Raw genomic sequence first — 72,089 nt, 5'->3', positions numbered from 1 at the left:
GGTAAAATCCCTAAAAATCTGAAAACATCCCAAGAAATACATATATGCACTCAGCAGGTAACACGGAGGTGGTAATGAGATCATTCTCAAGGGAGAAGAATAAGGTGGCCAAGGATGTGTATCATCCACACAATAAAACTACAATACAGTCTAAGTTTGGAATATCCAATGTCCACAGTAAACCACTTTATGCCACAGATTATTAAAAAAAGAGAATTAAAATAGTTTTGAATTCTGAGTGAAAACTTCAATGAGCCAATGAGCAGTTTGAGTACAGAAAAAAGAGGTAATATTTATTTAAGGGATCATTTGCTAGGGATTGTTTGCAAAGTTTAATTGGCTGCCATCTTTATTTTGTATTTGACTCCAGCTCTTTCAATGGGTATTTATTTTGTTGTTCAAAGTCTGTAAAAGCAACTTAAGATGCATATAAGTTCTCAGAAATCACTTAGCTGATAAGTTACTAAAGTGATTTAGGGCTGCTTGAAGTTTTGTTCATGAAAGCCAAAGTCAAGTAGAAGCTACTTAACACAGCAGAGTTTTTATTCTGCTGTTCACTTAATTCAAACAAATGCAAAAACCTTATGCAGAGGTATGTGAGACAATGCTCCTCTTCCTACAGAAGATTTTTGTACATAAAAGTACAGATTTCTCTTATACCATTGAGACCAAGTTGGTAAGCAGCAGTAGTACTCAAAACTGTTTTCCTGTGGATTTTTGTGTTAATGTTGAGGTCATAGTAAGCATCTGTTATGACAAATGAGGTATGAAATCTCATTTTAACCTTCTCCTTAGTGAGGCTGTCTTTGAGTTTCTCAACCTTCAATTTCTTTCTGAGAATTTAATACATTTGGGATATTTTTCCATACACCAAAGTTGGTAGAAAATCAGCAGTGGATTCAGAAATTGTTAAAGGAAGTAACAGATTAGACATTAGCAGACATCAGCATTATATAATCCTTATTTATTTCAGCAACCAGACAGCAACAGAAAACAAACAAAATAAACTTTGGAATATTCTCCTCCTACAATTCTCCTTACTGTCTGCAACAAAATCATGCCCTCCAAACTTCAGAGACCACTTGTAAAAATTGACTGAGTAGTTAAGCATGCTTAGTGACGGTGTTACAGGTACTGGAATGCAAATGCTGCTTTAAACAAAGATACAAATGTGCTTGATGGTCTTTACCAGACAGAACAGAAGAAAGGCAGGCCAGCCCACCAAAGGAGACTGCTATGTCGAAGGTACTGACAGTGTGATTGTCAAACTCTACCTTGCCAGTAGTACTATAAGTAAGCATTTTATTCTTCTTTGTGATCCTGTAGTATGTCTTCAGCACATTCTCTCTACCAGAAGTAAATGGGACATATTTAACTTAGAGAGACTAAAGTTAACACTGTTTTCTTGTTACCAGACAAGGAAGAGAAGCACACACTTGTCATTATCAGTACCTTATCGTTCACCACTGGAAATGTGATGTGGCACCCACCAAGTCCTTGTGAAATGCTGTGAATATTTTGGCACCATACATATTCAGGTTCCTGCAAAGGACTTAAGAAAACAGATGGGATGGATTCCTGAAAATGTGTATATGCCATTCAGCTATTTTGCTGTAAAGAGAGCTCAGTGGCTCACGAGGGAAGATTTGCTATTTAAAGCCTTTTTTCTTCTCCCTTCTCCTATCTGTGGTGTTACACAGTAAGGCAATATGGTCCAAAGTCACAGAACAGAAGCAAAGGGACCCCATCTGCAGTAGGCAGCAAACTCTCTCTCCATGAGAAGTGAGTGTTGTAGCAGCCTAACAGGCACTCACTCAGTCATGTGTAGTTAGCTCCCTACCTGCAAATTTCTGTTTTAAAATATCCTAACTGTAGCAAGAGCAAGTCAGTTTGATTCTGCTTTCCTTGATTTCATAGGAATCTGTGGAAAGAATCTATTTAAAAAACTGTTGTCTTGAGGGCTTTTTTTTATGTGTACAAACCCCATCTGCTCAGGGATGAGTCTGTCATGTCCCCTCAACAGGATTTTATGTTTCTGCCTAGCCTGTAAGAAACTCCTCTTTGAGGATCTCAGCTGAGTCAGAGGTCCACTGAGACTTATGGCTTAGCATGGACACAGGAAAGACAGAGAAAGGGGATATTGTGTCCTGCTGTACTGCTGCTTTCAGACTAGCCAGATAATTTCTGGAAACTGGGACAAGTCAGGCCAGGCATTAATACAGCTCAGAGCTCTATCACATCCTTTGGAGCCCCTAGTTCTATCTGCTAAGCAGCTGCAAGGGGAGCCAGATCAAAGGCAATGAACATTTGTGTGCTACAAGGAGGAAGGCAAGCTGTGCTCCATTGAGACATGCTAAAGAGGATTCTAGTTTTGAGGAAGTTATTTCCTTTGAATGCTGACATTATTGTTCCAAAGGTTTAGAGGATGCCTTGGATGGTTTTAAATATGAGAGGCCAGCTCTGTTGTACTCTGAAGGAGAAGGAGGTGAAGCACACAATCCTTTTGCCTGAAAAAAATTTAAGTGCTCACTGATAATAGCAAAGGGCCATGGAAATGGCTGTTTGCTTTGGCACCAAACAGAAATGTAATTGATGTAAAGGGAACAGAGCTTTCTCCAAATTTTCTTCTTCCCTGAATGCATAAAAATTATATGGCCAACAGCTATATGCTAAAAGCACTTAATGTTTTTAAGAACACACCCAGGCCTACAGAATTTACTTACATTTGAAGCAAGATATAACTCACCATGAGTCCTATCAAAGGATGGCCAAAGCTATCACTAGGTGAATGGAGTATGTTGCTTTTGGCCAGTATATGTTTAAGTCAGCAAGTCATAGGTGTCAACCTAGTTTTCAAGATGTCCTTGGAGCGTGGTTGAGATGTACCATGTACTGTATTCTTATTGGTGGTTCAAGCTGATGTGAAAATCTGGATATTCAACTTTCAGAATAGCAGCTGTTCTCTAGCCATTGCAACTCTTACAACATGGGGCTGGGTCAGATGGCTCTCCAGATGATGTAAAGACAGCAGTTTGGGAGCAACATTGAGGATTTTATGCACAGTATTCGGGTACTTGGTGAAAATAAAATTACCCTCTTTAGTTTTATCTCATCTTCCATATTGAAGCATAAGAAATGAAAAAATAGTGCCACAAGGTCAATTTCTGATATAATTATTTAAAGAATGTGTATCTCATGAGTTGTATCCTTTCCATTGTATTAGATATTTTTTTAAGCAGTTGCACACTGAATACTCTTATGCCCGGTGAACACTTAAACCTATCTTTCTTCTGGTGAATATTCAAAGTATTAAAAAATTATCAGTGCTTCTGGTGGGCTAATGAAATTAATACTGAACCTTGACATCTTTTATGATTTTGACTTACCACTTCACAAATCATTTTACAGAAGAGTGTGAACAACAAAAAATATCTCATGCATTTGTTAAAATATCCTGCTTTATACAGTACATATGGAATGTTGCAGGAAAAAATAAGCTAAGTTGAGGTTGTAAGTCCACCTACTATTTTCAAGAAGAGTAAAACTCAAGACTAAACTGATGAGTGAAGACCTCTTCACCACATGACAAAACTGGATTGACTAGAAATAGCATTTTCTCCATTCCTGATCCATGCATTTCTCTATGTGACACTAGCAAACTCTAGCTCCTCTGTTGATGATAGTAAAATAATGCTGTAAAGGAATAAAACAAAAATAACAATAAAGTATATATCCTGGCATTAGATTTCCTTCCTGTCATTTTCCTAAATGCTTCTCCCCTCTCCTTTATAGGTACACACAATGAACCTTTAAAAATGTGGAGCTGCCTTCAAAATTGCTATCGTCATCCAGATCAATTGGGAACAAAGTCCTGTCTCCCAATCTATTCTAATTTCAATGTACACACTCTGCTGGCTGGCTGCCAGCATGGAGCTCAGGAAATGATAAATACCCACTTAGTCACAGATGCACAGATTTCCCTGGGATGGTGGGCTGGGGCTGCTTTAATATTCCCAAAGTTACTGCATGTTTACACATTGACTAACGTCACTTAGTGTGATGTTTAGAAGCTGGGTGTAGCAATGACACATGGGGGAAAGGATAGAAGTTGCACATGCTCTTTTGAAGAGCAAGGGCTGAAGCTCAGAGTTTTGTTTGCCTGCCCTGAGCTGATAGCCTTCCACCTCAAATAACTGTACATAACATGAATAGAAAATTAGCTTGGACAAATCTAATTTGAAACAAGCTGGCCACAGCCAGCCACTGTGAATCTCAAAGGTCTTATGAACTGGTTATGATAAGTATTTGACATTTCTACTGGGTACTAAATGTAGCTCTCAGTTGCTATAAAGTGCAGCACACTGTGCAAGGAAAATGGGCTGTATGCATTGATTTCTATGCTTATTGGTTTGGTGGCTTGTTGGTCTTTTTTCTTGAATTGCTACAGAGATGTGGTTTTCTTTGTGTGCCTGGGATATTTCCAGAAAAGGGATGAATTAATAGCTTTGGATGACTTTTCCATGTAATTAATTTTTATATCCTTCTCCCCAATTATTTGAGGACTGAATCTTTTGCAAAGGCTGAATCTAATGTCAGGGTAAATAGTTTCCAAAGTGCTTTGATTTTTTTTTTTTGGTGCTTCACTTGCTGGTATGTTAGGTAAACATCACTTTAACAAACCCTGAATAAAAGCTGGAAGGCTGCAATGCAGTAAGCCCTAAAAAATGGAATGAGGTTAAGAGAGAAGCTCAGATTTTTAATTTACATTAGCAAGTCATTGAAAGAGCAAAATACTTGGTTAAAGATCATTATGAATATTTAACTAGTACTGTAGGCAAAAAAAAATCTTTGGAAGAAATTCAGAGCCTTCTAATGTATCTGTTGCATAATTACAATGTTAAAAACACATTCCTGTTTTCACCAGCATTAAATACAAACATATGCTTTGACTGTATGGATGATATATGGATGACATATACCATCCATATATGGATGATATATGGACTGGATTATTTGCTGTTCTGAGTTTCTTTGTCATGAGTGGATATTACAAAGGAGCCTGTCATGACCCTTATCTCAGTTTCTGAGTGGGAGTCTAAGTGATGCAGTTCCCTCACAAGAGGGTGGAAACATGAGGAACCATTGTTCCAGAGACACAATTGAAATAAGGGACACAAGTGCACAGCTTGCTGTGTGTCAGGGCTGGATGGATGAAGGGATTTGTGTTGGGTCATTACAGTTAGAGGTCTATAATGCAATGTCTGCAGGTCAGATGGGTTGTCTTAAGATACATTTTAGACAATATGACCCGAGTGACTCCTAAAGTGTCTTTATCTCTTGAGGGGAGCCCAGGAACAGTTGTTCATACATGCACACCTACATGATAGACATGTAAAGACAATTAAATAAATCCTACATCTGTGTCCTGTTATAAAAGGCAACTACCTTAAAAATTCTTGATTTGCTACTTAAATTGTTTAACTAGATATTTTAACAAGTGGATAGAGAAGTTTTAGTCTCAAACTTTCTAACAAGATATTGCTAAAGGAAAAGTTAACATTTAATAAAATCGTGACTTTGATCATAATGTGCCAGTAGAACAGTTTGAACTCAAAACAAGTTCCTAATGTTTTAAACAATGGATATAGGCTTCATAAACATTCTGAAATTAACTGACTTGGGAATACAGAAAAAATATGTAGACAGACTAAAGCAAAGAAGAAATTCCTTTTAAGTGTCCTTTTCATGTTTTTATTGAGATAACAAGAGTTTTCAAGTATAGAATTGCTAAAGATGTGACTTTAGCACGTTAGATGTTAACAATCTTTCTTGATAATTAGTACTAGCAAGTTTTAAATTTACCTCTTCATTTGTTCTGTGCAGGCATACAATATCCTTACAGTATCTCAGAGACTAACTACAACAAACTAGTTAGAAGCATTTGTTAAGGTTCTGTATGCTTATCTCCAGCTCCATCCTTTCCCAACAATCTACCAGAGTTACTAGTTTCAATCATCAAAATTAATTTGCCACACATAAAATCTATTTTATATGCACCTTTTCACTTTAGTGTAATTCAAAGCATGTGGATGAACCTGAGCTTGAAAAGTGCTGAGTAGCAGCATGACCACAGCCATTCTGTAGCACATGGGATGGAAAGCTTGTCAAATCTGAGAGTGACACTTGGGAGCTACTGCAGCCTGGACCCTGGCCTAAACCCAGATATGCTGAGTGTAAATAATTGCTCATTAAGTTCTACTAAATATTTATTTGCAATAATAATGACAGAAGCAAATGATAATTTGCTTTGCAGAGTCTCTGTACTCCTTAATGAACTAATCTCCAGAATGTTGTTCTACACTATATTTTCTGGTTCTATAAATTTTTTTCTTCTTGTAATGAGTAATCATAAGGCCACTGAGTGTGGACAAATATTACTATTAGAGAATAGCAGAAGGAAGAGAAGTTGTTCTTATCTCAGAGAAAAGGAAATGGATTTTGGGAATGAAGTAGCTAAGATACAATGAGTTACCTTTAACCCTCACATGTATCTATGCAAGGATGTTTGTCCTTCCCAAGTATTGGTCTGTGCATGCATTGTTGCTTCCATTGTGTAGTAATATGGTTAAATTCCAAGGCTATCTTAATCTCTCTTCCTCTTCAATATCGACATGAAGATTTCCTTGAATGTTATGTTCTCCAAGGTCAGCAAAACATTGTTTTCTTTCCATGATCTTGGAAGGAAAACATTCCTGGCCCTTGAAAATATGTATTGTCTACTTAAAGGATTTGCAAAAGAAGCCTAGTGAAATCTGTGTGGACTAGAAGAGTTGTTTTGGATCAAAGCTATTTAGAACACAATCCAAGTTAATAATAATAACATTTTTTTTAGATACACAGAAGTTCATGTGAATAGAAAGAGCTATTCAATACAGGCACTTACAGGAAGATTAATTCAATTTACACATTGATCACTGGTGGAGATAACACATGTGTAGCTGTCTGAGCCTAATGTCTTTTGTGTAGGTCTACATCCTGTCATGAATTAAACCACACCATGTTTTGCTGTTCATTCTGCTGAGAGGGAGCCCAGGGAACTTCTGACTGAACTGTACAAACACATAAAACTTGGTAGTACTAATTCCAATTTACACTGGGAGTGGCAGTCTGTTTGCTCACTAAATTTCAGGATAAGTTTTCCATAGACTTTTCATTTGCTGAATGTAAATTTCAAATCTGCTTACAGGAGGGGTATTGTAATCCTGCATAGTAAATATGCTTGTAGACATTGACTTAAAAAGTTGCATGCCTCTGGTTTGGAACATGAGCAAAACCCTGTTAACTCTATGCACGAATAAGAAATAACTTTCCTGAGGTATCTGGCTGTTTCCTAGATATGCATTAAAGAAACAAAGTCTAACACTTTCCCTGAATTACTTCTGAGTTTGTAATTAAATCCATACGAGAAGAACTGCTTGGTGGATTGGGGTGAATAAAGTGCTAATAAAAACAACTCTAATTTCCGGGCCAATCTCTGTTTTCCTTCTCTTGTGCACTAGTGGCTATTCCAGGGATCATTGCCAGATCTGCAGCCATGTCCCCTAGGGCTTTGGTCTGGACACATCTTTCCAAATAAACAGGACAGAGGATGTGGACAAGCACATCAGTTACACAGAACCAAGTAAAATTTTGGAAGCACCACCACGTCCCTGTGGGCCCTGCTTCCTGGAACCTTGGTATTGCTATGTGCAGGGGAATAAGGACACAGTGAGGTAGAGCTTAATTCTCACCCTTGCTTATTTTGGAAACTCTCTGACTAAACCCCGAGCTTGATTGAAGTGCAAATTCTGCTGTATACTACTTTAAAGTTATCTTAAACATTTCCATTGCCTCAATGAAGTTGAAATCAAGCCTGTAGATTGGCATCTCAAAGGAAAATGTGGGCACTACAATAAAATGATGTGGGTGAATCAGTAGGTGTCAGATTGCTGAGTCCATAATGAATAATTATCTCAGTATAATTATTCTATGTGCTGTTTTTCAGGCAAGATGTAAAATCGAAGTCCTTTTGTTTCTTGGTAATTAAAACCACATCTCTTATGTGATTGCACCTTACAAAAAAATCTCTCTTTTGGAGAATATGGTCTGCTAATAGTACCCGAGGCAGGATAAGGAACTATTATACTGATCATTAGGACTGTCTGTCCTATATAATTTTCTCTTCCAGCATCTCTGATGCTAATTTTTGAATTTTCATTTCAATTTATGCATGTATTTTGTAGAAGAAGCCCATGTGTTGTACTTTCTTTGATACATTTTTTTAGTTTTGTGTAAATGAACAGGGTTTTGGTATTGCTCCTGGATCAATATTTGATATTTGAAATAATTTTGAGTTCAAAAATCAACTGCTGGATTTCAAAAGCAACTGGATGCATTCGTGGGATAAAAATACCTGAAAAGTGTTAAACGCAAAGACACAGCTTATCTTTCAGGAAATCCTTGAGTAGTAAACTGGTAAAAAATGAGAGAATATTCTTAAGATAAAGTCCTGAATGCTCCCACTATTCTTAAATTTTTCCCTCAGTATCTGCTCTTGACCGCTGTCAGAACAATACCTGGGGCTTACATATTTTTTTTATTTTTGTCTATCATGGTCATGCTCAGTTTTCTGTGTGATATACTGTAACTACTGAAAAGAAATTTCCCACCATTAAGATTTCTCACCAAGGCAAGGATGAAAACCTGTTTTTCAAAAAAAGTTTAAAATTTAAGTAGATTTTTTTTCTCTTGAAGCAATGTTACAAGAGATATGGTTTTTTTTAGAAATATTTCTCTTCTATTTTATTACAAAAACAGGCATCTTATCAAAATGTTTTACACTTTCTGTAGGTTATGGTGTTTTTTTGGACATTATTCCTTGGCCTGCTCTTGGAGCTATTATGGGAAATTGGATGCAGAATAATGGTTTCTCATGTTCCACCCAAGTTCTTCAGCATATCTTCTTTTGCATTTGCTAGGTGCCAATGTAATTGTTTTGAGTGGAAGAATCACAAAAATTTTAGATGAGACATAGCTAAAAAAATTTCATGCATCTATCCCAGAGATAACAGTTAAAGGATACTACTGTGAAGAGCAGTAAGTCTGTCTAATTAAAACTGGATTACTGACCAGCTGCTCAGAATCAGATTAAAGAATTACCTTAGTGCACAGTGACAAATTCAGATTTTTCCAAAATTTTTCCTGTCATTATTTAGTGATTGTAACCAGTGAGGGCTACTTTTGGCTTTAGCTTTGCCCACAGATTACAGGTGTGCTGCCTGTCAAAGTGCTACTTTAGGATGAATATTTCTTTTTCTCTGGTAAAAGTGAAGGAAAAACAGATAGAAAACATGAAGCATCTAACTCTGAAATCAGAGTGAAAACTAAGAAGCTGGAGATGAAATCTATCTAATGTCTTTCTATCTTTGTAACTTGGATGTGATAGAAGAGGAGAGGGTTCCTTTCAAATAAAAAACAGTAGGAGGAAGACAGCACTGAAGTGTGAAGAAGATGACTTGGCCATTTTAATGGCAACCAGGAGATGAGAAGAAAAACACTAATTACTCCATAACTGGTATTTGGAGAAAGAAAATCCTCATTCTTGAGCGATGCAAACATCAGAATCTCAGGTGAAAATATAGTGCTGCATTTTCTTTGTGACAGTACATGGTGAGGTGGCTTTAAACAGAACAACAGTTTTTTATCCTGGATGAAATTTGACTGTTCAGTGGTGAATACAATTTTGAGCCTATCAAGAAGTCATTGAGATCACTGCGTCTGGTTACGTTACAATTAAGAAGGAAAGCAGAGGCACTGGAACTAATGTTTCAGACTTCGTGGAAAATAACAGAGCATGTGTACCCACGTCTTGAACATGTTTAAACCATGTTTCAGGAAATGAATAATAAAAAACCAAATCTATTATATATAATAAAAACTTCAATATATTTCCATGTGTCTCCTGGGCTGGGTGTGACATTGGGGAATCAACTCTGGCAGTCAGTGGTGGTTTGCAGTCAGCTACCTGTGGGACTCAGGTGTGCCCTGTGCTGCTCAAATTGTGAAGCCTGGGCTTGCCATGAGACATTATCATAATAAAGAGATAAGTCATGTGCTTGGAGAGGTACAAAATAAGGCAGCTCTCAAGCAGGAGGCCAAGGTATTTTTCGTTCTGTATTTACCAAGTGCATTTGCACATGGAGTGCTTGGCTGCCACTTGTGCAGACTTCCTTTGGAAGCATTTTCCATCTGTCATGTACACATGCAAAAAACCCCCCTGGAGATTCCACCCCCATCACTGAAATGGAACATCTCTTTGTCTCTTACAGCTTTCAGCAAGACTTTTATTAAAGAGACAGAGAGGAGAGGAAAAAATGCAGACAAGGTTCTTTCTAGCGTTTCATATCAAGAGCTGCAGCCAACAAGATCACAAATGCCTCAGATGGCAAAGAGAAAGGGATTCAGTTTCACCTGACTCCTTATTTCCACTAACAACCTCCTCTTTATCTGCAGCACTGTAAGATCCATCAGCTGCTTCATCCAGGCCTACTAAGAATTAAGTCTCTTTATATGTGGAGAACAGTGAAATAAAGTGAAGCTAGGAATTCCTGACACTGTTTTCTGCTATACTTAGAACTGCTTGTGAAATACCAGCCACCTTCTTCACAAAAGTAGCAGAAAATGCTTTTCAGTATGGTTTGTAACAACATTCCTTCTTATAATACATCAGTCACATCAACAGCAAAATGGAAAAAAATCACTGAAAAAATATATGAGAGGATGGGCATCCTAAACCTGATCAGTGATGATGTGGGGGAGATATGTCTCTCTTATGTCTTCTTTTTTCAAAACTGTAATTATTTTGCAAATAGACTATTCTCTTGTATAATTATGATTTTCAGAAGACAATCTTTGGACAGCACTTTGTAATTTTTACATGACATATACTGAATAGATGTTAGGATAACTAGATCATTTGAACAAATAGGATCTTTCTTTAACAGAATTTCCTTTATTTAAATTTCTGCTTCACATATTATGTAAAAGGAAGCTGCATATTCAGAAAATTGAATGGCAAGGCCTGCTTAAAAGACTGGCTGTTGTGCCTATCACTGACAGTGAAAGTCTGAAATTTCTGTTGTATTTCAGTTATATTTTGGTGATAGGGACATTTAAAATTACCTTTAAATAGATTGGAAATAAGTCTAGCTCTTATTTTTCAGAAAGATTTTTTGGCTTCTCCTGCCTACTCTCCCCTCCTAGCTCTATACAAGCCATGTCTTTCAAGGCACTGGAAACAACAGATTAGCAGATTTTTCATGAAGAAGTATTGAACTTCTGCCCATTAGCTGTGTTTCTTCAGCTCTCCTGCCTGACGCCACACAGTGTGCCACGCTGTGGCTGGGCTGACAAGGCTTTGTTGTGTCTCATTCCAATAAAAAGCACAATCAGCTGGTGCAGTGAAAAAAATACAGGTTTATCAGAGATAAAGAAAACAAATTATTTACAGGGAAATGATCCATAATTGCTTGTGATTGAAGTCTTTAAGAATTGCTTGTAGGAGAAGAAAGGAATTGCATAATAAATTTAACTCCCTGGTTTGTTCTCAGAACATGAGTGAATTGGGGCAAAACTTTCCTGTGAGCCAAAACACAGAAATGAGGATCATGCTTTTCAGCAGGCCTCTTAAATATGCTTTTACTGAATTGAATGCTACCACCAATTCATTTTGTAATGGAAGAAAAAGAAGGTGGCAAGCTTGTCAAAGTATCCTGTTATCAGACAAGACAGATGACAGAAAATGAATTGGGGAAATTCTTTTGAGACCTCTCCCCTCAGCAGTCTCCAAAAAATGAATACAAATCTAGTGGTATTGTTTGAAGAATGAAAAAATACAGGCACAAGAAAGTACTCTCAGCATAGCAGAACCAGGCCTGTTGCAGAGATCATCATTGTGTCCTTCTCCAGATCCCTTTCCAATTTATTTTGGTAGTTGCTGTACTCTGGTATCCAGCATCCATGCTTCACCACAGGGGACTCCACAGTTCTGTTGTGGCTGAGGAATTCATGGGTTGCAGGGATAAGAGACAAAAGGACAGCAGAAAATGGCAAAAAGGCAAGATAAATCTTGTGGTACCTCTGATCTCCATGGTCTGCTGTCTGCCAGCAGTTACCCCACGCAGAGTGCAGATGCACACACGCGAATACACACTGTCAGTCTCCCTCTTCCCTGCAGTTGGCTTTGCCACGCCACCTGTGCTCATACCACAGGAGGATATTCCTTATTCCTAGGCTTGCTGGAAGGAGGGGAATGAGGGATGGAAAAGGAGGCTGCTGTCTGGATTCAGGGGCAGAGAAGTTCTGCCAGGCAACTTCCCCACAATGACTGCTGGTCACAGACTAATATTGGTAATTGCATGGGATATGTCACTTTGTGTGTTTGATGGACAAACTGCCATGGTAATTGCTTATCCACATAATGTGCACACAGTGACTGATAGATTTCTCATGAGCAATCAAGACTCTGGACAGAGAAGGATCAGAGACAAAAATTCATATATATTTGAACATCCAGTTGTAGATGAAAAGGCTGATGCCTAGTTGTTCTGGTTGCCAGAATAGCTTATTATGGTCACAGGGCTGAGGTTATATCATCATATCCCAGTTTGTATTCTAATATCCCAGTTTTAATGTCTAATAACAGACACTTTTCTCTGATCCAGAAAGGCCTTCTGTTCCAAACATAACTTTATTTGTAAACTTTGAAAAAGAATGGCTCTTAGGGTTTTTTTTTCCCATCTCCAAAAATTATTCAGGTCCATACTATGATCATGGGCTGCTGAAAACAGGATTTGATTCAGACTAAATCCACCTGCTTTCTGTCAGGGCATGCCCAAGGAGAGGCATCAGCAACTCTTCGGTTAAAACTGGATCCAGTCTATATATATCAGGACTTCATTTCTGTACAGTAACAGAGTGTAGGATAAAAAATGCCTCTGCCAGAGAAAGTGAAAGAAGTGAGCTCAGTGTGAGAAAAAACAAGGAATGTGGGTGAAGTATGGTGTGCTGTACCTGGGAATTCTGAGGGAGATAGTGAGGGAGGACAAAAGGGTGCTAGGCATATCTCTGATCAAAAAGGCATTACTATGTTTTAGTTGCTCCTCATTTTCTCACCATCCTTTGGCAGTTTCTCTGCCTTCTGGGAAGGCCCATGGCCGTATTTTGTTTCTGTGAATGTTTTCTGTCAGCTGATGGTGAATGTTTCTTCCAGTCATTGACTGAGCTCCTTGCAGTGTATCTCCAAGGGCTGCATAGTGTCACGTAGTCGTTTATTTTCTCTAGGCTGCCAGCATCACCCTCACTGATTCAGGGAACAGGGCTTTTGTTTAACTGTTGTCTCTCTTGCGCAGTGCTGCTTGAAACATAATTGCAAATTTGTATTTTCTCTTTTTTTTGGTTTTCCAACTGAAAAGGGGGCAGATAATGATCCATGATGCTACAAAATCTTCCGTAAGAACAGAGACATTTCAGTGCTTTTCTGCAAGTACTCCCTGTCTGCCATTTCCTGTTAGTGTCCTTGCTCTTAACCAAATGTTGCACTCCCTGTTTTGCAATGTGAATGTTTTAACTCCCACACTGCCCAGGGCATTGCTTCTGCTGCTGGCTCAACTTTGCTTATAGTTTTAATGGCTCAGATTAAATGCTTTCTGAATATTTTCACACTTGTATGAATGGGTTTTTCACTCTTTATGAGGATTGCATCATTGCTGACATGACACAATCTTTTCCTAAAATGTGTTTTTATTCCCTATCATCAGCTTGGTGAGGCCACACAAACAATGTACATTCTTATTACCTGACTAATCTCAACATCTCTATCAATTTGCTCTAGTTCAGAGATTATACAAACCCTAGAGCTGACACTTTCAGCCTCATATTTGGAATCAGGACCATGAGAACATCTTTGCTTGGGCTTCTAACCACCACCTGCAGATAACTTTTCCATTTCTCTGGCAACTTAGTTATGCATTGCAATTGATTTGGAGCCTATGAAGAAGTGACATCATTGTGAAACGTGATATTACAGATTATATACTTGTCTAATTTTAAGTCCTACATTACATTATTGTCTTTAATAAAGGAAAAAGAAAGTTCTTTTTAACTTAGGAAGTCACTCCCAAAGTCTTAATAAGTTATTTGATTTTTTTTTTTGTTAGCCATACTGTGAAATATAAGGATATGAAATTACTTCCCCCCTTCCTTCCCCCCACTCCCCTCCAAAAGAGACCAAACAGTGGAAGCTGGGACCTATGGATACTCCAAGCATTTGTAAACGAACACATGAGAAGAAAGAAGGAGCACCACCCAACAAAAGATTGCTCTTTATCAGGGTACTCCTATTAAAGGGAAGCGAAACTCTGAACCAACCTAGCCAGCGTGGGTATGTGAAAGCAGGTGCCTCTTGACCTATCTGACCTCCGTCTACCCAAGGTGACCCGTTTAGTGGATGAGGGGAAGACTGTGGATCTTGGCTACCTAGATTTTAGAAGTCTTTAACACTGTCTCCCACATAATTGTCGAGCAGAAATTAGATGCTCATGACATGGATAGGTGTGGTCTTCCCTGGGTGAAAAAGTGGCTGGGTGTATCAGCCCTGAGAGTGGTGGTAAATGGAGTTAAATACAGTTGGTGACCAGTCACTAAGGGTGTTCCCAAAGGCTCACAAAGTATTGGAGCCAGTCCTGTATGATATCATTTATTGATAATATGGATGCAGGGATCAAGGGCACGCTCAGTAAGTTTGCAGATGACACCAAGCTGGCAGGATGGAAGGACACGAAAGGCAGAATGCTCTGCAGAGGGATCTGGACAGACTGGATCAATGGCCTGAGGATGATTGTGTGAGCTTCAAGAAGGCAAAGTGCTGAGTCCTGCACTTGGGTCACAACAACCCCATGCAGCCCCATGGGCTGGGGACAGAGTGGCTGGGAAGCTGCTCAGAGGAAAAAGAAGCTGGGTGTGCTGGTGGACAGCCAGCTGAACGTGAGCTAGCAGTGTGCCCAGGTGGCCAAGAAGGCAGATGGCATCCTGGCTTGTATGAAGAATGGTGTGACCAGCAGGATTAGGGAAGGGGCTGTAACCCACCTGGCACCGGTGAGGCTGCAGCTTGAGCGCTGTGTCTGGCTCTGGGCCCCTCATTAAAGAAAAACATTGAGGTGCTGAAATGTGTCCAGAGAAGGGCAACAGAACTAGTGAAGGGACTGGAACACAAGTCTGATGTAGAGTGGCTGAGGGAGCTGAGATTTAGCTTGGGGCAAAGGAGGCTCAGGGGAGACCTTACCATTCTCTGCAATGACCTGATAGGAGGCTGGGGTTGGTCTCTTCTTCTATGTAACAAGTGACAAGATGAGAGGAAATGACTTCAAATTGTTCAGGAGAAGTTTAGATTGGGTAGTAGGGAAAATTCCTTCACCAAAAGGGTTACAAAACGCTGGAACAGGCTGTCCAGGGAAGTGGTTGAGTCACTATCCCTGGAGGCATTTGAAAGACATGTAGATCTGGTGTTATGGTTTATGGTTTAGTGATGGACTTGGCAGTGTTTGGGTAATATTTAGACTCCTTGATGATCTTGGGGGTATTTTTAAACCTAAATGATTCTATGATTGTCTGTTATTCTCTCCTGGAAATGTTAGCTCTAATAAGTAACATTTTAAATAATACCTTCTGGAGTCTGAATGCCTTTAATATTAGTAGCATAACAGACCTGTACATTTTGTTACAAAACATTAGTAAGAAGCAGAATTGCTGTGAATGGTGAATATTTTCTATGTATCGATCTCACTGTATATTCATCATTATGACATTCATTAAGACTTTATTGACAGGGCCAAAATATGGCTCAAACCCTGCTGTGCTGAATCTGGAAACAAGAAGTTTGGGAGAGTTAACTTCCTCAGGAAAACAAGAACGAATTTGTAAGTAGTTTAACGTATGAGATTCAAAACCTGCAGAAATCAGACTAGGTAAAATTCCCTTTTCTGTATATTTAAAAGGAGAAATAAATAGAAATTTGGTGTCCTTTCAAAGATATCAGGTACTATTGTACAGTACAATAGTGACATATAAGATAACAAAAAAGACTTATTAATGACTTATTAATGAAGTGACTGACAGCTTCATGCTACTATTACACAGTTCATGATCAAACACAACAAAATGGTCCTTACAAACACCATACCATTTGCAGACCCACTGGCAAGGAAATGAGAAGTTGTAGATGTGATGAAGACACCTTTCACATCAATTGAAGTGATATGAAGAGCTCCAGAGAGACCCCTCCTCAACATATGAAGACATGGAGGTCTAGAGAGTCACAACGCAGGACCTGGAACAATGCACACTTCAGGACCTGGAGCAAATTTAATGTATACCAAACAGTGCAAATATTTTGTCTCTCAATTACCTCCAATCATCATAAGTCACATGGAAAATTCAACTTACACTGAACTTTTGGTCTGTGCACACTCATTCTCTGGAGTGATTAATGGGATGAATTCATCAGTGCTCTGAAAAACCAAAGACATTGGCTGGAAAAGATCAATGTTTTTGAAGATAATTTTGGAATTTACCTTCAATGTTTTTGAAGGTAAATTTGGGTGAAAGCAAGTATGTGATAGAAGAACTGGAGACCTGACTGCAGAGCCTGTTGCCTGCACTTACATGCTATAAACAAAGGTATATGTACACAACAGTGCCCTGCTATGCCCATTAGCTTGAAGCTATTCCTGTGGAATACAGAAACGGGCTTGTTTTGCATGAAAAACAAGGTGGCTTAGAGATATAGAAAAACCAAGAAAAATCTCTATAGAGATAGAAAATCAGCTGTGGTGTGTGGCTTGTCATAGCACCAGGATCAGGCACCACTACCAGCTATGAGAGCAGCTGTGCCAGCAGATATGTGACTCACACAGTTCAGTGCAGCTCAGGAATGACTGTCAGTGACCTGAGTAACAATTGGTCTTAGGAGAGAGTCAGAATTGTTTGCCAATAAGCTCATGGGCAGCAGTAGTGGAGAATCTTTATTGTTACACCTCCTTGTGTTTCAAGAGAGACTTTCAGTTCAGTGTGGCTACACCACGGAATACCAACTTTTCCTGGTTTTACCTATGCAGAAGTTAAAATGTGACAAAGGAGAATACAACCACATAAGGGAAAATGTCTCTGCCTCAGCATTCACTGAAAATATCTTCAAAAGGCTGCTCTCAGAAACAGCAACAGGAGACCAGCTGGTGCTGACTGCATGTGACAACTTCCCCAAGTTGAGATAGAGCAGTCACACAACATAAAACTCCCTGACAGTTAATCATACATTACCTAGTTCTGGTTGGCCTTCAGCCATGCCTCTTTTTTTCTTCACTGGGTTATTTTAGGACTACAGGAACCTATGTTTCCCTCTAATCAGATCTCTGTAGCCAGGTGCTCTGGAAGTCCTTGGACATCAAAAGATGGAAGAGCGGAGGAAACACAGTTGGGGAGCCTCTGACAGACAGACTACATATTGATGCTGAAAAGACAATAATCATGTGAACATCTAGGACACAGAATAGCGGCCAGAGAATGGCAGAGGAAAAAAATCCTCTAATATTAATTTTATTCTATGTATTCTATCTAGAGTAGTTGTTACGAATCTAAAGCTTAGATTCAGAAAAACAGAGCCCACTGCACACTGGGAACCAGCATACAGATTAACTAGCAGTGAGAAACATCAGTAAAGAAAAAACAGTGTTTGGAGGGACATGAAAGAGATTTACAAATATTCAGGTAAGTTCTACATGTCTTAGTAAGTTTTGTTGCATTCCTTGCAATGGAGCAATTTGCAGCAAAGTAGGAATAACTGCTTTACCACCAGAGCCTCAGCTTAGTGCAGTGTCTGTGCCCAGTGGGTGGGTGCAGCTGTAAACAAGAGACCTGTGACCACTGATAACACAGATGTGCTTTTAGCAGTGACTTTGAGGCTGAAGTTGGGACATGAACACACACAATACTTGAGAACATCACATAAACACATGAACATGTGGATTCCTAGGGCTTAAAGGAATAATAAAGGCTTATTAAAGCTGTCTGGAGTGGTAGGAGTTGTAATGTTCAATGTAGGCAGCAGGAACAAGTACTAATATTTTAAAGTTCTGTGTGGTTTTATGTTCACTTACTGTCATCTGAGTAAAACTCTGACTGACTGTTCTGGTGCTAGTACTTGTGTTGTCACTTTAAATCAAATTCTGCCTTGAAATTCAAGACTTTATGAGTCTTAAAGTATCTTTACTGACGTTTGTCTTCCCTCTATGGTATAGTGCCATAGTTCATGTGGCTACAAGACTGGATGGAGTAACAGTGCATTTGTTATGTAATACATAACAAGTGGTTATGTATTTCTTCATGTAAACTTACTTTGGTGACTGCTTGATGCTTTTCTTGGAAAATAAAATAAATAATGCAGTGTTTTCAAATGTTGTCTCCAAGTTTTTACATGAGGATTCAGTTTTTAGAACTCCTATCAGCATGTTTGTTATTAAGATAGACTTTACATTCTTTACAAACAAGAGCTCCATTGATTCAGATTAAATAGTGGTGAGTGGTGTGTCCTGCGTATCATTGTGATCTTTGCAGAAATATGAATGAAATGGCATTTGAAAATTCTCACAGAACCACAGCCATGCGCCTTTGAATATTTCCTTAATTAATTGTAAATTAAAAATTCTATTGCTGAGTTTCTCAGAGTGGAATTGTTCCCCAAGACATCTCAGGAGGATCTTCTCTGTGTGCTGTCTAAGCTCACAGAGTAAACAGAAGTTGTTCCTGTCTCCTAGGATTGTTTCTGCCTTTTTTTTTTTTTTTTTGTCTCACCAGGACACTGTTGCTTTTTATTCCTTCTGTTGTGTCTTTCAATGATACAGACAAAGAACAATTCTTGGTAACCGGGACTCTGCAGCATCTGGCTACAGCAGAGGCTTAAAACTTGTCAGAAAATCAAAGTCCATTTTTGTGAAAGTGACATTACCTATCGGAAAAACACAAACTCTGGGGAATCAGCAGCGTTCCTGGAATTGCACAGAAACACAGAACCAGGCAAAGCTTTTCTGATGGCACCAGAGCCAGCAACAGCTTGCAGGTCTGCGGAACAAGCTCTGGAGATGGATGCCAGCAACAATTAATTGCCTTCTGGAAATAATAAGGGGCAGCAAAAGGGGAGTAGGATCCTAGAAAACCACTTCAAGTCTTAAAAATTATTTGCTTCAGTTTGAGAATCTGGCTAGTCTATTTCCTTGAATTATTTCTTCTGCTATCACTTTGAGAAATGCAAGGAGAATGACTCAATCCTCCAACATCTTACATGCGTCTTAGTCATTGTCAATCACAAAAAAGTTACAGTCTGCTCCTCATGCTGAATTGAAACACTTCCTGAGAGAATAGGCATACTTGATGCAATGCTGAGTCACTCTCAGCTGCTCACCATTATTAGGTATTCAGCACTGCTAAATTGATACAATTAATTTTCCTGAAGTCCTATAAAAGTCTCTTTATCCTCCTGACATCCCAATATTATTTCTATTCTTTTTTATTGTGGTAGTCAGTTTGCTGCTAAGACATTATTTCTTTTCTTTTTTATTATGGTAGTCAGTTTGTTGCGAAAACAAAGACAAGCCAGCTTTTGCTCTTGCTTTTGTATTTGAATCCCAAAGAGCAATGTTTTTATTCTCATTTTTTCCACTTTGTGAATCACTGCATCTTTCAGAATATGAGTCTGTAGAACATGATGCTCTTAGGTATAAAGTGAAAGGATAAAACCTCTTAGCCATCTCCTGAAAAGTCATAGAAAAAGAGACACTGGAGAGGCTGCTCTACCTACCAGATAGTGTTCTTCAAGCAAAACAAAACAGTTTGGGTATTTTCTGTGAATTATTGAGGCAGATATTACCATTGAAGATAGCACACACAAGTATAGTCCAGAATGCTTTCTATTTAACACATTATTATTTGGTTCATTTTTCCAACATGAAGTGCTCGAAGGTTATTACACTCACTCCCCTGATTTACACAAAACTAACTTTTGTTTTCTTTTTTAATGCCCGTTTCTTATTATTTTTGGGCGTGGGTGATTTAAAGCTATAAAGTAACAGTTTGAAAAAAGCCATATTTAAAAATAGTTTGTAACCTATCCCTCTGGAAAAAAGCACGGTCAGGTAGGTGTTCTCTACAGTGAGAAGAACTGGATGAGGCCTGCACCTTGGTCCTGGAGCTCAAGATACTGGAATTCTGCCAGGTAAAAGCAGAAAGCAAGTTTAAGAAAGGAATACTTGTGATGACTTGTTGGATCTGTCTTAGCTTATCTCACCTGCTGGTCTGATGGACCAGGAGAGACTGATTTCTTGAAAAGTATATACCAAAAGGCGCCTGACCTCATTTTCTAAGTCAGCAGGCAATGTGACCCATATGCACACACACTCTAGGCATTCCAGATGTTGAAGTATCCCAGAGAGGGTTTCTTGGGGGAACAGGTTTTATGTTTTTCACTCCATGAACAAACTTTCCAGACCTCTCTCCAGTATTTCAAGCTGAAGTAAACAACTCCCCTTCTTCTCCATCTGAAAAACAATTCCTTTTAAACCATGCAAAACTATTGCTAAGTCCTTAACAAGGTGGACAACTTGCACTCTCTCCTACTGCATTTCACATGAATGAAAAAAACATTCCTGCACTTTGGGAACTGCTAATGGCAAAAAGAGGCTTTCCAGAATTTAAGCTACCTAAGACACAACAGCAATAAACTTTCCAAAAAAAAAAAAAAAAGAAAGAAATATTACCTCTGCTACTGCAAAATTATCTCTTCTCCAGGAACAGCACTTTCTTCTCTGAGCCCATTCATTTTCCTCAGTATGCTTCCTTGACCTCCACTTCTGGGACTTGAACATTGCAAATTTCAAGGTCTAGGCTAAAATAAAGATGTAGCTAACAACATGACTAGTGAAATAGAGATGGAATTTTTCTTATGAACAGTGGAGAGTGTAAGAGTCTTTGTTTGTTTAGAAGCTTGACTCTATGCAGGCAGTGAGCATCAGCGATTCCAAGAAAAGGGGTGACGTGTATTGCAAAAAGGATCTCAGAAAGAATAGTGGATTTATTCCATGTAGATTGTCACGATCTGTTCAGACCAACAAAGAAATAAATGGCGTGACAGCACCAATCTTTTTGAGTAGAGCTTCTCCTTAACACCTTTTGTGGCCTGTTTGCTTTAGGCATGAGGGATTTTTACAACTGAAACCCTCTTACAGCACTACAATTTGTCTATATAAGGCAGTACATAAAAAATTATATAAGTCCTCATAAAAATTATATAAGACCCCCAAAAGTGCCATTGCGACTCCAAGTTTCATGTAAATTGTACTCTCGGTGTAAACGTGCACGCCTTCATTCTATGGGAAAAGGCCATTAATATGTGTTGAGTTTTTAAAAATTAATTAAAATAATTGAAGTTCACACTTTCTAGAGCCTCATTTTTTCTATTTTAAATAACATTTGGAAGTTCAACCATACCAGTGTTGGATCCCAGACATCACTTTTGTGTCATTGTGTAGAAGGCAAATTTCCCTGTTTCTTGGCTGGAAGTTTTGCATTTTTAGAGACATCCTGAGAAAAGCTCAATAAATTTTCCTCCTTTTGGTAGTTCTGCTTTAGGGAATGACACTGTTGGTGCTTTGCTGTCAAAACTTTGCATTAAGAAGATAAAAAAACCACAAACTTCTACAACAAATTAATGGACTGCTGAAGGTCTTTGTTCCATATTTGTGCTGACACCTTGAGGGTAACCAAAGCCATGTGCTCTAAATATATAAACCTAGAGAACTAGCATATCTTCATGGACTGCCCATTTATCAAAAGAAACAAAATCATTGTAATAAGTGGGGAAATTAGATGGAGGCTCACATTGCCTTCTGTGCCCAGGTACCGACTTTTAGCCATGCCAAGGGCAGGCTTGGAAAGCTAGCTGTGCTCTTCTAAAAACAGACAGTGGAGGGAGAAGGGCCACTGATTATATTCCTCATCTAGTGCTGACAGTCTGCATTCAGTTTCTTGCTCTGCCATGACCCCAAAAGCTTCAGTGATCCTAGAAAGATCTTTTTTCTTGAAAATTAAGAGGCATCCAAAGTATTTGCCTCTGCAACTGCAAGTACCTTCTCTTGATCTTTCCTGTTCTAACATAAATTCACTGTAAAACTGTATTCTGATATGCACTTTAGAAACTCTTTTTTTTAAAATGTAAGCACAGTAGATAGGCAAAATGAAATTGCTTTGTGGATTGAGTCTTTCTAGCACCTAGACAAGAACATAGAGTCCTGTATGCCTTTATAATTTTGTGAAGTCTGTGTGAAGAATGGGCAGAATTGCAGTCTCTCCACAATGTGGAACATGGATTGTCCTCCAGCTAATGCCTCAAAAGGGGCAGAGAAGAAATGACAGCATCAGGATGAGAGCTTGGCACCAGATTTTCTTGGCTGCCTGCAGGAATTTTATTGTGCTACAACTGTTCTATATGGGACTTGGGCTTCTCCTCTCTTAATTGGAAATTGTAGGTTCTCCTGGGTTGGTAAGGTGCCTGTTTCCTGCATTGAAGGTCCACGCAATTCAGATGCAATTTGGGCCTCCAGTTTCCATTGAAAGGGAGACTCATGTATGAATATCTAGATAGAATGAGCTTCTTTTTGCATGTATATGAATTCCACTTATATGCAATGCATATTGCGCATACATACCAATATGTATTTATACCTCTGTGGGTTGTAACTGCAGAAGATCGTGATTTTCTCTTTGCTATATCTGGACATGTTGATTTGCAATGAGCAGCTTCTGAAATCCCATTCTGATCATCATTTACTGGTATCCACTGTTTGTCTTGCTTATGAGACAAAATTTCACAGGGATTTTAGACCCTCAGGAACCTGCAGGTGCCAAAGTCTCCTATTGGCTCTGGAGAGTGCACTGCAAAACAAAGGCTAGCCAGTCCAGCTGGGGCATGCAAGGCAGTGTAGGAATTTTATTCAATGAAATTTTATTCAGTGATGATCTGTTAAATGACCATGAAGATTGTCCTCTTCTTCTCCATGGTACCACTCTGAGTGCTGTACCTTCCCAAGATAAACATTGCTGCTCTGTGTTGAGGCTGGACAAGCCTATGTTGGAGTGAACTGTTTAGAGACTGTAACAGGAGAAACAAGGTGACCGTAGTCACAAGGGTTTTCAGATGAAGAGAGAGATGAAAATGTTGACTCCATGATCAGAAGGCTTGATTTATTATTATATGATATATATATCACATTATAACTATACTAAAAAGAAATAGAAGGAAAAGTTCGCACAAGGCTAGCTCAGCTAAGAATAGCAAGAAAGAATGATAACAAAGGAGCTCTCTCCGACTCTGTCTGAGAGAGCTCAGTCCTTGATTGGTCATTAATTGTAAACATCCAAGAGGGGCCAATCACAGGTGCAACTGTTGCATTCCACAGCAGCAGATAACAATTGTTTACATTTGTTGCTGAAACTTCTCGGCTCCAGCAGGAAAAATCCTAAGAAAGGATTTTAATAAAAAGATGTCTGCGACAAAACAAGAATGGAGACCCATGCCACCATCTCCATCTGTTTGAAAGTGCACTATACTCCTGGTTTACAATGCTGTTACAGCCCTGGTCTTTCTTCAGGTCATGTATCCACCAGCCCTGGACTGCAGTGCATTTTTTTGGGTTTGTTCCTACTAAAAAGAATATAATGATCAGAATGAAGGCAGTACATCAAAACTCACTATTAAATACTGTTCTCCTTTATCACATTCTGAAATTTTAGTAAAACAAACCCTTTATGATGCTTTTGTATACTATCAGCTGGAGTCATCATGAGAACAACACATCATTATGTCATTTGCTGTTTTGTCAGACCTGCAAGCTGTTGCAGAAGTTACACTCATTTTTGGTCCTTAGGGAGCGTTAACACATCTGCATTAGGGAAGAAGACACTGTGACACAATTTCAGTTTGTTTGCCCACTGACAGGTTTTCAGGAACTAAACACAAAGTAACAAGACCATCTAGTGTTGGGGCTGTTTCTTCTGCTTAATGTGTATCACAAATATCACAGTGCCCTTGCAGACTCAATGAAACTCCATCTAGTGTGCCATTCCTCAGCAATCAACATTGATTCCTAACACATCTGCTTGGATTTGGCATTAATCGCTCTCTGCTTCATCTGTATTTATCAATGTTTCAGAAATTTGTGTCACCTAGTCTCATACTCTAGCATGTCTGCACAACTGACTTGATAATCTGTAACTTTTAGGAAAAATCAGCAATGAAATAAAATAACATAGATATATTTAGATCTGACAAATGCACTGTGACTAATTGCGCCTGTCAGCATAGTTCTGTCATTATATATCCTAGATTTCCTAGCACCCATTTAGAAGAAAACCCACATTGTATTGAAGGAAATTTCCTAAGAATAATAGTAAAAAATATTAAATTGTAGCAGCATTTAAATCTATGTTTGCAACATTGCAATAGGGATAGGTAGACTAAAGCAGAGCTAATGCAAGTCTGTGAACTTTTTTCTCTCTGGAACATGAAAATTTCCCCAACTCCTCCCCTCACTAAACACTTTTTAAATGTTCCTAAAGTGCAGCTTGTGTTTTATGCTAGGACATGGTAATCCATCCACATGCTGTGCTGGCAAAGCAAATATGCTTTTACCTGTAGAGCATATACCCGGTTATTCACTTCTTCCCTCTTCTCCTTCAAGTTCATGCAAGGAAATTTCCTGGGTAATTTAAGAGTCATCTGCTACCCCATTCACTCAAGGTAAATTGATATCTATGAATATTTCTCCAGTGAAGGTCTAAAGTCATGAACTACTGTGTTCTTTCTGCAGATGAACTTGAATGTCACGGAGAGAGCAACAAGAATTATTCCAGAATATGAACAGGATCGCTTCACCAGGTCTGTGGTTTTCCTCTCCTTTTATTTCTCATTCTCTTCCAAAGACCAGCTGAAGTTCATATGATTTCAAGATTGTTTCGGTCCCCTGCAAAACATGGAAGATGGAACATTAGGTAGTAGAGTCCTTAAAAAAGAGAAAAATATTTGTTAGATAGGCTTTTAAGGCTAAAATAAATTTTCTATATACATAGTAATGCTAAAATACCTTAATAAAATAAAGGATTTAGGGGATTTACACAAGTAAGAGATATAGTCGAGATGGACAGGCAACTTCAAGATATCTAATTTTTCCCTTATTTCCACATTTGTATTGATAGTCTGCCTGTTTGTGTTATCACAACAAACCTAACTTCTGTGCTGATTTGTGATAAAAAGGTGAGGAATAAGAATTGAAAAAAAAAAAAAAAGAAAAAACAATTAGAATTCTGAGCCTGTCTTTTTGTTATTATTAGGTTTGATTTCTTCTCTATAAAGTTTTTCTTAATGTTTTTGCTTTTATGGAAGCTTCATCCACCACAAATCTAACTTTTAAAAAGGCCTCCTTAAAAGTTTCTTAAGCTTGTCATTCACATGGAGACAACAGATTTGGAAGGGCAGATAGCGAAGCACAGACCCTCTCTCCTGATGCCCTGCCCCAGCTTGGAAAATCTGCCTCTGTGGCTGATTCCATCCTTTCCATGAATCAAACATGTAGGCATCTGAAATCATGTTGGGTCATCCCTGGAGCTGTGGGAAAAATTAATTTCCAAGTAATTTTCTCTACACCATCTACAATGAGCTGTAACATTTTACAAAAATGGGAAGTAATTAGGACTTCAAATTAATGGATTTCCTACCTCAAGTGGACTTCTGCTTCTAGCTTTTGATAGAACTGCTTTATTATCAAGCTTCTGACTGCTCAATACAGTTAGAGCCCCAGACTGGATGCTGGCACAGACCTGTGAGTTTTATTAATGATTGAATAACAAATGAGAAAATGCTGTAGAACTTGCAGATTTTTAAATAATTCACACTTACCTTAGAAGACTTCTGCCCTCTTTTTCTTATTGCAGCCAGAATACACTTCAGCTGAGACATTTTCCTACTGATTTGATTTATATACAATATTTTTTTCTGCTGCTCTGGAAATCAAATACTTGGATGACACAATAGGCCCCCTTCAAACTATGTGGAGCACAGCACAATCTGTTTCATTTCAAGTCAAGATGGTCCAACTGATGTAAATCACAGAGTCACTAAATTTATTGCTATTTATAAAATTAGTCACCTGCAGCATCATCCTGGATGAAGCCTAGTGGATGAAACAATGTTGGAACAGTGCTATGAGTGCATGAAATATAGAGAACGTGGTGTCTCCCTTAGGTGCTTGGAAGTGGGACATCTCTTACTTGAGCATGGGGAGTCCTTTTCCATTCATTATGAACCAAATATCAAAAGACAACAAAATCCTTTTTAAAAAGAAGATATTTTGTTTCCCTAACAAAATTTTATATCTTTCCATTCTTTTCAGATATTGAAAATGACAAAATTGCAGTTAGAAATTTGAAAGATTAATACCAAAACTTTTCAGACCCAAAGGACTTGACAAAAGGCAATTATATGTTTTCTTTTGTGCTCCAAAATCTGTCTAGCATAATCAGGTTATACAAATCTAGAAAAATAGATCAACAGAAAATGGTGGGATTAATCTAGTGGATGATTTCTGTTTACCCAGAGTAATCATGACTTCTATCTCTATATTGTTTTGCAAGCAAAAAAAATTATGACTTTCTCCTACCTAATTTTCTGTAGATAATATGAAAGAGAGAAAGATTTTGCGTTTTTCAATTTCCTATGATGACAATTGCATTAGCAGTTTTGTTTTTCTCCTGAGGCTACACACAGTGCTATCACGACGTGATCTCCTGCAGCATTAGTAGTAACAACTTAATGCAGAGCTCCAGTAATTCTCACTCAGTGGTGTAAAATTTACATTCACATCGGTGAAAACAGAATTTGTCCAACTGAAATTCTTTTCTCTTAGTAGCTGCTTGACCTTATAAGGCAGAAGATGCTTTGTGCCACTAACAGATGCTGTTTTACTGGATATGAATCAGTTAAGCAGTGCTGTGCTAAAGCTGTTAGCATTAAGGTCTGTCAGCTGATTTAGTTCAAAGCAATATCCACATATGTATTTACATCTGCAATTTAGAAAGAGAATTGTTTAGAAACAACTTACTGTACCTTGCACAACACAGACCTGAAAAGTGAACTGATGATGCAGATGTCACCAACACAGTCTCAATGGACTCATTTAATGCATGGATGACTCTCAGTGTCAAAATGTAAAAGTCTGGCAAAAAAAGCATTGATTTCTGGAATAAAAAAAGCTTGATTTTCATTTCACTTAGTGTTGCAATTCTGTGTGAAAAGGCAACACTGTGTGTCAAGGAAAAAGGTGGTTCTGCTGAAGAAAGTTGTTTTATCATTAATTTTGGTTGATTGACTAATCTTCTAAAAAGTCATGGAACCAATAATGGAATGAAAACAGTCAGTGAGCTCATGGAAGTCTGAAATATCATGAGGACCTGATGCCAATTTGATTGGGATCCTAATTTATACACCTCTCACTGCTGATCTAGACCAAGATCCTTTTTCTGACTGGCTCATGACAGTAGTTAGAATTGACTAATCAGTGCAGTTTTGGTTCATGCTTGAACCACAAAAGATAAAGGGATTAAAAATTCAGGCCAGAACAAGCAAATCAATATTCTTAGCAGGAAGGAAAAAAAAAAACAAACAAAGGAACAAAGCTGAAACAAATATAACTAATTTTTATTTTGCATTTGCCTGAAATATTTCAGGGAACCCCAAATTAAATTTGTGCATTGTTTTCAGCTTATTTATACCTGAAGGAAAGAAAAATCTAAAACAATTAGTTGCATTAAAATTCAGACCATTTAAGCAAAATTCTTTTTGAATAAGCATGCATCCAACTGTTTATCAAATCTGAAAATCATTCTAAAGTAATTTTTGTATTCATATATTGAAAATTACAAAATTGCAGTGGAAAATGACAAAATATATTGTGGATTTTAATTTTTTTTACCAATTTTTTTTATTATTCCTAAAATAACAGGTACAGAACTCTCTGACTAGAGAGAAAGCTTTTTTTGGCTCCCATTTTCTATATATTGACTTATCTCCAGAAATATTAAGACTTTTTCCCATTCCTTTGTTAAATCTTCAGGGTTTCAACTAATTGCAGACCCCACCTGCTCTGAGCAGGAGAATGGTCTACAAACATACTGGGATCCCTTCTGATCTGAACAAATTCTGTCTGTTTGACCAATATTGGCAAATACCTTTCTAAAGTTCTTTTTTTTTGTGGAGTACACCATCTTCTTCATTACAGAAAAAATAAGCCAAATATTTCACCCATCCCAATAAACAACCTTCATAATGCAATTTCTTTATTATATACTGAAACTAACATATAATAGAGCAACAGAAATGCACTGATTAGTGTGCCTGAACTCTGACATGTCAGGCTACCGTGAAGAGCAAGAAAACTGCTTATTTTACTGGCCTGTTTACTGAATCCTAGGCTGGTCCATCAGGGATGTCAGTGTAACTTGAAGATTCACATACTTGAGATAACAGCAGCAATTCCACTAAGAAGCCCCAGTTTTTGCTGTGGACCCATCACCTGCTTTCCTCAAGATCTCCCTAAAGCAGCTGGCAAAATCTATTTGCAATCTGCATGTTAGTGCCAATGAGAGAAAGTGGAAAAGAGATCTCATCTGCTTTGTACCACTTTTAGGAAGGAGTTGTCAGCTTGTTTCCATTGCCCAGAAGGAGAGCCTGCATAGTTACTGTAGTCCAGGCAACTAACTCTTCTATTGCCAAACTTAGACTGTGTGGATCTCATCTTCTGTTCCTATTGTACAGAGAAAACTGAAATCTTTAATTTAAAATTTTCATTGTGCATCCCCAAAATCTTGGACTCTTTACACCTGTAAAACATTTCTGTACAATATCCCTGATGAAGACATTGAGACACATTGAGACACTTACCCTAGTCAGAATCAAAATTTCTACTCTATAATGGCCATAAATGAGTGATCTCAAAAGCTTCCAAAATATCATTAAAGATTTTATTCCTATTAGCATTTTCAAGGTGTAAAGGAGATGAAATAATGATATTGTACACCCTCCTTAACCAAAGAAAATCAAATGCTTTTACATTACCACAATTTAAATTCTATTGTGATAGGTACCTAGTTTTGATGTTAAGTGCATATTTCTCTGCCTGTGAAGACATTAAAGTCCATCTATTGTGACTTTTATTATGTAGAAGAAGATTAGTGTCTATTCATCTGAAGAGTACAAATAAAAGGAAAAGATGACTGAATTAGATCAATCAGTTTAACTTCAATTCACAGAATAAGTTTGGAGCAGTTTTCAGAACCCAGAAAACAACATGGAGAGAATCAGAAGCCAACATAGATTTGCCAAGAATAAATCAGAGCAAAATAATTCACTCTTTCACTGACTGGGTTATAGGTTCTATGGACAGATGCGGAGAAGAGGAACACATGTACCTTTACTTGAGCAAAGTTTTTGACTCAGTCGCTGTCAATATTCTAATTGTCAGAAGTAATAAAAACAAAGTCTTTATTCTGTGGGCACACAACCACACCATAGAGAAATTAATAAAAATCTAATTATGCTCAGGGCTCTGTGGGGGATCTGCCTTAGATCTGCTTCTGTTCAAGGTTTTCATTAGCAAAACAGATGGTGGAATAGTCAAAATGCTCATTAGTTTTGTATCTGACACCTTGCTAGGAAGGACCCCAAATGTATTGGAGGACAGCAGTAAAAATAAAAGTCTGCAGACATGGACTGGAAACATGGTATGTAACTCAAGGTAGAACAGGAATGGGGCCAAGATTAGGAGAAAGGGCAAGGTAGTAAAGAAAACATCTGTTATACAAATTCATTATGATGGTAAATATCAGAAAGTAAGGTCTTCAAAAGATCTCAAGACTTTAGTGGATTACATATTGGGTCTGAATCAACAATGTCAGATTCTTTTGGGAAGACAAATATTCAGCTCATAGTGTAAAAAGCAGAAATATATCCCACAAGATGCATGCAAGAGCTGAAGTTGGTTTCTATCAGTAGTAGAAGCCACAAAGAAGTAAGATTGGAAGAGTGGGTAATATCAAGCCTAAGACAGCGAAGGACATTTAGGCAAGAAATTTTAACAATATTAAGCCACTCCTCTTGGTACAAAAGGAAACAATACTTTTGTCTGTATCCACAAAGAATGGGAAAAGAAGAAAGAGTTAAATTGACACACACAAGATGAAAGTTATTAGAAATGTTTTCTAATTATAAAATTAACTGAGCACGCTGGGAACACTTGCTAGATTGGGAAGACTGGATCTGCTGTCACTGGAAGTCTTTAATGAAAAGTTATAATTTTTTTCAGAAATAACATTGTTATTGTGAATCTCTACAGCATTGTGATGAATCAAATTGGTTTGTGTTTTTGGTTCTGCTGGAAGGACACAGCATAGCAGATAAAACAATGACTATTTTGTCATTTGTACATTACTGTAAATCTGAATTTTACTTATCTAATGAGTCAGTATTGGGCATTAGTGCATCACTTCAGTAAGACTGGACACTTATATGTTATTACGATTGCATTCAGAAACTCTCCTTTGGTATAAATGAGATAGACCTGGTAGCAGCCACTGCTGATCACTGCTAATTCTTGATTCTTCTAAGTGTTTTTCCATAAGCATAGCCATTAGCACTGCGTGTGAACTATTGTTTTTTACATTTATTCTAATTATTTGTGTAGTATCCAAATATGGTGGGTAAAGAACCAGAATACACTTGGAGTAAAACAGAAGTAAAAAAAAGTAGGTATGAAGATCAGTTTTTATAGCTATGTGAACTGTAAATCTGTTGGCTAAGAATTGGCAGAGGTTTTACCTCCATTAGATTGGAAAGAGCACAAGTGACTCTGATGGCTTTAGAGACATTTAGAGACGTAATAATCCCACTCTGCTCTCTGTATGCAGTGTAGCTCTCCCTAAATATCCTAGTCCTATGGGGTCAAGGACTAACAAAATCATGAGCTTCTGTCTTGTACTTGGTCATCTTTCAACCCAAATTTATACTAAGGTTGCAGTGGAACCTTTTTCCACATCTTTCACTTGGGCGAGGAGGCAGGTTCTCAAGAGCCCCACAGGGCACGCTACCTGATTGAGTCTTCTCCAAAACTGAGATGTCCAGAAAATTTTTCCTCATTTAGGTCCCATGTGTCTAACACAGGGCAAAATCATGCTGCAACATTTCCCTCAGTGGGTTCTTATCTAAACTCTTCCTCAGTCAGGCCTTTTGCATTTTTACTGTCTCAAAACTCACAGGAGAAGGTATGCAAGTCAGGTATATATCAAAATGCATTAAGGACTTCCCAGGATTATTATCAGACTGCAAACTTCCCAGCACTACAATAAACTTAATTACCCTCAAACTGTATATACCACCTTGTCAAAATACACTTAACACCTCACTTCTGTTCCCAAATGAATCCACCTCAGTTCTCACTCTTTTCCTCTATTTCACATAATAATACTCTGTTTCTTTCTGTATTTCCTGCCTGGCATTGGTTTAGCCTGGAGGGTCTCCAGGAGGTGATATCTGCTCTGGCTAGCCCAAATCCATGTGCTTGTGGAATGGTCTAGCATTCATCTAACTTCCTCTGCTTGGGTAAATACCTGGTACGTTTTTGTTGTTGCAGGCCCCCAGACGGGTAATAATTATCATTGTCTCCATGATTCCAGAAGGCTGATCCATCACTATGCTATGCTAGGCTATACATTATATGCTATGCTATGCTATGCTATGCTATGCTATGCTATGCTATGCTATACTGTGTTATTCTATTAAGAAACTCATCACCCTCACAGACAATCCAATACAGACGGATCCAGTTGGTCAATCAATCAATCAATCCAAACACCATCACAACTGTCCAATTAAGAAATCATCCCTTGGTAAACAAATTTCCATAACGCATTCCACATACGCACAACAACAGGCACAGCAAGTGGAGGAGATAAGAATTGTTTCTCATTCTGTTCTCTGATCTTCTCACAGCCTTCCCCAGGAAAATGCCTGGGAAAGTCATGTCTGCTGCTCTCTCTGGAGAGAGCTGTGGCTACACATTTTCATTTTGGATCTATGGCATGGATTTAGCCCTGAGAGCACCCACAGGAGCTGTGTGCACCGGCTGTTCAAAGTCACATTTGTGGGTATACCTTCCTTTCCCAAGTCAGAGCTTGAGAAGCTTTTGGGCGAGACTGCCAGATGAGCATCCCACTCCTTCAGATTAATTGCAAAAGAAATCTTTTGTTGGGGAAAGCAGGCCAAGTTTTTCCCCTGCCACCTCTCCACCTTCTTATATAAAACTGTTTAATCTGCTAGCTGAACCTAGATGCCACCCCTCCTATTTCCCATACATATCTGTATTTTCCATGACTGTACTGTTGTACATTGTAATAAACAGGCAGCATGTCTTCTGGGTAGGACAAAGAGAAGTCTCCTTTCACCTACCACAAGCAGTGGAAAAGGAAATACAGAAACAAAATCTATGATTAAAGGAGATGACAAAAATCACCTCCAAAATTTGATTAAATGGAAGCATCTGAAAACTCATTTGCAGTTTTACTGAATTTAAGATGGGTAGTTTTCTACCAATGAAAATAAATTGGAGACTAAATTGCTTTGGTTGAGTTTCAATTAAAAAAAAAAAGAAAATAAAAATGTTCCCTTGATGTAGGTTATTTAGTGAGTCATAAACCTTTCATTTATAAACAGAAATGTTCTTAGAATTTGAAAGGCAGAAAAATATTTTGTGTACAACTACTTTTGGATGAAAAGCCCTCTTGACTAAGAGTATATGCCGAACATTGTCAGAAAAAAATTACCTAATCCAATGTAGCATAACTTGCTTTAGCATTAGCTAGAGAACACTTTCAGTTTACCTCTTTTGGCACATATACTAGGTAGCATTGTGCTAGAGAATAGGGAAGGGGTTAGAGTGCCTCTTTTACATGCAAATTTCTTCCATTCTATTTGTGAATGTTCCCTGGTCCTTTACCCCTTCTAATTAATAGATGTTCAGGAGGTTGTGGTGCTGTGTGTGTTGTATTTGGTTCTTGCAAGGGGTCAGTCAGGAATAGGGAGCTCGCAGTCACAGTGCTCTAGCTCAGCATAAAATTTTTGATGGATTAAAGTGTAATCTGAAGTTAAAAAAATATTGTAAATCCCTTAATCCCAAAGCCACAAATTGCCTCAAAATAATACTCAGGCTTCACATAAAAAGAGGAAAGCAAATTCTCATGATGAGCCATTTTTACATACAGAAAGCAACAATCTCAGTCTCAGCTTTGAAATGAAGGGGTTCCAATGGAAGGTAGATTGAATCAATCACTTTGCAATATGCATGTTAGGTCCAAGAAAGTATCTTTGCCCAGATAATATTATTCATAAATAAAAAGCTGTCTGGTTTTAACTCTTTGTCTTCCCCCAGAAATTTATTGATGGAAAGTCTTCTAGATATCATTAACATTAATGATATATAATTAATAATTTAATACTTGGGCCTGGGATATTTGTATCTGTTGCTCCCAGGAGAAGAAGGATTTTTCTATTTCCTGCCAGGAGCTCTGCATGGGAATTAAGAATCAGCAGTTCATCTCATGACATTTCCTTATGCTCAAACAGACAAGGTGACACATAAAGCCCAGGGGCAAAGGGAAACCTGATAGCTAAATAGCTGAGCTGCAGTCGGAAGTGGTGAATTCCCTCGACCACAGGGAAAGCTTCCTGTTCTTTGTAGATGAGCCTATTATTGGAATACACTTGCCTGCAGTTAATCTTCAAAGTAATTAAATAGAAAGGAAGCAATTAAATCACTGAAAAGGAATTGCATCTGGTTCAGAGGGAAAAACCCAGGCCTAGGAAGTATTTCGGTAATAGTATGTACTCAGCATAAACAGGTATCTTCCTGTTTGCACAGACAATTAATATTTATGTGATAAGAATATCTTGTAGAAATCAAACGATGTTAAATATCAGAAGTTGTCATTACTGTGGCCTAGAAGTACCAAGGAGAGAAAGGTTGATATATGTTTTTCCTATGATGGGATAAAATTGAAACCTGGGCCCCTTACACTCATCTTGCATATTTTAGGCTGATACCTTGAAAGTTACTAAAGCAATGTACATTTACTGCTGCTGAGAATCTAACTCAGCATTTGAGTAAGCACATCCCAGAGAAGGAAGACCATAACAATGGAGAAGCATGAATCATACCAGTCTACAAAGAGAAAGACATTCAAGTTCAGAAAGAGCTTGGAATGATTCCTTAAAATCAGGTGTCGGGGCTATGTGAAACAGGACAGTACCTCTTAAAGACTGACAGAAATCTTGACCTATATTCAATTTTAAATGTGTTGAAAGAAGCACTTGTTTTATAATACACCTAAATGCTTGTACATTGAATTTATTAATTGTGGCAAGACAGCGAATGTTGTTGTATTTCTAAGGTGTGTATTTTGCTCAGACTGGAACAAGGGATCCTTTATATTGCTCTGGTCTATTATAATAGTATAATTTCTGGAAAGCCATCAAGAGAATCTTTCAGTGAAATGCTCATCAAAGCTCTTACTGACACTGGAAAGTGCAGGTAGTTTAACAGGTTGTTGGACAATTAAGAGGTAGTTAAAGAACAACTGTATTAATTAAAAATGTATAGTTGAGAACAGGGATTCTGTTGCAAGGGCATAAGGAACCAATCTTCTACTTTTCTTTGTCTTTCTTATGTCTTTTATTTTTCCTTTGGAAAAATTTTGCCCTGCAGTTATATGGGCTCTAACTAACTGCACCATTGCTGTCATTTAAGAAGCTGAAAGTTGGGCTGGCTGAAGATAAAGGCTGATGAGTGAACAGCTATAGAAAAGGTAGGATAAGCTACCTGGGACATTAGCAGTGAACACTGGTAAGTGATGGCTGCTGGGACTGAGCAAAAGGAGGTGAGGCAGAAAAGAGAGCTGACATGCTTAAAACAGTAGACTCAAACTATATTTGTGGGAAAAGGGTAGCAAGAAAGAAGTTGGTAGCAGGAACAAAGACCTGAGAGGATGAACATATGGATGGGACATGTAGGTCTTTAGTTAGTCAAAAAAGGCTATGTGTGACAGGGGATCCAGTGGCAAAGGTGCAACCTTTTTCTCAGATAAAGACAAATATTAGCAGAAAAATATGCTTGGATTGTTGACTTGAGGCACAAACATTTGTTCTGGGGCAGGGACATGGGACTGAGGGTTTGGGGAGAGAACAAAATACTGACTGTTTCCCAGCAAATGTTATATAAAACACTCTTCATTATTTAAAGCAGTTCACTACCTGGCAAGAAAAATTATTATTCATGTTACATGCAAAGGACCAAACTTTAGTTTTAAGTACACATAGATGTGCTCCTATTGCATCAGCCCAGTTCCAAACCAGGTCCTTGATGCGTATAGGTCTAGAACCTTTACTTTTATCTTGTATCAATTTTTATATTACTGTCTCTCCTTTTCTCAGAGAAATGAGTGGAAGATGTCAGTCAGCTGGACTACCATTTCCTTCATGATCAGCCCCTCTAGCTGCATATACATTGCTATAATGCAGATAATTCAGTACCTGAATGCTTAGTTCCCCAAATACTACTGTGTGCCCATTTCAGACCTTAACAAAAAGCAATTTTAATATTTGGATTGCATAATATGAAATTTATTTAAATGGGACATATTAGTATATCAGACAATGTAGTTTTGTGGCTCTCAATGTAAAATATTAACTTGCATTCTTAGAAACTTGTCTGGTAGCACAATTACAATTGAATTTTGTGCGATACTTCCAGAAAGGTCCAATTTCTGGTACTCACTTAAGAATAGAAATAGCTTGCCATATTTATGTTCAAAAGTGCCATGGGCAGTTTTATTTTTATTTCTATTCAGATGCTTCCAAAAAGGGGTATGTCTGGAGGAAGGCAGGTTCTTCAGCCCATGCTGGAAGGATTCTCAGCAGCATTAGGCTTCCTGTATGTGAGGCAAATACTAGCTAAGGGGTAGCAGGAAGCCTTTGTATCAAGAATCTACTTTCAGCTATCTTGCCAAGCTGGAAGGTTTTGGAATAAATTTTGTCTGCTCAGTAGAGACTGTGGAGACTTTAATGAACAAGCTCTTATTCCTCCCCCATGCCATCTGCAGCTACATGCTGAAAATCCACTAAACTGCCAGAAAATTATGCTCCCTGTGTAAATGCAGGTACTGCAGATGCCTACCATAGCTCAGTGAGATGCTGGGCATAAGGAAGAAGGAAGAGTGTGGGGAGAGAGGAAACAGCAGGACTCAGCAGTTAGAGATGAATTGGGAGCATGGAGAAGGAAGAGGACTAGAAAAAGTAACATAATTTAGGAGTAGATCTCCACACATGGATATACATATAAAAAAAAAAACTGAATTAAAATTGATCAGGCAGCCTTAGTCATGTAATTTCTCAATTTGGTGTCTCTGTCGAAGGGACACCCTGGTGTCCCATAGAAGCCTTATGACCTTTTAGGCTTAGTTCTGCTGCCCACTCCTCATCACTAATTATTATTTGCAATGTCCTGTGTGCAGCAGGCTGACAGACATAAACACAGGGCTGGCAGAGCTGTGCATTGCTAGAGACAGGCAGGATATCCTGATGGGTTACTCATGGTACTGCTGGAAATGATAAAACTTCAAATTTTCTTTGTAATTTTTGTCGGGGTTTTTGTTCGCCTTTGCCCAGGGGGAAAGAGAATTGAAGTTCTTCTTCCTGAGAATCTTCACTCCGCCAGGCCTGATGAGTTTAACATCTACAGAGATTGGGAGTAGCCAGGAGATACACGGGAGATAACAACCATGAACCATGAATGGGCATTATCCCTGAACACCACCCTCTGGAGTGGTTGGAGAGACCTGGTTTGGGAAAAGACTGATAAGAGAACCAAAGAATGAGGACCAAATTAGCATTGAAGGCAAAGTGTTCAATAACCAATAGGAGATCAAATACTAAAAATTCGGTAATTTAAGATCAATCAACAGGAATTTATTTGGGTTTTGTTGGTATAAACACGTGAAAAGTCTGGTAAAGAATTATGTGTGATGGAATGATTTTCACTTCACAGCCTAAGCATACATGGAGGAAATTATTTCTATTGCACATCCTGGCCAGAATAACCTCCTGGCCAAAATAAAGTAATGCCTTGATTCTCTAACACTAAAAAATTGTTAGTGTTGGAGGATTTCTGCTTTTTCCACAGTTGCAGCGACAATACTAGACACCTTTGTAAGGGTGTAAGGTGAATTGGTGTCAGTGAATTTTTTTTTGTGGAAGCACCTATTCACAGGACACTAAGTGCCACTTGGATTACTTGGAATCAACTTCATGTCTGGCTCTGCTCTTCAGCTCAGCCTTTATCAGCCCCCTGGCACGGCAGGCACCCATTATGGTTAATTCTTGCTGCTGCAGTGGATTCAAAGGAAGCGCTGTCAAGTAGACACAGATGAATGTTACCTTAAGGTTATTCGAATCCATGGTAGAATTATCGGCTTAGACTCTGGCTGCTTAAGTTTCCTATCTTGTTCACAAATAAGCCTTTGATATCCCACTGAGGAACTGAACAGAACAAAATTCTACCACAGTGTGACAGACTTGATGAATTTTTATGAAGAGCAAATTTAGTAATTAAAAATTTTTCTGTGTATATTCTTGCAGGTAGAACCCCTATAAATACCATCAATCAGCAGTTCCTAAATTGTGTCAAACTTAGATGTTGATTATATTCCAGCTGCTTATTCATGCACTATGCTTCTGCCTTTTCAGCTCTTTTGGACTCCTGCACGATCTTGAGTATGCTCACTCCTACTGCAACTCAACTGTTGCAAACAAACATCACCAAAATATTTTGAGGGAAGTATGCAGATGTTTTGCAAAGAGCATGATATACTGTCCATGGGGGAAACAACCTCAAGGTTTTATCTGGAACTCTAATGGTTTAGCTAAAACACTTCTTCTGGGAGAGAATCCAGGACTCATGGAAGATTGAGGCAAATTATTTCTCTGTTCCAGAATTGCTAGTTTTACGGCTGAAATTGCAGATAACAGCGGGTGTGTCTCAGTGCTGTTAAACTTCACTTAGTTTGGAATGCTGGCAATAAAAGGACAATTTAATTTACATTTTTGGCCTTTTCTAACTTACTATAACTGAAGAATGACTTCCCAACGGTGTGTAGAAAGCAGTTAAATCTGCAGGATGCTAGTCTGGCTACTGCGAAGAGGGAACAGGAACACATAAACAGCCAATTGATTTGCTGTGGTTTTGATAACTGCAGCATTTGTCTTACTTTGTGTCAGGAGACACAGTGGCCATCCTGCCACTGTGTTGTGTGGGGATTGGAGGACTTTGGAAATGTTAAAGTTTGATTCTTTAGTCTCTCTAAAAGCAAATAAAAAAGCCCCAAAATGTATTAAAAACTGCCTCAAAATTGCAGCAACAAATAAGTAATAGGTGAGTCAATAAATACATCAGTGACACCGTAGAATCCTCAGGTCTTGTCTGCATCATGTAATGAATGAAATCCTTGAAGCCTGAAAGGATGAACAAATCATGATGCTAATATGTTTTTTCCCCACAAATGTCATAAAACCCTTTGAATAACATGGTGCAGCTGCCAGGCAAGTAGGATAATACTACAGGACTAGTGAGTACAAGACTGAATGCATCCAGCAAGTAGAACTGGGCAAGTGTTTTATGCCCTTATAAATCAGAATGCTGGCTCAGCTCTTGCTTTGTGTTATAGGGGAGGTTAGGATGCATTGCAACAGATTACCTAATGAAGCTACAATTTTTTTTTAATTAAGGCTTTTCTCTATTTATCAATCATATTTTATCTCAATTTACAAGATTTTAAAATCAACAAAAATGAGCTCTTCAGTGATGTCATTAGTATAAAAATTCAGCAGTGCTGATGCAGCTAAATCTAGGCAAGAATAAAGAGAGTTGCTGATAGTTATATGCATGGTAACCCTACGTGGAAAGAATAGCAAGGCACAGCAGGGATACTTTCTGCTTGTTAGAGAAAAAAATCCCAGGGAAAGATATAACTGGGGAAAAAAAATCATTTATACACATTTGTGGATTGACAAGTGTGCTGACCAGATCTAGGGAGAATTCTCCTCCCTTCCCAGAGTCTCCCCTGCGGGGGTCCTTTGAGTCCAGGGCTGGTGCAGTCGCACTGCAGGCAGGCGTGCACAGCGATGACATAACCTGCCAGCTGCAGGGGACTTCCACAAAGGAGCCCATGCCACCGTTTGCTTCTCAAAACACTCCAGAGGCCTCCAAGGACTTCTGGAAACTGGATATAGCTGAGAGCAGCTGTTGTAACAGGTGTGGTGATCAGTGATCCCTCAGGGTTAGATCCCAAGGGAGTAAAAGCACCATGAACTCCAGTTTTTAGGTGCCAGCTTGTGGATCCATGATCTTCGCTTCCTTCTATTTTTCAGCTGTCACCTATCTTTGGATGTGTGTAAAGCCCATCCGAGTTATGAAGGCAGAGGAAGCTGCCAACACAAGGCCTGAACAAGGATTTCCTTCTCCCTGGTGAAGGCTGCCAGCAGCCAGGCGTGGCTCCTGCCTGTCCTTGCCCATGCAGACATTTCACCTCAATACACAGATGGAAACACCCCCAAGGTGGAGATGACCAGGGCATTTTCTCCTCTCCTGTGGCCTGGAGCAAGTTTGACAGTCTTTTTCTGCCATGTGGCAGAGCTTGGCGCTGTCAGATGAGAGGAGAGGTCAATCCCAGGGCAAGCACAGCAGTGACAATGTGACATCATAGATAATGGCCCTACAGACAGAGGCAGGCACAGACACCCCTCACATCCAGGGGACCACACAGGGGAAGTATGATGCACTAGCTGTGAAATATGTTTTTTTGGTGATTCATACTATAAATTAAAGGTTATCCTAATTCTTTTCAGTACAAAATGTACTTTAAAGAGTTATTTTCCTGGTATGAATCACCAAGCTAGTCCTCCCTCTAGGTTAGCAAACTGCAAGTGGTCAGGAAAAGGAATATAATTTAACTTCTCCACTCATTTTGATTTAGGAAATACATTCTGTTTAAGACAATATTTTCAAGGGAGCTAAGCCTCCAAAATTTGAATTCAGGCTTTCCTAAATGCAGACTTTTATCCAGCACAGACTGATCATTTATTGGGTCTGGGTGTTTCTCCAGCCTGTACTGGGGTGGGGTAGGGGCACGACTGGTTGAGAAAGGAGCAACTAGCTAGAGGAACTGTGGGCTTAGCCAACTCTCAGAGACATTTTAGAGGGGGAGTGAGGAGCAGGAAACTTTGGAAGTCTCACTCTTACAGGAAGATATCAGATGGGCAATTTGGGGAAAATATGCCAGGGCATCCATAGAAGTCTGTGGCCTACAGCTGGGGCACTTGGTGGAGCAGGCAGGGAGAAGCAGAGAGGTGTGTGAATATGTCAGATCTTCTCCTAGAATACCTTATTTTGGTCAAAACTCTGACAGAACTGCACATCCCGCAGAAAACTGAATTTGCAGCTTTTTGCAGGGGAAATATTTCTACTAGTTTTCTTTAACTGCATGATTTTTACCTCCAAGAGTCTTCGACCTTTAAATACAATGGCAGCAAGCCTTTTTTAGAGGTATCTCCAGCCCATTCAAAGCTCTCCAGCGTGCTGACTGAATGCTCAGATTAGGTTTGAGCTTTGGAGCATGGAGACAGAGCAAGACCTCTTGATTTGAATTTGAAAGCTTGAAAGATGAAAAGGATAGTGAGAGAAAGAACCATCCTCACACCAACTGGATGTGAATGGCTTGGCTCTGAACTGGAACTGGTTTTAACAACAAGGTCTTCTGAACTGTACCTAACTAGCTGCAGAGTTCAACCCCTGAAGGAGGCTCTGCCTCCCACTGCTGCACTCTGGTAAATACAGAACTATGTATTTACCAGCTATCCAAGCAGTGATGAGCCCTGGAGTCATATTCCTGGGTATAAGAAAGAGACTAGTTTACAAAGATGAGGATATCTGTAGTAGTTTAGTCACCCCATAAGATACTGTAGGCACTAGATAAGATTAGAAAGAGTTATATGTGATCTGGTGATGGTCTGCATTAATAGAGAAGCCATGGACAAGATCTTTCTAAGTTAATTTAAAAGATCTGATTTTCCCCAGCCTTTGTTAAGGTTCATGAGTTCAGTCAATGAAAAGTGAAATGAATTCTAACAGTTCTCACGAGAAAGGAGAGAAATAGGCAAAAGTTTTGGCCTGGGAAATGTTTTCTAAAAATATATACCTGTCAAAGTAACCAAATCCTACCTCTGCATGAGCACAAGAGGAGGTACAATGTGGTTTAAGAACATTAATCAGATACTTTTAGCATATAGGAAAAAAAAGGCCTCAATTTACTAAATATTTTCCAAAAGCACCAGATTTCAATTTTTTTTTCTTTCTGCAACGTCCAAAACATTTAAATTTTTGTCATACTCCCAGAATAATTTGAAAATGTTCAAGATTTATAATCTGAGTTTTAGAATTTTAAATAACAAGGTATTTGGTTGGGGAAGTTTAGAGTTGATGAAAACTAAATGACAGCCACTGAACCATAACATAATGCAAGAAGAAAGGATCTAAACTGTTAAAAATACACCAGAAAAAAATTACCAGTTTTTTCTTCAGTGACTTTATTCTTTCCTGTACTTGGGATACCACATAAAAAATATCATTATTACAAAGAGTTGCTATTTCTAACTGCCTCACTATTAGCAGGTATTGCTGTCAAAAGTCTTAATTAATTTACATTTCTATCATAATAGAGCACTGTACTTTTCTTTCCCATGTAGTCTACACTATATAAGTCTTCACAGCTTTTTAAGTTAAATAAATATGTCATTTTTATTACTCTCTACTGAACTTCTACACACAAAAGCATTCTAAAAACTTTTTCAAATTCAAAGACAGTCTTCTAGATTAGTCACTATTTTCAGGACACTGAAATCAATCAATATTTTCAGGACAAATGTATAGACTTCAGAGTACTGTGTAAAGTCAATCTCACCTCAAGATGTGAGAAGGCAAATAGCTCTTACTATAAAAATGTGTCTAGTTGTGAAAATGCTATTTTCAGTTTTATGACTTTAGATTTGAAGAGGCCTTATTACATTTCAAATTAAATGTCTTTCATTAGAGAAGGAAAAAATCTGAAATCATCCGAAAAAATGAAAAGTAGGAGTAACAAAGGAACTGTACGTGTTGAATTTTATGTGAGTAGAAAAAGATTTTCTGCATAAACAATTTTTCCTGAATTGTTTATATTTTTAAGTAATTCACAATTATTTTTATGGTGAATTTTAATGACTTATATTTGTTAGCCCATATATTTGTTAAGTAATTTTAATGACATATATTTGTTTTTGTATCTGGGCTACACAATACTTGAAATTCCAAATTTTGTTGCTCTCCAAAGCATGGTAAGCCTCTGTTGCATAGTACTGTGATTGTGAGGACATGTAGAGATGCTCATACAAACACACACCATAACACATGGCTATACTGCGTGTAGGAGAAGTCGATGAAGAGTTGATTGAGCCTCAAAGAGAAATTTATGTTTCCTGGTCTGTTTTAATGTGTGAGATTATGAGAATTTTCTCAATCTGTCCTTCCATTCTGAAACGATGTTCACGGAACTGACCAGCAGATGCTTCATTGTTGTTGAACACCTACCAGAACAGTAAGGATACCATATGGCAACTCCTCTCTGTGATTTCTTGCTTTGTTTGATTTCTTCTTCCTTCAAGTTTAAAGCTGTTTCAAGCAAAAGAAAATCACAGAAGTTGTTTAGTTCTGTACATGTAAGATATATATTCTTTTTACAATATTGTTGATTTAAGGGGATTTATTCAACATTTATAGAGTGATAAGCATTATTTTTCACTGCTGTTTCATTTTTATAGCCTGATCTGTCCTCCATGAACAGCATGAAGGAGAGCCAAGAATTTTCATACATATATTTAATGTAAAAGCATAATTTTCTTGTTCTAGGTGATCTTCAGGTCACATAGATAAATAGATATTTTGGAACAGTGAAAAGACAGAAAAAGATTATTTTCTACCTTTTTTCTTTGCCTAGCTATGGTAAGTCCAAAGGATGATCTACATCTCCTCATTTTGATGAGCATTTTAGTATTTTAATTAGTGGAATAGAACTAGATAATTATTTTAGGAAAATTTTACATGGTTAGTATTTCTCCTAGATATCTCTTGAATGTAAAAGTATGGCCTCTGCATCTTCAGTTTTGTTGTGTTATGGATTTTTACACCTGCTCCTTGTGGAACACAAGCACATTTTCATTGTTTCAGAGGACTGGAAATTATATAGAACCATCTGATAATCTAATCATTCTCTTATAAATCATCAGGTTAGGCTTTACTTTACATATTTCATTAGTATCCCTTCAAAGAGCAGGAGAGATTTCTTGGCAAGACTCTAGCAGTTTCATCATGGGAGATCTCTTAGAATTTGCTAGACAAACATCTATTTCAAGCATCATAAAACAAATTAATCTTACTTTTGGGCAGAGTGATAAATCAGATAGCCCCTAGCACCACTTTCTGTCCCATGATTAGATCATGTTTCCTGAAAAAGAGCATATAATATAATTTCTGCTTCTGAATCAGGCTGGAGATTGACCCTGTTGACCAGATGGTCACTTTTCAGCCTATTTGCAGGGTGTGTGGAAAAGGAAAAAAAAAAAAAAGCAAGGGTGGGTTTATAGGTGGCTGTTGAATAAAACTGTATGGAAAACATAATGAAGAGCAGGAGAGTGTAAGACATTCCATCATCTGAGAATCCAAGAATTAACTCTTTAGCCCAGCATGTAGCCTGAGATAGCTCACAGAGATTAAAAAATAGTAAAAGGACAAATTCTAGCTGCTGTTTTGGGGTAGAGTGAAAGAAATTTTAAGTGTGCAGAAACATAATTTTGGCCATTCTTGTCAGCAGTTGGAAGAGCAAAAAAGACGCATGGTATTTATCATAGTGATAAAGTCTTAGAAATTAAAAATAACAATTATCAGAAAATATCTGGAAAATTGATTAGAATATTTCTTTTTCACCCCTTCTCTCTCAGCCTGTGAAAGCTGAGAATTCAAACCATTTAGAAGTTCAAAATCCTTTGTATGCAGTAGAAATTACTGTCTGTGCTACAACAGCATCTGGAGGCTCTGAAAGAGTTTTGGCCTTTTGTAGGTAAATACATACCCAGTATGCACAGAAGCTATGCATTTCCCACAGAGTTCAAATCACAAAAGATAGAAATGACATTCCTAGTTTATGTGGGATATGGTTCTGGTTTTTTTGGTTGTTTTCTTTGTCTGATTTTGTTGTTTGTTTTCATTTTAAATTTGTGGAAAAAATACAGGGCAAGAATACATTGCTTGCAAATCACCCAGGAAACCTATGGTACATATAAGAACTGAGTCCATCACTGCCAAATATTCTTCTGTAAGCATATAATGATTTTAAGCAGCGTTTTAAGTTTTAAGCAGACCGTAATTTTACAATCAGACCTAAAAGCTGCAAGAGATCACTTGAAGGGATCCAATGGCTGGCCCATGACCTCTGCTGATAAACTATGTAGGAGCCCCAAGGAGAGGTTGTACATATATTTGTACATATGTTTGCTTAGCCAGTTGTGTGCATCTGAAATGGAGCTACTGCTTATGCAAGGAGTGCCTTTCAAGTACATGTGTCAGAATAGTATCAGCAATGCAGTTTGCCAGTGAGGAAAACCTGAGTAATTGAAGTAGAAGGCTACGAGAGAGAGAAAAAGCCCACTTCTCATGATGCCTTAGTAGATACAGAGGGGAGATTTCTGTATCAAATGTCTTAAGCACAATCTCTAGACACTTCAGAATATTGAAGGAACTGCATTCCCTGCTCGAGAGGCTTGTTGGATGAAAATGGAAATCTGCTACTGCATTTTAGAAGGTGATTATTGAAGTGAAAAACTTCATCAGATTATATTGTGAGCACTTGGCCACTCCACGTGAATCCATAATTTGTTGTTCTACAAGGTCACAGATCACCGTGACATCAACAGGTCCCAGAAGATTTAGCTTGGTTGACAAAACTGGGAACAATATGAAATGACCAAAATAAAAGAAACACCATGTGGAGAGCAGGGAAAAGAAACAAAACCTGAGATATTTCCTGTAGTAACACAGTGTACAACAAATACTGCATGTAGTCAAACCAAGATAGACTGTTTGGTGAAGACAGAAAGAGTCCCATATGAAGCAGCTGGAATAGGCTGAGGCTTGAGCTAAACAAATGGGTATTAAACATTTTTCACTTCCATTCAGTGTTAGAAATATCAAAACACAAAATCTACAATATATGCTAAGTTTGTGGATTAAAAAAAAAGAAAATATAAAAAAAAATTCTGTTTTTTTTCATCTGGTGGAGCTTTCAGCTATCTTGAGGGCATATCTCCCTAAATTGTAATAGAAATGTTTTACTATCCATTGTCTAACTTGTAAAATATTTTATTTGGAAATAAATGAGATAAACTTCACATAGGAAGGTTTCTTTTTAAAAAATCTGTCTGATCACTACATTTTTATTATGACACTGGTTTATTAGAAAGTGTCCTCAGTTCTTTAGCGTTATTTATCTAAGGAAATTAACATAAAGAATAGAATTTCAAAAAATCTTTACCTGAAGGAAAGAAGTTGCTAGAATTAATTAAAGTTACAGGAAAGAGATTATTTGCTAAAATACTCAGCAGTTTTTTAAACACTAATGCATTATAACATTTCCATAGACAGGTTAGATAAATCTTTGGCAAAATACATTTGAGTTTGTTCTACAGGCCCTGCTCCTGAGAGCTGCCAGGCACAGATAGCTGTGGAAACTGAAGTCATGTATTTGCTCACTGTTCAAGGATAGGATTCCTGAAGCAGATCTGACCTGGACCAAAGCACGAGTCTATTTATATCTTTATGCCTACTGGGTTCCCAGTTGAGCATTCCTGCCTTGCTGCCAATCCATGGGTTACATTTTCCAGCCAGTCCCTTCAGTGACTGAGACCTTCCCTACTGCCCTGTCAGTTATGGTGGGGATCAGATTACGCAAACATGGCAGAAAGACGGAGTGCAGCGGAGAGGAAGGTGGAAACATTGGCTGTGGAAGGGACGCCATCTGTCCAGCTGGAGGAACGCAGGTTTAGCTGGAGGAGTTCTGGCTTTTTTTTTTTTTTTTTTTTTTTTTTTTTTTTTTTTTTTTTTTTTTGTTTTGGTTTTTTTTTGGCTGATAAAAAAATGATAAAATTAGTTTTATCATTCTTCACATACCTTGTCTGTCATATGACAGACAAGGTATGTGAAGAACGATAAAACTAATTTTTATAGTTAGAGCACCGTGCCATCACTCTTCTGGCCCAGTGGAAAAACAACCCCCTTAATGAGCCTACTTGCAACTATTCACTCCACAGAGGCATCCCCATCCACTACTCCCTGCCACCAAAGGCTTCTTTTGGATAAAGTCTACACTGGTGTTTAATCAAGGTAAACAGAAAGGAGATTCAGCAGATTCAGAAGTCCCACTCATAGTTGTATCTGAGCAGAAACCCTGAACCAACAGCCAAACATATACAAGCAAAAAAAGTTATTTTATCACACATTGGAATATTTTTTAAGCTACTCTTACCTATGTTGAAGGAGAGGGAATGTGATAGAATAGAAGCAAAATCCCTTAATTTAGTGGGCATGAGAGGGCCCAGTCTGTAGGCACCTGTCTCCTGAAAGAAGATGGAAGCAGGGGATTTGGTGCCTCGCCTTCCTGTGCAGTGTGTGCTGGAGCTTGGAAGCCTTGCCATGAAAACTTTCATTGCAACTGAGGGACACCTTGGGCTATGCAGCAGAGAAGCACCAAGCTGACAAATGAACCTGAGGAGACACTGATTCCCACACAGGCAGAGAAGCAAGGAGTGTTCTGTCTCCTTGACGCCCAGGGCCTGTAGCCTTCCTTCCCTGAGACAAAGCTGAGACTTATCCTCCAGTGAAGGGAGTGCAGTCTGCTCTGAGCAGGGGAGCTGCTTTGCTGTGCAATAACTCTGTGCATTAAGTAAGAAAGGAATATCTGAGAGGAACAGAAAAATAAAAAAAATAAAAGGAAGAAGGAAAATAGAGAAGTGAATTGGCTTGGCCAGCTCACATGTCCTGGCATGGCCAGTGCTCCAGAGCAGGGAGCACTGGCCATGCCAGAACATCCTCTCAGGGCCGCTGGGATGTTTGAGGAGAAGAAAGCATTTCTCTCTCATGTTTTCATGTCCTAACTGCATTAAACAGTGGAGGGAGCATGAGACTGCACACGTGGGTTTTCTGACTCCGTCCCAAGGGGCTAAAAGTTGGGTACTCATGCACAACCAAAGCCAAGACAATTTCTCAGAATGAAATTTTCATTTAAAAGTCTGACTTTCAGGACATTCTCTGAGGAATGAGAAATTTGTATTGCATCTTCTTTGATTCAAAATCATATTTCCTCTCTCAAAGGTAAGTTTCCTGAACACTGAGGTGTGAATGGGAAGAGGCATCTTTCACATCCTTAGCTGAAACATTCAGGTGAGTGAAAATAAATAAAAGTTTACTGGGGGGAATAAAGGAATAAAGGAAACAAAGAGGTAGAGCCCAATTTGAGCACCCAGGTTCAGGGTCCTCAGGAGATGTCCTGAGCCACACTATTCTGTGTCAAAGAGCAGTTGCTGTGTTTTATACTAAAGAAAAACTGTCCCAGAAACACAGACACCAAAACGCTAAGTTTTTTCATCTTAAGCTGATATCTTAACATTGGACTAGAATATTTCTTTGTCCTATTGTCTTCTCTTCTTTTGATTCAGCAATCCCCTTTAGAGAGTGACACAGCTTGGATGGAGAGAAAGAGGAGAGAGGATGTGGCGAGAAGGGTCAGTGTCAAAGACTATAACTTGCCCTTTGCACCAGGGTGTGCTCCCATAGTTGGGACATTATTCTCAGATCCATCTTTCCTGGATCTGAAGACTGAATTGAACTACAAGCTCTTCTGCCTGTGTTCTCCTGCGTCCTGTGCAAGAAAGAGTGGTTCCTACTACTTCTTGGAAGGAATTGTTTCCTGTTTTAGAAACACTCCAGCCCAGCCTCCCAGAATAGACCTCACATTAAACAGCGAATATTAAGTAGAAGAAGAATGCTAGGTAGAGGAAGGCCCAGTTTCTGAATCTAAGCAGGGCTTAGGCATGAGTGGCAGAGACCTGGCCTAAAGTCTGGTGATGGTTTAGTCCCATACAAATTTTAATCTCTTCCCCCTTCACTTCTCAAAGTAGAATATACCCAGTAACATCTTTTAACTTCTTAAACATTTCCAAATGTTTGGATTCTTTGCTCTGTTTTCATGTTCAGATATCTTGTATTGAACTTTTGGACTCACTTCTGCCTCTAGTTTGTTCTTTTTCCCTAGCATACAGCTGAGACTCAATTTCCTGACTGCCTGCTCAGAACAAAGGTGAGTCTTGGACTTTGGCTGCCCTTAACATCACCTTGACCTGATTTTTCCCAAAAGGCCCAGGGTTAGGCCATAGGTAAGTAGGGATTGCTGGAATTGCAATTGTGGGTGCAAGTGCCTAAATCCTTCTTAAAGCCCCTACTCAGCACTGTAAGGTTGAAATCAATAAGCTAAAGCCAGGACGTTCTGAGGCAGATACGAAAAGTTTGAGGTAAGGAGTTTAAATAAGTTCCTACTGGTGGTTCCTTTTCATGGTGGGATAGTAATTCATTCATGCTGGAAGCCTTTGTACAGGGACTGTATGAAGTCTTTAATTAAAGTTGATTAAAATGGTAATTTTGAGCCTTGATAGTTTAGAATAATAATTTTTTCTCTCCTTGCTCCACATCTGAAAACCTTTAAACTACTTCAGTGAACTGCAACCTAAGTAATCCTGCTCCTATTTTTAGGGACATAAGCCCTGGCTTCAGCAGGGCCATGGCAGTTGGAATAAGAAGATTTTCCAAGTGTGGAGGATTAGCCTTTGCAGCAGTTGTATGACAAAGCAATATAGTTGCCAGTGATAACAAGGAGGAGGAAAGAATTTATCATTTATTACATATTCATATTTGCCTTTTTTAAACACAGCAATATGTGAAAATGTATCCAAAATTATTCCATGTTTTTTGTTTGTTTTGTTTCTGTTTGTGTGTTTTTTAATTACTCAGAGCTTTCAGTTCCCCAAATGTCTCACCTCACTGCAGAGCAGACTAGATGAATACTGAATGCCAGTTCTGTCCTGGAATTGAGAACACTAAGCATCACAGTTTGGGTCCTGTCTAATCCTCTGGCGTGGAGTTAACCTGCTGAGACCTAAAAGCTCCTCTCTTCCTGGTACTGATCTTTGTAATCATGAGGAAAGAAGCTAATTAAGTACACAGATGAAGGGACATTTTATTATTCAGCTTTTAGATATCTACACTAGCTTTACTCTTCCTGTAAAATCTGTGCTCCAGCTGAGCAAGTGAACTGGTGCCCTTAAATTTTATGACATCAATCCTGCACTGGTGAGCTTGCAAGATGACAAGGGAGATAAATTACTGAAACAGCAAACCAGCAGAGGATAGTGCAGAAGGCTAAGAGGTAAATTGTCATTAAAGCAAAAAACTCACAACTTTCTCCCTTACTGCACTCAAACAGAACACCCAAAACTCAAAGCTATGTTATAGTCCAGCTAGTGAAACACACAGGGTTTCAGAGCTAGAATGGATAACACCAGGTAAGAAATGTGGAGCTCTGTATTTTCACTGACTTGGGATAGATCTCAATTTTCAGTTGCAGAAATTTTCAATCTAAAAAGATGACAGATATTACATATTCTTCGTTGCCATAATTTAAATGTTCATCTGGTCGTGCATATATTGCCTTGAAGTTCACACTGTAGACTTTTCAGAGATCTCCCTTTAATGACACAAACATCCACAAACAGATCTCTTTATACTCATATATAAGTGTATACAGCTCCTAGGGAATGCATCTTTCTTTCTGCCGCCTTATGGCATGAGGAAGCTATCAGCTCCTGAGAGAATACCCCATGGTGCACATACTGCCAGCTGCTGGAATAATTTTGTGCCATTTGCCCTTCTTGTGGTGCCTTAGGTCTCACAGCAAGATGTTGAGCTCGGTGGGAAAATAGGACAGTCTTAAACCCCTGAAGGCTTCTTTAAATTATGGTAATTGCTGGTGGGCAGGTGGAACAGCCGATCAGAAACTTCTGCAAAGGAAGTCCCAGGCATCCTTGCTTTTCCACACCAGTGTTTGCTTCAGGGTGGTGTAAAAGCACAGCCAAAAGACAATGTTCCAGAAGCTGTGTTTATTTATATGGAGAGTCTCATGCATTTTTCTGGACAAAAAGACACTTTGTGTTTTCAGCCAAATAAAACCAGTTAACGTGTGTGTCTTCCTTAGTGAGTTTAACTGGGACTTACTATGAACAATTCTGATTTTTAATCTATCAAGGTCTGGACATCAGCAAAGTTTTTGTCTTCTAATGCAGACCCATGTTCAAAGTTACAATGGCATCTTTGGTGCTGATAGATGGTGGACCTAGTGGGATTTGCAAAGCACCTAAATGTTGCAGGCACCAAATTTTAATTGGTGTCTTCTGCTTGGGCAGAATCCTAAAAGAGACATATCCACTAGATGGCAAATTATCTCACAATCAATTGTGATATCTCCTAAGTTTCAGGTGTCAGACCTATCATTCCCATAAAAGAGTCCTAAATTTTAGTTGAGGAATCTGAGGTTGCTACAGACTTCATGGGAGACTCCAGCCCTTCTCTTTGCTTTGCAACACGCAACTTGTCAATACCTAGAGTTTGTCAACTCTAGTTGACTAACAAAATCATAAGACAAATATGCCTTTGAGACACTTGCTGTGATGGCCCAAAAAAACCACTTCCAGTTGTCTTATTTACCTATCTACTTACTGCTTGCTCCTAATCAAGTAAAGAGTAGGTTGCTGGCAGCCCAGGTTTATCCTATGAGAGCATAATGAGTCACAAGACTGAGTTCTGTGTGAAGGAATCATCTACATGTGTGGCTGTTCATGTTCAGAAAAAAACATTGTGCAGTACAAAACCTAAAACTAGAACTGGTAGCAGCTGATTTAATAGCTGGCTTTTCTTCACATTTCTCTAGAAATTGCTTGAGGTCTTGACAGAAATATCTGAAATACTGTTAATTCTTGTGACCTCAGATTCAGGCCTACAGGATGTTTTGATCAGTTCTCCAGCTACAGATAAGGGAAATTTTTTTTTTTCTTTTTGCTAGGGTCTTTTTGGTTTTTTCTTTTCCTCTGAGATTAGAGAAGTCTTTGGCTTTAGCTTCCTTTTCCCCAGACATTACCTTGAGCATCAGCCTGCAAGGTGGTCAGGCAAGACCAGACTTTGAGCTACAGTAAACTCAGACAGTGGGTGTGAATAAATACCAGATACCATAAACCAGAGAGGAGTGTATAAGCAAATAGTTTTGGGTGCTAAAATTAGGTGTACAACTTGAAAAGTAGATTTCTGGTCCCAGCTCTTGCTGTGAAAACTTCTTTAGAGTTTTTAACCCATTGGCTAATACGAGGGTGAGAAATTGAGGATTACTGCCTAGGATTATCAAAAACCATTACCCCTAATACTCCTTGCTGCATATTCTTTTCCCTTAATGATGCCACTCAAGTTTCTTGCAATGCGGTGCAGGAAAGGCAGCATGTTGCCCATGGCAGTTGTTCATCCTATCAGGCTCATTCATGCTATTCTCTTGGAATACGTGGGTTGGACTTCCCTCAAGTTAAGGATTCAGTAGTATTTAGTGCAATGTTTCCTACCTGTTCTGCCACAGAAAACATCTACGTCTGCTGCCTCAACTGTAAAGGAATGGTTCCCTTCCTTACTTTGCAAGCGCATTGATACCTCTGCTGGAGTGGGGTCTTCAGCAGGTGAGGAGAGTGTGCTAGGCACCAGCCTACATACAATGGGCATGTGCTGGTGACACAGGAACCTAGAAGAACTCTTAATTGGGAGGCATCTAGCAAAGTTGATATGCCTTGAAATAAAATGAGACAAGGCGATATGCCTCGAAATAAAGTGACAGAAGGACGCTGCCTTTGAATTTGATTGGAAGTTTCAGTGCCTAGAGAGGCACTTATCTGATTCTTTGAACAATTAATTACAAGTTTAACTTTGGAGTTCTTCTGCCCTCTGAACCCTAAGTAGATAAATAAAAGCTTTTTCTTTACTTCTGCCTTTACTAAGAGCACTCTGATGGTTCAGTTTGTCCTCTATGGAGCCTCAAGGCTTCACTTGTGTTGTGGCAGACTGGTTTGACATGTTTGTCAACTTAAACATCAGCATGACACTGCAGCAGAACGCTGGTGATTTAGGTGTAAAATACAATTAAGATAAAAATAGTACAGGGAAATTTCACATAATGTGAGAGACCCTATTCTGGCATAATTCCATGCCCTCCAGAATATCCTTCCATTAAACCGATTGCAAAGCTTATATGCACTAGAAATTGAAAGGCAATGTGGGTTTATCACTTAATCTTCAATATTAGTTTGTCCTCTTTTATTATTATGTGGGACACTTTAGTGGAGTCTCTTCAGAGATGATATAATTTCATTCTTGGTTTTCCATTTTAGAGTTGTCAGTGGAACAAGTATTCTTCATAGATCATTTTGACCTGAGGTCTCCTCATCAAAAATGAGGACCATACTCTGAAATATGTTCAGCTTTCTTTTGAATGTGTCATGAATTTGCTAATCTTCAGGTCACCCTCTATGCCACTCGGATGAATTATAAGCCTAGAGATCCTGCAAATGCTGAGCAGCATCTCTCTTTCTCTCTTTTTTTTAGTACTTTTTCCTTGCAGTAGAGATTTTTTTCATGCACAATCACTTTAATTTATCAGGATATGTGTTAGGCAATTTGAATAAGATCAACACTGAACTGAACTTTCACCCAGGAAACTAAATTAATCTTGATATTAGGGGAACAGTCTTTAGAAATACTAAATCTCCATTTTGCAGAAATGTAGCAATTTCACAAGAAAATGAGAGTGAGATATTTACAAAATCATTTATTGACACACTTGGGTGGTCTTTGGATTAGAATAAGCTTTTATTTTTTTCAAATTTCCTCATCACTGATTATATTGGTTCAGGCTCTTAATGTGCAGAACAACAAATTCCTGCAAATCTGGTTCATTGAGGTTTTTGCACTCTAGTTCATTATGTTTCTACCTCTTAGTTAGATCCTGTTCTGGTGAGGAAAATCTCATGGGAGCTGCACTTAGATCAAACTGTGCATACATAATATGCAGCTGACATTGTTTATGAAGTGCTAATGGAAGTGGCTGATTTTGCATCTAGTGAAGTTGGTAAATGCAGAATAAATCCTGAACTGAGTATGTATACATGAGCATTATTTGTTATGCACACGTATCTTTATGTGGCAGATATGCCAGGGACAGGTGGCACTGCTAAGAGCTGTGAATATGAAGACAGCACAAACTCAGCAAGACTAACAGTCCTTGAACTGGAGAGGTAATGGTTCCAGCTTCCCAGGTTACTTATGCTGCAACAAAACCGGAATGCTCTGGTTAACAGTATATGTGTTTGCTCCTAATGATATCTTCCTGTTGGAAAATATGATTTTAATGAGATCAAAACTGGTTACATGAATTTGCTTATTTCACTGAAGCTTCAGAAAAGCTATTTCGTAACTTAAAAATATTCTCTTTCCAGGTCTGTAATATTTTGGTTTTTTCAATTTTTAAATAGCTTTTGAATTTTAAAAATGCATAAAATCAAAGAATCACAGAAAAATTCACATTGAAAGGAATTTAATCCAGTCTCCTCCTCATAATGAGCTCAATGTTATACTCAAACCAGTTTATAGAGTATACAACTGTAGAAAAAAATCAGATGTGAGACAAAATATTGTGATTAATGATAAAGCAAAGAAAAAAGATAAATGATGCTTTCAAGAAAATTTGAAATTGTCTGCCTTTTTTCTGGTAAATTATTATCCAATATTGAAAAGATAAGTTTCCCAGGAAGCAGAAGCTCTTTTATAACTCATTTATAACTTCAGTTGACAGCATCACAATGTACTAAAGCTAACACAATAATAACCAGATTCAGCAACTGAAAACCTCAAGTGTGAAAATTAGAGCTGGTCAAATGGCTGTACTGTTGTAAATACTGTGGTTGATTTACTCAGAGTGAGTATTGACTGTTCTTGTACACAAGAATAAGCTTCTACCCTAGAAGAATAGCAATCCAACTTGCACACTGAGCTCAAGCAAAACTAATATATCCTTCCAGCAACAAATGGAAAAGTTTATTCCAAACCATGAGGCTACCTCCTCTTTGGATTACCTCTCCTCTTTGGATTCCTCTGCGACTCTACAGCAGTATCTTAAGAACCAAAATTCTGGAATCCGTGCTTCTGGTACCCCAACCATGCTAAACCCTCTTCATTCACCTGGTTCTCACAGTCATAAAAAACTCTGTGTCTCTCCTATATCAGCCTCTTGAAACAAATAAAAGCTAACCAAAGTAAAACCACTGTCCTGAAACGTATAAAATTAAATGAAGCAAGTCTGTCAACATCCCTCTTCCCCACACTGTTGATACCATAACCAGGGAAAGAACATCGGCTTTAAAAAAATCAGCCTTCTTGTATAAGAGCTGTGGAATTTAGTTAAGCACCTAATACAGCCTGGAGTGCTTACTTTTAATTTTTTGACACTTTGATCAGACAAAATGCTGTTGGCAACTTTGTACAATATTTTGATAGAAGTATGTTATGAACAAACAATTCCTATTGCAAGTATGACAAGACGAGACAGTAAAGGCGAGAAAGCAGAAAACAAACACATACATAAGGACTCACAATAAAGAGGAATAAAAATTTTAAAAGTAACAACAATGAAGACAAATAATAAAACCAAAAACAAATGGTAGTGGAAAGAATCTAGAAGACTGAAAGATGAAAAGTGCAGTGAAGCAGCAAAATGAAGAATACAAAAAATAGAAGAGAAAAAGAAGAAAATAAAAATGAATTATATAAATCTATGTACAATCACATTGCAGAGAAATAAGGGAAGCAAAACAACTAGGGAGATAAGGAAATAACCCAAAAATAAAAATATGGATGTTAATTGAAATGTTTGGTTTTGGAAGCTGGGAACAACAAACAAATTCTGTAATGTAAAATAATAATGAAAAGCAAGGGGCAGGCCAAGAATTTTGAAAGAAATTTCTTGTTCACATGCTTAAAAAAGTTTCAGGCTCACTGATTTTAGGATTTTTTTTTTAGTCTTCTGATTATTCTTTAAAGGTTTGAGTTAGTACATCCACCAAAAGCTTTGTGGAGGAGCCAATGCTAAGAAGATGCTGTTTGGTGGATAACAGTGAAGAGGGTGTTTTGAACTGTACAAGCAGATGCAGGACAGAGGAAAGGGAATCATACCTGGGGGTGTTTCTGTTAGATCATCATTCTTCTTAAATACCCACAGTAATCTCCTAGTTGAGTTCTACCACTGTACTACTTATTTAAACATCTGGAAACTCTTGTAACGTAGTGAATGATTATGATGCCTGGAGAGGATCAGAAATTTTGATATGACTCCGAAACTGTAGCTGAACAAGAAGATAACACAGACATGTCCTAATCCTGTATCACACAACGTTATTTTTCTCTTGTGATTCCCTATCCTTGCTCCTCTAAATTCTTTCACTGTCAATAAAGATTTCCACTTACCTATTTTAATTGCAGTTTTGGCCTTCTTTCCTCTCCCCCTCCTTTTTCTGTTGTAAAGTGCCACACTGGTGATACCTGTTCATTAGCAAAGGGGACAGCTAGGGAAAGGAGCTTAGGAAAAGCAACTGGGAGCTGCACATAGGTGGTCAGTGAGGAAAAGTGGGCTAATTCAGAGAATTGAATGGCTGGCAGACACAAGTAGGCAACAAAAAGGAGTCAATGTAGATAACAGGTGTGGTTCAAAAATGCTGTGTTGGTAAATAAGAGGAAACTAGGTGCCCCAAAGCTGAATCAGCACTGACTTGCTGTTCCAGAGGCGTTTTAAATATTCATCCAGAAAGTACACATTGAAGCCTTGACGTGTTTGAGAATGCCTTGTCCCTGCACTGGGATCGCTCAAAGCTGTGTGTCTCCTTGACTCCAGCAGCTGCAGCAGCAACCGTGGATGTGTGGCTTTTGGAAAAAAGCTGGTACCCAGTCAGTCTGCATGAGTGTAGGAAGATTCAGCCTGCAAAAGGCCGTGTAGCTATATCCCCATTCCCTGTATAACAGCCCTGCACTGTTGCTTCTGCTCAAAATGCAGTTTTCAGCTGGGTTCCAGAGATCCCAAGATGCTGAGAAGTAACAGATGGAGGTAGCCTGAACCAACTCCCCAAGGAAGGGTCTGCCACTCCAGCAGAGCAGTGTTAGAGCTTTTTTAACTGCCAGACCATAGATCTAGGTGACAATTTCCATCTTCAGGGAAGCATCAGTATACTCAGATTTCAAAAATGTAAGTTAACACTAACCTCACTTTTTATTGCATGGTTTATAGAGGTTTAATCACACACCATATTTTGTGAGACTCCAATTCAGTGTGAATGACAATTTTGGTCAAAACCCAGCAGGGTTTATTGAGTGAATATACACACACATGTATGGATATATTTTTTTAATCTTATATTGACAGTTATTGAAATACTACCTCCAAAGCAATAATAGCATGCTGACATCTTTTCTTATTCTAACCTGAGAAAAAAACAGAATAAAATAGTCTATCAATTTCACAGCAGTGAAAGACTTTTCTTTTTTCAATGACAGTTTTGCCCACTTGGTTAGTAGGACAGGAAATTTAACTGCAATATATACTACTTTGTTCTTTAGATACAAATATTTAAAGATAAAAATGTTATCTTGTGGGGTTTCCTGACATCCTGGGGCAAAAGAAAAGGAGGAATATGATTATCTTTAACCATATTAAAGGCTAAGGTAAAGAGTGTGAATTTGTTTTAATTAAACCAAATCACTCTACCAGCTTTTGCCCTAAACAAAGCCATTTTAGCAAATTCTGTCGAATGAAACCCAAGTGGGACGAAGTGCCAAGTATTTTGCTGCCAAATCTGTAAATGCTGGTGACATTATCTTCTTATTTTGCCAGTTTAATAGCAAATCAATTGTAGGATACTACAGAAGCTCAGCTCCACAATCATCAATTATGGTTTCTGTATTACCTACAAAACAAAAAAAAAAAAAAAAAAAAAACAAAAAACCCACCAAGAAGTAAAACCTTTCTTACTATCAAATATCAAGTTAAGCCTGTACAAGGCAAATGAATATACTGAAACTATACTGAAGATTCATTGCTGTTGGCATCATTGTTGGTTACAAAAAGTACAGTGTTGTTACAGCTGGGAAAAAGTAAGGCAAAAGACTGTGAAATACAGTAGCATGAAGTGCTGTATTAAAATTTACAGTAGTGTTCAAAGACAGAGTTGTTCAGGAAAGTGCTATGCAGTTAATAGTCAAACATCATGACTATAGAAAGTTTTTTTAAAAGTTCCAAACCCAGAGTGATGCTTTCATTCCAGCTTTGATTATTAAACATAACACTCCATGTGATATTGATTTGGGTACATTGATTTGGAGATGTGAACCTATTGCAACCTATCTGTCAGCAGCTGCAGCAGGCTTTACTTTTTCTGTTGATGAAATGTGTTAGTCCCCTTTGCCATGTAAAACATTCCTTTTGTTAAGTTGGAGGAAGCAACTTGTTAAGAAAAATCCTCAGATTTGGGCTCTAAATTTGAGGCAGCACAACCATTGGGAACAGCTATAATTCAGCAAGGGTCCTTAGCCCTTTTTGCTAGAATAAAGCTTACTTTTGGGCAGAAAGGCAGGCTCAGACAAAGTGTCTGTGGCTTCACGGTTTTTATTGCTATGCTTGGGATGAAAAGACATTTGTGGTCTAGCCTCTGGGGGATATACCATGTACCTTGTAAATGTTAGGTCACCTATTGATTTACAGCTTTACTTCTGAAGTTTCCTGGACAAAGAAAAGTAAACCAAATAACCCTTCTTTTGAAAATGTACTTTGCATGTACCTTTCATTACACAGCATTTCAATAAAAGAAATAGAGCTCGATGACTTGAGGCAATATTCTATTTACAGATAGTTTATTTTTAATTATCTTCTGCCTGTAATGCTTACTGCCAGATTATATCTTCTATGCACTTACACAGATTGGTAGTGGCTGAAACAGAAATAAAATTGTTTGAATTTTTTCTTAAACCCTTGGCTTTTTGAAGGCTTGACACTGCAAATAGAGAATATGGCATTACAACTAAAATGTTTTGGTATTGAAGACTGTCATGGAATCATAACAAGCTTATTGGTGTTTGGAAACTCATGTTTTCCAGTTACAGCAATGCCTGCTTGTCTGGAGCAGTTGCTGTGGTTATTTTTCCACCACAGCTAGTAGAGGATGATAGCACTGTCAAACCACATGTCTCAGGGAAGGCTGATTGCCTTTTCAGGGCTGTCTAGTTTTGCTTTCTTAACATCTGGAGGGAGTGTTATATGATTTGGACTCCACCACAAATCAGAATCATTGCAGTGCAAGTATTAATTTGTATTTGTATTTATGTACCAAAGTTTATATTTTAGCATATTGCACAAAATCCCTTACTGCATCACTAAATGGTTGCACTCTATTATTTATTAACCAGTTTTCTACTGACAGCAATTTCATCATACATTCTTAAGGAGGAGTTGTTCTTCTGGCATATATTTGTTTTTGTTATAATAATCATAAAATGCCCCAGAAGGACTATAAAGTGTGCCTGTTTCTACAATCTGCTTATGTAATGCTTATTATATGCACAGCATATATCTGCTTTTCAAGGAAATTGCAATAAAATGTGCAAATAACAATTTTTTTAAGGCAAAGACTTTTTATTCCAAGAGCATTGCCAGCAGCCAACAATGAAAAACAGAGTAAGATATGTATAGTGTGTTGTCACAAGATACATCAGATGTGATCACTGTTACAAGTCTCCTTCCCCTAAAGGTATTTTTTCTTAGGCTGTCCTGAAGAAAGCAAGCCTTTTGAACAGGCTTGGCAATTTTCTCTGCAGGGTCAAGAGATGTGCAAATTAGAAGTTGCCAAAAATATTTCACAGGCACATACAAAGACCGTGTACTTGTCTTTAAACAGCCAAAGAATCTCAAGTCTAGCAAGTAGACTAGAGATATGTCAAGTGATGAAATTGAATGTGAATGTAAAAGCTTTTCTCTGCTAAAAAAGAACACAGCCTTTAGATTAATATTAGCAAACCCTGCTATGTCACATTGCTACAACAAGCATCTCTCTCTGGGAAATAAGAATACATTAGTTCAGGTCAATATCTGCACTCCCATCAGACAAAATTACCTAACTGTCTTTGTCTGGTAATGATAATGACATTGCTAGCCTCCAGGGAGTTGACGTCACACAACCGAGCGACTCAGAAGAGCGCAGTGTACAAGTGTATGAGTGAACCGGCAAAGACCTCCACGGGTATGGACTGATTCAGCTGAAGGATGTTGTTTCAATGCCACAAAAAAAATCCAAATATGCCCCAAGCTGCACTTAAAAAAACCCAAGCAACTTGCAAAAGAGCATTTTAGGCATATAAACAGTTGTAAGTGACCCATCAGGAAAGAAACTATTTCAAGAACAGGAGGCGTGACTGAATCAAATCTGTGATGCACAAACCACACTCAGATGTATATGTGTGTATTTGCATTTGTCACGGATAATCTTCCTTTCTGCTCTAAAAAACTGAAATCCTTTGACTAATCTCTGTATATATTCACTGTATATATCTACTTACCTATATGCACCTGCCTACCTCCTGGAAGTGCACTCAGGTCTTCCAAAGACAGCCAGGAGAAAGTAACTGAATGTCAAAGCCGGTAAATAAGGTTAACTCTGCTGTATTATCATCATTGAAGTAACAGTGGCATATGAAATCCTTTGCCACTAGAGGAAGAATGACTGTGAAGTGTTTGAAAGCTTTATCTGTTTAATAAGAAAAGAACAGCTAGTTTATCAGAATGATTGTGCGGGCTAAGGTAGGAGGATTTCTTTGGTGTTTGTTCAAGGCTTTACATGAAACTAATTCTCTCTGTATATTGCATTTATTTGATTAAAAGAGAAGTTCAGTCAATACTGCTGTAGAAAAGCCAAGGCATGTCTGAACTCATTAAAGTACTGTTTGTACGCTGACACTGATGAAAGACCTGCTGCTGGTGCTGCTGCGAGTCCATTTAGTTTTTATTTGACATCAAGTTGCTTTGCCTGTACTGTCAGAGCTTGTATATGAAGCTGCAGTACCATGAAAAAAGAGCACATCTGACAAGGAGCCAGGGGTTTCTCAAATGATACCTGGGCACTGCCTCATTTGCCTGGTGTGTGATACAACTGGTCTGGGCAATCTGCTTTTCATTTGCTTTCTTCCCCATCTCAAAATGGTGCCTATGATCTCTCCACAGTCTGCTCCAAATAGCTGCATGTGGGAGGAGATACCTGCAACACAGCTTCTCCTACCCGCAATCCGCTTCACACATGTTAGAGACGGGGAAGAGAAATGGGGCAGTCACAGGCACCCAAACTCAACACTTGTGAAAGGAAGAAGCTCTGCTAGAGCAAAGTCTTCTGCTGCCAATGGTTTTCAGCCCACTGGGCTGCCAGGAAAATCTGCTGTCAGTGGATGCAGCTTACCTAACATCATAACTGTGCAGGCAGACTTTTTGTAGGGCATTCATGAAGGCTGACTTAGCCTGCTCAGGCTCGTGCCACCAGACTGCCTCTACAGCCTGGGCAGGAGCAGTGAAGCATGCAGGACCATTTTGTGATCCTGTTTCTCTCTGGTGACTGCAGAGGTGATTATCCTCACTACGCTAAAGTTAGCTTCCATGAAAATGTTTTTAGTTTGGCTTTTATCAAAATGACTGCTTTAGGGTCGAGCAGATTATATTCCCATAGCTCTGTTTTGACATGCTGTTTTGCTTTATTTCTCTCTTCATGGTGCTTCTTAAGCACTGCCCAGAATTTTTAGAAGCTTCAGATCTGATCTGATTCATCTCTTTTGAATAGCCTTGCAATGTTAGCTAGAGAGGATCCTTTTTATTCCCTCTTTTTTTATCTGCAAGCTAGATTTCTAAAAGGATTTGTCCCATCCTGCTCATCTGAAGTTTTCTTCGTTGCTTCCCTTTAATGATTTCTGAGCACACTGGTCAATTCTGATGATGTTTATTAGGGCACAGATGTCTCAGAAATACTTACTGGAAAAAAAATACAGAGGGGAGGCTGAAGGACTTGGGCTTGATTAGCCTGGAGAAGAATGTCTCTCCTGTATATCTGTAAGCAGGTAATCAAGAAGGTGGAGCTGGGCCCTTCACAGACTTGCAAGGCAGAGGAAGAAGCATAAATAGAAACAGAAGAGTTTCAGAAGTTATTTCTCCAGGTGGACAGTGTCTGAGGGAAGCTCCTCATTCACACTGGAGGTTTCAAGATCCAGCTGATGCAAGGCCTCAGCAACCTGTTGTGATCTCAGAACTGACCCTGCTTTGAGTGAGATCTTGAACTAGAGTACTCCAGTGGTCCTCTTCAGCCTTGATTATTTTGTGATTTGTTTTATCCATAGAGAATCTTAAGCGCTGCTGAGCTTAGGCAGGATTGCCTAATCAAACTTAGTGGGTTTTTTCATCATATTTAGAAGGAAATATTTAAATGTTTGTCTATATTTTTAGCAAATAAACTACTTAAAACTCTTTCTCTACACATATATATGCATTAACCTGGGAAAGCTGAGTTTTGTGTCATATGAATCTCAGAACTACATGTGACAGTGATAGTTTGAAATCCATTCTTGCAAACATGTTCTGGGATTTAGATTCCTTGCCTTCTTCAGCATTGCCTCCATATTATTACTTTCCTCTGACTCTAGAAACAGAAGATTTATATTCCCTCATCAGGAAGCTGCCGAGCCTCACTCACATTAATGACAAAAACCCCTACAAGCTTCACCCTGTATGTCCAGCCTGGAGGAACCTAAATCCTGCTGCAGGCAATCAGCCTCAACATCATTCAATGTTTACCATGAGAGGTAAAATCTTTACCATGAGAGGCAGCAGCAACATGCTTCAGCATCCAGAATCACACCCTGTTGTGGTCTCAACTATTTCTCACCTCACAGTTCTTTCAACAGAGGAAACATTTGAATGAGAGAGGAAGCAATAATTCTTATAAAGACCAGGAAAATTTTCTCTCTCAGCCTCCACTCCTATAAGGCAGAGAGGCATCCAGATGAGCCCAAAGTTCTCACTCTTTTGCCCTTCTATCACAGCTGCTATCATCAAAATGAAGGTTGTCAGGTTGGCTCTGGGGTTCTTTTCTTGGCAGAGCAGTCGAGCATAGTGCTGCTCTGATGGCTACACTGCACACAGGACACAAAACCAACTCCAACACTGTTCCCTTGCTTTGTGCTTGTGAGACCTCTTGGAATGAGAGGAGATGTTGACGCAGAGACACTGTCTCAGCATCTAATGCAAACACCTGCTGTGGACACCCTGTCTTTATTTTTTCCCCAAGAAAGCTTTTTCCTTCAACCCAAGGTCTTGATTTGTCTTGACCAGGGGTCATCCTCAGAGGCCTGTCTCCCTGAAACAAATTGGCAGAATATTCTCATCTTATTCCACCTGGAGAAAATTTGGCAAAGACCTAGATTTGGCAAGCAGAAAGCAAAAGTCCAACTTTTCCCTTTTAAATGACATTTTTAACTTCCATGGAAGAATTCCAGCTAGGCAATCTACTCCAGAGTTTCTATTTGCTCCGTGCAAGATAATGCTACTGCAAACATAGTAAGCAACTTGTGTTATTTAGCTGAAAATTACATTTTGGGGACAAGAAAATAAAATAAACTTGTTGAAAGATTGACTCTGCAATGTTCTCTGCAGGAATGAATGGCAGGTGAATAGCCCTGGCACAAAGACACCATGGGCAGACTGCATGGAATGCCGGATAAGGACACTAGACGTGCACACAGATTAAGAATTAATAGGGTTTATAAATATATTCTGCCAGTCAAACAATATCATCTTTAATTTCTGCAAAAGGGGTTTGCATGCTACACATGTTTTTTTATATTTGTGAGTGCTAAAGCTGTTTTAGTAGAATGGACAGGCGTGCATTTCATATTTTGGTAGTAAATTAAGCAATGACTAATTTTAATTCCCCAGGTACTCATCCAAAAAGATTATTGGGCAATTTAGGTCTCAATATTACTTTCTAGATGCATTCACTTCATAAAGTTACTCTTTCTTGAAATCCTTGCAATCCTTTGTGGTTTTTCAGTGTTAAATGTTTTTTGTTTGTTTGTTTTTCTCCACCTCAAGAAACTACAATTTTGGGATAAAGAAAAAGGGAATTTTTATATTAAGAAATCATGATTCTTGTGAAATAACTAGGGTGGGTTTTTTGTTGTTTTTTTTTTTTTTTTCTTTTTTATTAAGAGATTCTGCTCAGATTTCTTTTTGAAAAGATTTTTTTGAATTCACAATGAAAATACTATTCATACTTGTTTTAAAGGAATATCATTTTTGGAATGATAATTGGAATGGTTTTCCTGTGGAAGAACTACCCCAAGCAGGTATCACAGCTCTGCCAAATACATTTATTACAATCCCTCTTGAGAGAAATTCAGCCCCCCTCAGGCAAAAACTCAAGAAAAATAAAGAATGTTTAAACAAGCAATCTGCTTGATGTTTATCTACACATGGGCACACATGCCTAATATGCCTACTGACAACCATTTATCTTTTCCCTACTGATTCTTTCTGGTGCTTCATGTTAGTTATTTTTTTTTCATTATATTTTTCCAGTTGTATCCCAAGTTTATTATGTGATTTATGACCAAAACCATGATCTCTGGTCTAAATAATCTGCATGCTGAAAAGAACATTAGACTAATATGCCACAGGATACTGAAACACTTCACTGATTGCTACAATAAAAGTCAAAAGGATTGATTGTGTAAGAATTCCTTCAGGTCATTAGATTGCTGTGGCAGGTGCTGGTTCATCTGCAAATTCCAGCAAAAAAAGCTGGTTTCCAGCAATATAAGTTTGTGAGGATAGGAAAATTGCAATGCTTGGAATATTTCTGCAATATGTGTCAGCTTCTTCGTTTTCATGGGTTGGACAAGCGCAGACCCCATGGCAGACAGTAATATATTGTTTTGGGGAACAGAGAGGACAAAGTGCTTGCCAACATTTCTGAAGAGCTTGATATATACATTCAAATCTAGATACAAGATTATCTTGATGAAGTTCTGGAAGTTGATAAGATTATTTTTATTTGAGTTAAATTAATGTGTCTGTGTGTATACATGCATGTACTTATGCACATCTATATATTCAAGTGGGCAATTCTATCTGGTTTCTATTACCTTTGGTACAAAGACATGGTCGGATAGACCTATGAAGGGAAAATGAATTAGATGATGTTTGTCAACATCATATGCCTAAACTCAGAAGACGAAACAGAAAGAAAAAATATCTTCTCTAAGTTGACCTCCTGTGTTCATCACATCATCTTAACATGTTCATAAAAACATTGATTGCAATGTCTGCTCTCACACATGGTTCTTTCTTCCTCTCCTTCCTTCTATCCCCATGCAAGAATCTGGGGGTTGAAGCAAGTTACTTTCCAATTGTTGTTACTCTGTGATATGCCATACACATTTTCTCAGTGAGACATATCAAAAAAGGCACCTGTTTAATTTGAACGCAGAGTACCTTAGTTCTTGTGAGAACATGTTCTGCAGTCTTTCAGAGACATAAGAGAACATTTAATTGGGAAATAAAATTTAAATAAAAGTTTAATCATTGAAACACTGAGAATGACTCCAATAATCATCTCATCTCCATGTCACACCTTTAAAATCCAAATGAGACTAGTATGCGTACCAAGTGACACAGTAGATGAGGAAATTACAGTAACTTCAGGATCTGAGTGTCATTGCTCAGTGCCATTAGAGTGAAGTTTGAGGGGTGAAATTTGGTAGCATGGACTCATATCCATAAAATCGTGGCAGCACTAGAGTATGCTCAGCTCTAAAAACAAACTGGGAAGACTGGTAATGTCTCCTGAACTCAGAATTAGCCTCACTGGTCTCTCTCTGAAGTTTAGCAAGATGAAGTGCATCTTTTTCCAATATCCCAGATGGTTCTTGTACAATCCCTATAACATCCTTCAGTCTCCTATTCCCTTCCTGCTTTTCCTTCCAAAATGCCACTGACTATGAATAATTTAATTTGCCTGCCAGAGTTCTCCATCACTTTCTCCAGCCTTATGAGAGTAACTTTCTAACACTGTATTTCAATGTCTCCTGGCAGAATATTTTCCATCTGCTTTTTAGATGTGTGAGTGTGGGAGGGGCAGAGGAGGCTGGGATGGCGGGGGTGGTGTCAAGGAACAACGCCAAGACATACTGCTCTCGTTGAAATGATCTACTGCTTCCTTTCTGTTTCCACAGGGCTTGGTACACTGCTCTCACTTCTCTTCTGTGTGGCTGCTGTTCTTCACTTCTTCCTGAGGTAAGGATATGAAGGAAAGAGGAAAAAAATGTCAACTTCTCAGTGCATAACTTTCAGAGTGTGTTTAGATTGGAAAAGTCTGTGAAATAAAGCTTTTATTCCATTATCCTGGGCTTTTCATCTCAGTTAGCATTCTGGCTCGCATGAAAAGTATTTGAAGCATGAGCACTGATCTGAATGGACAGAGGGAACCGGGCAAGAATGTGGGCACCCACAAGGAAAGGGAGCTGAACTCCATCTCTGGCAGAGATCACTCTGGGCATCGCTCTAGGAGCAGGGAGAACAAGGAGATTCTGGTTATCACAAAGTGTAAATAACATAAAGCCATAGCTGTTCTCCAAGATCCTGTTAATAGGAATAACACAAGGTTATTTGCCATGTGGATTTTAAAGGGTTTGCCTTTACAATGAAGGAATCACAACAACGAATAGTTTTTCTCTATTTGAGCTGGGAGGACCTGATAAATCTTAGGTCATCCCTACAGCTAGACATGCCTTTGAAGTGGTTTTCTGTGACAATACATAAATAATGGGAAACTGCAAGAGGCATCCTGAAGCAGTCTTTAGGATTGCATTGAAGTACAGTTATATAATAAGAAGCAGCAACTTGGATTAGCTCATGAAAGTCAAGAAACATGACAGCAGGCATTATGCTTAAAGTGGAACTTATTAATGATAGATTAAATAATGCAGTATCCTGTTCTTCTAAAAGGCTATTCAGGCAGTTTGATGCCTGTGGCTATGCCTGGTGTGGTGCACCCCATCACATTCAATCACAGATGCTCAGTCCGGCTGTGCAGGGACTTTATGTAAATAGAGACCTCTTGGAAATCCCACCCACCTTTGCCACAAGCCAAGGAACTGAACTCATTCTGTGGTGCAGTATTAGATCATGGAAACAGAATGCAGAAACCTTTGTGCAGATCTGCTGCCGACATGCAATGTGGAAAATGGCTGCTGATTGCTCCATTTTCCTTGTGATCTTGTGCATTCCTTTCTTCTGAATTCTGCCAAGTACCATGACAATTAATCTAAATTATATAGCTTCTCAGTGGGTAATTGATTATTACATATAGTAGCATTTTATGTGTTTTCTTTAGTAGGTAGTAGTTTGAGCTGAATGATTGACAGGGAGTTGGATGAGAATTTCCCAGTCTTGAGAGCTGCAATGTAAAATTATCTCACTTAGATGTTCACGGGATAAAGACATGACTTTTTCTTTTGTTTCTAAAATCATTAAAGTGAATTATGCTCTTCTATTGCAAAGTAGAAAACTTAAGTTACTGATATGTATTTGTCAGTGTTATACTGTGGATATATCACCACTTTTTGTCTCCATAGTCTTAGATGAGTTTCACAGATGAAAATCTATATGCAGCTGCGTAATTAATTTATACTTTGTCAAAGTTAGGAAAAGATTTGAATGGCAATTCAGAAGAATCTCATGCAATGCTTAAGTTAGATCATTGCTCCATGTACCTTACAGTGTGTACAAGACAAAGACTGAAATCTACAGCTTTGTTCTATTTTGCATTAAATTGTAGGGTTCTTTTTTCTTCTTCTTCTTTTTGAGCATATGCCACCAAGCATGCTAATGAACCAGTCAAAGAATCAGCTGTACTAACAGTTAATGAGAATTCAAAGAGATTTATTTAGCCTAGCATCATCATTTCAGTGAAGATTCAAAGAGGATTAATTTGATTTATGTCAAAATGGAGGAATCTTTATATAATCTGCAGTCAAACTTTCATGAATATATTTATTCAGACTTGCAAAGTTCTTAAAATTCATGTGTAAAAGGCTATGGGAGAGAAGACAATATTTATTTATATGTAAATCATTCTTTTTGTGCATAAAATCTATTTTAGGTTTCAAATGTGTCTATATCTCCACTTTACAATGCTTGGGAATTTGCAGGATAAAATGTGGAGCTTTTGAAATCAATGAGTTTTTTATGTGATTATAATGGACTCCAATATTAATTTAAAAAAAACTGATGGGCAGACACAGGTAAGAAAAGATTATACAGCATAATTCTTAAGGGGACTCTACCATACCTCAAAGAAATGCTTTTCTGGAATACATATCACACATACAGAATGCACATTAGTTTGTTATCAGCATTTCATTGCTCTCTTTGGAAAAGCTGCATGACTCAGATACCCAAGTAAAAAACTCGTGCTAATAACGTCATTTCCATGCATCAGAATTTCACATATAACTATATTGAGCATGGAAAAGACAGCTAATTTTAAAACCAGCAAGATTTGTAAGTGCATCACTGTTCCTCAAACCCCAAATTACCATTTCCAGGAACTGTGTATGGCATTAAGTGGCTTTTCATACACCATTTCCATGGCTGTTCATGCACTACTGCTTTCACACAATGACCCCATATCATGTGTGATGATGTTGAATCACAGATGGCTTTAATACAAAAAGCTTTGTGTTGAGCCACTTTCTTCATGTACACATTGAAATCCAAATTATTCATGAGTAACTGTGCTGTTGTTAGACAACTTGGGCTGTCTAAACTCCAAATTCACAAGATTATTTATGCTTGGTCAGAAAAGGGAGAAATGATAGCATGTAGTATCAAATGACCTGACTGGCGTTTACAATGTCCTTCTGTTGTTTCTGGTTTGTTTTTTGTTTTTTTGTTTTGTTTTGTTTTGTTTGATTTTTTGTTTGTTTGCTTGCTTGCTTGCTTTTTGTTTTGGTCCCTTTTATTTTTTTGTTTTGGTGTTTTTGTTTGTTTTGTTTTTTGTTGTTTTTAATGTGTTGTCTTGTAGGGCTTTTTAAACAATAGGGAGAAGCAGCACATGAATGCAATCTCTTGGTCTGACTTGTTCTTTCAAGACTTTAGGTGGCTATTTCCAAGTCAGTGGATGTTCCAAAACCAACTATGAAAAACAAAAGCAGTTTACTTGATCAAAGTGGCTATTGGCAATTTATATTAATGTATAGATTAAGCAAACCTTCAAACTGATATGTGTTTAGGCATATAACATGAGAAAAACAGTAGATTTAGTCTTCTTTGCACCAAAATGTCAGTTTCCCACTAACTTCACAGCACAACACAACACAGACTCTATTTCACGTCAATATTCTTTCATGCTTAGTAAGGATATTTGCTAAAACATTTTGTCTCTGAAATGACTTTCATGCTCTCTGGCTGTGGCCAGTGTTCTCTGTCAGCCATCATGTTCAGCACATATTAATAATGTTATGCTTCAGTGATAAGAAATTAACATCTTGTACTGTCCAACTCACTGTATGGATCCTGCACAGAACTGTTTAGACATTCAGAATGAAATATTAGCCTTGGCATTGCCTCAAAAAAGTGAGGTAGGAAAAATCCATTTTATTCCTAATTTTAAATAGCCACAGATATTTACTTTCTATACTAACAGAACTAATATGTGCAGAATAATACAGAGTAATTCTTCTTGGCCAGAGAAACCTAGAATCCTTTAAGCATGTGGAAAAGATACCAGCCTGGTCCAGTTCAGCTCCCACGGGCATCACAAGATATTCTGCCACTGCCATCTATCAGTTGGAGCAGAGTCTGGGGGGCTCTAAACAATTCAAAATCTAAAAGAAACTTCTGAAAAAAAATTGAAAAAATGAGACAAAAGCTTCTTTGACAAAAGTAGTAAAATCTGTTATCTGTTCCTCCCTAAATGAAACCTTAAAATGAAAGAACATGTTAGGAGATTCAGTTAGAGCAGCAGGACGGAAGAAATCAGGCTTCTCATAAATCACATTAGGCCAGAGCACAACTAGCAATGGCAGGTTTAGACCCACCATAAACAGACTGACTTGTCTTGTGATGGAAAGCTGACAAGGCTTTAGCAGGGCAAATCTCACTGGCTGCTTCAGGTCCTTCTCTCCTTTCTAGTCACAGTCTTAACAAAATGTGCAGGAACATGATATATCCAAGACCTCTACGTTTGTCCTATCTTGTTGTAACTGGCTAACTCATTAGGCAGTTATTAGGTGGTACTGACAGATGAATTCAAAGACCTTATTTACTAAAAACCCAGCTGAAAGTAGGATTGTAACAGTGCTCTTTAGGTGACAGTCTCAGCATGATTTTAATTAAAGGGTAATTTTGGTACATAGCTATACAAATAAGCAATCAGGTTATTTTAATGTGATTTAAAAGGAAAGAAGACTCTATTGCACTGAAGCAGGAAAAACATTCTGCACAGAACAGTTAATAATGATGGTCTAAATATCATCTGCTACTGCAAAATGCAGGTTCTGTGTTCAGTCAGTTGTGTTATGATAACTCTGTTATGTAAAGTCAGGTCATGTGAATGTAATGCCATTTAATGGGATAGGTTATAAAATCAGCTCTCATCTGAACAAAAATCCATTACAATTTCCCATTCTTGCCTTGACAAGGGATAAAATCTTTGGAGTGGCCTACATATCTTGGCTCTGAACATATGGTATTTCATTTTAAAAGAATGAATTTACTTTTCCTTGGCCCAGAATGTAATTCTAAAAAGCACTCACCTATACCCTTACACTGCAATGTGAATATGTTTCAAATACAGGAAAGTTAGCTGTAAGTGACAGAGCTTGAGATCATTGGAATGGCAGCAGTATGGGGCTCAGAACTACTAGTATCTCATTTATTTACTTTGCTTTTTTGGCTTTTACTATCTCATTGAGCCTAATATTTCCTCTGTCACCTGCACCTGCATCAGGTGATACAATTCTAACTCAGGGTAGTTCCTGTTCCATGCAACAGCATTGTAATCAGTAAAATAAAGGAGTGAAAAATCCCAAAAGGTTGTGTCTTACCCTGCTAAACATGGAACAGCTAAATATGGGAAATAATATCTTCACAAACCACATCATTTAACAGAGGTAATTCCTTTTTATTCCTGTTAGCCCTGTATTCAAGAAGTGGCATGTTCCCCTCATCCATGCCTCTATGCTTCCAAAGCTTATATCCTTGTCCTGCAAGAAAAAGGAGTAAACTTTACATAACTGACATCATACCCTTCATAGAGCAACCTAGAAGAACCATTTCAATGTTTTCTTCATAGGATAAAGAGAAAAGAATAATCTTGCACAGAAAAAGAAACATCGGACTGAATTTGAGACCTTGGATTTTTTTAAGTTAATATATTCAGAAACTTAGTTTTCCACACATGAGATGTAGAATGTCTCTTCAGGCCTTTTGAAAAACAGATTACTCAAAAAAACCTTAAGTAATCATAATAAAAGCAATGCTCTTAGACCAACCATGAGCTTGAACTGTCTCAGTGTTTATTCATAACAGAAATTTGAATATTTTTTTCACTGATGTATAATGAAAGGAGTTAAGTCATCCTCTAAAAATGTACTGTTTTTTATAAAATATTTAATATGATCCTATGCTATGTAAATAAATTGTAGAAAGAATAATACATTAATTACTACAAGAGATCATCTTCCACCTAATTAACATATCTCTTGAACTTCCTCTTAATATATACTGTGGATGCTATCATGTTGTAATGTGTTATTTTTATAATCTGTCCTTTTTCTAGAAGTAAAAATGGGATGAGTACCATTTTGGATATGGAGATTTGTTAGACAAACTCTCCGTAAGGCTTCCCACATAATAATCTTCTTTTGACTTTCAGACTGTGGCCTCACTTTTAAAATACATATGCTGCACATGGAAATATTTCATATCTATTTGGAAGTGAAATGAAAGTATATTTTAACATTTAAAAATGTCAGGATATTCTCTCCTGGTTTTTCTATTTCCTAAATAAATGCAAAGGGAAAGATTCACAGCTGCACTTGTCATAGGGCCAGGAGAGTGACATTTTCTTTTTTTCCTTTCCTAAGTTTAATGGAAAGCACTATATGATTAAATAGTTTATGAGAATAGGAAATAAAATTCGTGATGTCAACCTTTAGATACTGTCCAGTTTCTCTAAGGGGCCTAGAAAGAACTGAAATCACAGTTTAAGAATATTGCATTTACAATGGGTACATTACACAGGATACCAGGATTTCTGGTGTTGGCTGTGGGGTTTGGGAAACCACACTCTACTTATACTCCACTCCCACTTCACTTCACTTGTATTTGGAAAAATTCAT

The 72,089-nt window shown here is 38.2% G+C and overlaps 1 long non-coding RNA gene across 1 annotated transcript; it reads left to right on the top strand.

Annotated features, from left to right (window-relative positions):
- The first annotated feature begins 24,708 nt into the window (after window positions 1–24,708).
- On the top strand, window positions 24,709–65,981 carry LOC134418071 (uncharacterized). Its single transcript, XR_010027677.1, has 4 exons — window positions 24,709–25,075; window positions 47,799–47,867; window positions 48,739–48,783; window positions 65,919–65,981. It is a non-coding gene; the product is annotated as an uncharacterized LOC134418071 (long non-coding RNA).
- Window positions 65,982–72,089: the final 6,108 nt, after the last annotated feature.

Source organism: Melospiza melodia, chromosome 4, assembly GCF_035770615.1.
Source record: "Melospiza melodia melodia isolate bMelMel2 chromosome 4, bMelMel2.pri, whole genome shotgun sequence".
Taxonomy (NCBI): domain Eukaryota; kingdom Metazoa; phylum Chordata; class Aves; order Passeriformes; family Passerellidae; genus Melospiza; species Melospiza melodia.
Note: the sequence above shows the minus strand (reverse complement) of the source record. Positions and strands in the feature narration are given on the sequence as shown.